The 72,089-nt window shown below is 40.2% G+C and overlaps 1 protein-coding gene across 1 annotated transcript; it reads right to left on the reverse strand.

Annotated features, from left to right (window-relative positions):
* Positions 1–2,909: 2,909 nt before the first annotated feature.
* Positions 2,910–38,052, reverse strand: LOC121461631 (transmembrane protein 45A-like). Its single transcript, XM_041672721.1, has 8 exons — positions 37,971–38,052; positions 35,220–35,295; positions 34,779–34,917; positions 11,974–12,166; positions 10,358–10,564; positions 7,298–7,482; positions 4,556–4,701; positions 2,910–3,003 (listed from the first exon to the last, which is right to left on the reverse strand). The coding sequence occupies exons 1-8, from the start codon at positions 38,050–38,052 to the stop codon at positions 2,910–2,912; spliced, it is 1,122 nt and encodes a 373-aa protein (XP_041528655.1).
* Positions 38,053–72,089: the final 34,037 nt, after the last annotated feature.

Genomic DNA, 72,089 nt, shown 5'->3' on the forward strand with positions numbered 1-72,089 from the left:
AGCAAGAATTACAGTTACAATATTTATGTCTACTTTATCTTTTATCATAACTAAGGAAAACTATTATAAGTATCTATTTTTTCAACTCAATCAAAGATCTCAGAAGGATATAATGTTACCTAAGTTAACAGGAAGTGCATTGTAAGCAACTTCCAAAACTCTAGAATTGACAGAGACATCTTACTGCCTGGACAGAGTGGACAGCCTTGTTTTGTCTCTGATTTTAGTGGATTGTTTTAAGTTTCTCACCATTTAATTTGATGTTGGCTATCCGCTTGATATAGCCTTTATTGTGTTTAGGTATGTTCCTGTATCCATAATCTTTCTAAGACTATTATCATAAAGGGGTGCTGGATTTTGTCAAAGGCTTTTTTAGCACCTAATGAAATGATCATGGTTTTTTTTCTTTCAATTTGTTTATATAGTGGATTACATTGACATATTTTCATATGTTCAGTCATCCCTGCATTTCTGGTATGAAGCACACTAGATCATGAGATTCCATTTTTATCTCTCTATCTCTCTGTGTTTCTGTCTCTATCTCTCTTTCTCTGTGTGTCTCTCTATCTCTGTGTGTCTCTTTCTCTAGATATATATCCATCTCACTTCTAGTCATACAAGTTATATTGAAACAAGAACTTTGCTTTGAGTGGTACTCTGCTTTTGTTATGGGTCTGTGATCATCCACCAATTCGCCAGTGTGACTCAGGTTTTAATTTTTGTAAAAATAGAAGGTGTTTATTTTAAAAATTGGCCAGGACCAGACCAGAGAGCACTCTGGGTAAGGCCTCAGCTACTGTTAGTCCAATTTTTTTAAGGGCAAAATCTACAACGTTATAATTTTGGAGAGCCGAATTAACATATATCCTGTTGAAGGGCAGACCATGCTTGATTTTGTAACAGATGTTACAAATACCTCAGTCATCCAAGCAAGAAGAGAGTGTTTCATACAAAAGCTGAACTTAGCAGTTATCCTATTGACACTGTAACCCATTATCTCGTAAGAATATCTGAGGCAGTGAAAGATTTACATTAATCAACAGTTTTTAAGAATAGCCTAACTGTACCGAGAAGTCCTCCATCTTGGGCAAGTTAGCTGGCAGGCTACATTCAAGATAAGAGTTAATAGTGACCTTCTCATGTATTACAAGCTAAAAACAATTTTGTTTTTACAAGTCTTTTCAACACAGTAAATTATCATAATGTTCACATTCCACTTCAGCATTTCTCACACTGACACACCCAATAAATGTTGAATGATTCCATTGGTGTGGGCATGTTGAGAAGTGTAGCCTAAAGCCAAATTTCCTCAGCCAATGTATTAGAATTTTAAGCGTTCAATATTTGTACTGTAAAGTGTTTGGCATTAGTTCAGAAAACTTATTACAATGCAGTTTTTTAATAAAGCAAAATTACCATTCATAAAAGAATTCTGCCAATCAACGGCTCCCCTCCACAGTCTTCCTCCTCTAAGGAACTTCAACAGTCAACAGGTTCAACTGATCTGATGAGCATGCAGCTGTATTTCTCAGAGGATTGCCCTTCTACAACACTAGACACATAGACAGGTCTGCTCTTTCATGAGGACTACAGTGTATTTGCACTGAACAATTTTCAAATCTATTCTAAATCTGATTTATGCTACTTATTCCTACATGTCTGCCCAGGATTAGATATAGAATTCTTGCTTCAAGATACTGTAGATGACAGCTTACTAATAACATTGCAACTTAGATGTGCAAAGTCATAGAATCTTGTACAGAGAGTCTGGTATTAGATGATAGGTTTTTCATGTGTTAATCCTTCACCTGCTTTAACAGGATGACTTTGGTGGCTTTCAATGCAGTGTTAGGTTTCTCTTCTCAAAGATATCTACCACAATTCTCCATTCCTAGTCTCGTGGCTTTGTAACTGTACACACTGGGAACATCCCTTTTATTCTTTGAAAAGTTCAGGATGACCTTTGGTTATTCTTTTCCTTTCAGAGAACTGAAGCAACTGGGCACAAAAAGTTTCTGCAGTTTCCTTTTCAGCTTCTGCACCATGGAGCATGCTTTAACTTATTCCTTATTATCATTAACTTATTGCAGCAGCAGGATAAATATAATCTAGTCCTTAGTAGATTTCAGTAGCAGCAATATTACAAAACTTATACATATGTATCAGATAAATTAAACAAATACTTGTCATTATGGGGGCATAGAACATCAGAAAAATCACTCTACATGTGATTTTCTACAGAAAATGAACTTATCACAAATTATGCTACAAGCTAAGACTAAAACATGTAAACACAAATGCTTTAACAAACTTGGAACATCCACTAAAAAGTCATCCTCAGCTAGGTATCCTTCAGAAAAAAAAGTTAAGAATCTGTCAACACTAGTAACTGTTGTCATCTCCAAGGGGATTAGTTTCTCCCAGAGTCAGATATGAGTGACTATAGCCCAGTGAGTTATCTCAAATTCCATGTTCCAACATGGTAACAATTTCATAACCTTTTAGTGTAACAGAACAAAGTAAACCATATTCAAAACACTTTTCAAATCATTGGTAGAAACATCATGTAGGCAGGTTACAGAAAAGGGGGACCTCAACTATAAGCCTCCAATGCTCTTCTGACTATATTGATAGGTTTCTGCTGGGTAGAAACTAAGGATCCATTTGTACATTCTGAAGGATTTACTTACAACCACAAAGATGTTAGGTCACATACAGAGTTGGGAAAAAAAAAGCTGCTATTAAATTGGCTGAAGATGGCCCATGATAATTTGTCTGTGAATTGGCAAAATTACAGGCTTTGTGATCACAGCTTCTTTCCATACCGTCTAATAAATAAAGCCAAGAGCAAAGACAATGGAAAATATAAAAGGGTTTGTTTAGAGACACTAGATGGCACTCTAAAAATATCACATTTCATCTTCTGATTCTTCTTGCTGTTCAAGATTTTTCAGAAGTTGAGTTTCTGAGGTGCAGAGCTTGCTAAGTCTCCACTTCACCAACCTGAGGGGGGGAAACAACAATCTCTGGTTAGGTGAAATCTAAAAGTAAACCTAAAGGCAATGTAAATCTCCAGTAAAACAAACTCCAGATTAATTGTATAGCTGGGATACAACCCTAAAAAGAAAATAATTTCTATTTAGTTTTGAGTTGTTGAAAAGCTATGTGGATTAAAGTAAGATACAAGTAAGCAGATAAAATATGAGCTTTTAAATTGATCACATCAGAGCATAACTTTGATTATTTCTAAAACAAACCAGAGAATCTATAATCTGTGGCAAGCCCAGATGAATCTGACATCAGTGGAGTTTCTTCATTAAGACCAGAACAACATGTATATTACAAGAAGATGGCTTTTTCTCCAAATAATGTACATGGGGCCATTGCCTTCCATATAGCTGTTAGGCCAAGTTAACTAAACCCCACGTCAAGTTTGAGCAGGATTTCAGCTCTTCCTTGGAACTTCAAAAAAGTGCTTCTGTAAGCAGGGAGCTGGCCATTCAACTACAGGTTCAGAGAGGAGACAAGCTCCTCTACAGTAGATGGCCAACCCTGGAATCCATGGCCACATGAACCAACAATTAGAGTCAGTGGGTGTTTTTTTCTAAACAAGAGGACGTGGAGTTGGGAGAGGGTAGTATCTGAAGAGGTTTCGAAAGACTTGGGTGGGGAAAATGGGGGTAGCTATGATCAAAATGCATTATATACACATGTAAAATTCTCAAAGAATAAACCTGTTTTTTAAAGTACACAGATGTACCCTCAAACCTATGCCTGTTTTAGTACAAACTCAGATGGAGGCCTGGAGGAAGTGATGTTTACAGTTACCAACTCTAGAAGGTCTAAAGCTTCTTAGCGGCCAAAGCTGAGCAAGCGCGCTACTTCTGTAATGTGAGAAGTATTTATGTGAAACATGCAGTTTTTTTCCTATATATGATTGCCATAAGGTCATTGTATGCTGTGGTCACACAAGTAGAACAAAATTCCCATAAATTATGAGATGTATGCAAATGAACCTGGTAAGTGGAATTACCAAAATAGTTCTCACTTTATGAGAAACTTCTCTAACCACCTACATGTTGAGTTTAACTTTTTGTCTTCCATCTTCTGATGAAGTTTGGACCTGTCCCAAACAGATTCCTACCAGAAGGACGGACAGGAAAATGAGGCTTTAGGAGATGAACATACTTTTCACTTAAACATTTAAGATGGAAGACCTCCTATTTCTTCTCCCTCTCTGAGACAAATACTTGGTGGGCTTTTTTCCATCAGAGAGAACTATTCTAGGGCATTTTCAAATCTCCTACCAGGCAGGCTCAGGTGAATGTCCTGCAGGATGATGCGTGTGTCAGAGACATATCACAAACAGCTGGTCCAAGTCTGAATCATTTACTGTTTTGCTGGCAATTTCTGCATTTCCAGATAGTTTTCTCCTCTACTACTTTGTCTTGTAAGACAGTAATAAAAGAAATTAATTCATGAAAATGATTTGAGTTTTAAGATTAACTCAGTGAGTCTGATAATCATATTTGATGAATGAAAGTGATTAACTTACCAGGTAACAAGAGCATAATTAATTCCAATGATGACATAGGTCAACGCATAATACAAACAAAAGCATACAGTGAAAAACAGAACGTTGCTATGATCAGACAGGTCCCATGCATGGTCTTTATTCCTGGGAAACAGGACAAAAGCAACCTGTGTTTCAAAGAAATGACACATAAAATAATCAGGCACATTATCAAAAACATTTATTCAGAGTACTGATAACTATATGATTGCCAGCGTCAAAGATAGCACATATAAATCATCATATTTTCCTACCTATTTTGATAACATAAACATTATTTACCTAGTTGTCTTTTTAAACTATCTCAAAAGAGTGTTAACCCCTAAATTTGCCATCCTTATTAATTCCCTCACTAGTTCCAGTTCCAAGGCTCAGGGAACATCTCAAAAGAGGAGGCAGAAGGAATCTAAGAGCCAGAGGATAGGGAGGAATGCTGTGAGATGCTGTCTTCTGAATATGACATGGCTGTCCCACTCATGAACTCCCAAAAGATGGGGTGATTTGTCCAAAACCAGCCACAGAATCAAGACCAGCAAAGTTTTGGTATATGGGAGAAGTGTTCTCCAGGCCCTAACTTTTACCAAGGAGCTACTGAGAGTTGGTAGCTATTGGAGAAGAATCATGCTCCTAGAAGGTGTGGCCACTGCTAGATTCCCATGATGCAGTGGATGATTCCATGCCTATGCATGTATGGGGAGCACTAATTGAACTCAGTAAGTTTTCAAAAAAGAGATGATATGAAGTTGGAGAGAGAAGGGCTGGAGAGGGATTCAGGAAATAAGAGGGATGAAATGAGATAATGATATAACTATATGATGAATTATATGATCACAGTTCATTGTGTACTATGATGAATTCTATGATCATAATTTATTGTGTACATAAATGAAATTCTCATGAATGAAGAAAGTTTTTTAAATATGCAAATGGTCCATAAACAAATGGAAGAGGAACAATATCATTAGAGAAAGGTAAATCAAAATGGCAGTAACATATTACTTGCTGCTCACTAGAAGGGCAATCGTAATAGTAAATATAAAATACAAATGTTGGTGAGAATGCAGAGGAATTGGAATCCTTAACCCTGTTATGATAAAAAAGAAACTGTTATGATGAAAAAGACTGACAGTTTCTTAGAACTCATTTGAAATGCAAATGTTTGAAGTAGCCTCATCAACCCAAATATCTGCTTTCTGGTGACTAGAAATCTCTAGACCGCCCTATTTGAGCAACATACCGCTTCCATTCCAGAGAGTCTTTACATTTCTAAGTATAATTTATCAGACATCATAAAATATGCAATCATTGATTGGAATTCTGATTTCAACATAATAGCGAGGTTAGAGGGTTGACATCGTCAAATGGAAAGAGACTGTGGGTTGAGATCAAACAAATCCAGACTTAAGTCCTCGTTCGGGTTTTTTGTTTGTTGGTCGGTAGCCTGTGTAACACAATGTAAACCCTAGAGCAGTGGTTCTCAACCTGTAGGTCATGACCCCTTTGGAATCAAGCAACCATTTCACAGGGGTCAGGTAAGACCATCCTGTATATCAGATATTTACTTTATGATTCATAACACTAGCAAAATTACAGTTGTAAGGTAGCAATGAAATAATTTTGTGGTTGGGGGTCACCACATGAGGAACTGTATTAGAGGGTTGCAGGCAGAATTGGGAAGGTTGAGAGCCACTGCCCTAGAGACAGTAAGAAATTTGAAGTAGAGATAAGAGATTCCTTGACTTTCCCCTTAGTCTAATGGCCAAAGTCTCAGTCTGGTATAGATTTTATTCAAAACAGAAAGATGCATCCATCCTTGCTTTCATCTTTAGTATGTAACCATTTTCCAGGCCCCACATCTATCAATGGAATTGGCAAAGGAGAAAGGTGAAGATGTTTGTTTTGATGAGTGTGCATATATGTCAAACATAGTCACCTCTTGGTCTATACCCATCCAGGATTCCTGCTTGAATTCCCATAATATCCTGTATGTGATGGCACTTTCTCCACTAACATGGATGCCTGCCTGTTGAGCTAAATTTATATGGAAATAATTAGCAGAGAATTGACTAGTTTCATGATTGTATGAGCCTTGCAAAATAATTTAATCTTCTTTAGTCTTCCTATTGATAAGTTAGAGATGGTAAGACTTAACTGTTACATTATCATAAACAGAATGAAGTTCAATGTCCATAAAAATCCAATAAAAGATAGACATGGCATACACCTATAACCACAACACTAGGGATGCTGAAGCCTTGAATTCTAGGATTCTGAGTTCAAGGCTAACCTAGGATACCTAGTGAGACGCTCTCTCAAAAGAATATTTTTTCAATACAGTGGCAAATATACACTTGTTTCTCAATAAATAACAGGTTCCTCCTTTGTCTACTTGACATACATTTCTGGAGCTTACTACTGAGAAAGCTATAAGCTGTCTTATTATCAAGAACTGACAATAACTAATATCATTTACTCAGTGTTTCTACATAATGGATAACCAGATGTCTGATAACAGGCACATTCTACTTCCTGCTCAACTGCTCTACCAGTGTTCCTACTGGAACCTCAGGTCACCTAAAGACATTACCTCTTAAAGACCAACAGTTTCACTACAGACATCAAGTCATAGGAAAGTGTCTGAACTCCATAAGAAACTATGCCATCAAATAAGGAGAGAAACCATGGGTCAAAACAAAATAGAGCAAGCTGGAGGTTTTAACTCACCTGAAAGAACCACATCCCATGCAGCATGACAAAGCTCGACCTCAGGAGTGCCAGAACTACATTGTTCTTTGTGAATAATTCTATAAAGGCAACCAGACCTGCCAAAAATATAGCGAAGCTCAACAGTTGGTGCCCAAAGGTGTCCACCAAGGTCCGGCCATGTGTGTGATTGTGGAAAATAAAAGCTAATGGGGTAGAAAAAAATTTTAATAAAAACCAAAGACAACCAAGTCATCACTTTTCAGCCTTCTTCCCTCTCTAGCCAACCTATACAACTGATAGTAAGATGAGATCCCCACAGAGCCTCAGGGCAAGGCAGCTTGTACTTTCTTCCTGGTAAAGTGGAGTCATGGAAATTTAACCCTCCTTTTGCTTCTCCAATCTGTCTTTTCTCCTCTACCATGAAATTGTCAGCTAACTGCATATAAAAGCATTAATATGCAGGCTGAGGAATAATAAACATGACAGGGCAGGGAGCACATGAATACACAGATGAACAGCTGGAGCCAAAAAGCCTTGCCTTGAGGATTTCAGTGCCCTGAAAAAAGGAGACACACCCAGAATTCACACCTTGAGAGGTAGGGCAGCATTACCTTCAAGTAGCATCTGACTACAGTGCTTCATTACATAAGCACATTCCAATTTCACCTTGATAGTTTTCATTAAGATAAAAGAAAAGAATGTTCATTAAAAAGATGAGAACCAGGCTATTAGTTATGGCGATTCTTTTTTGTCTTTTTTGGCCCTTGTCCCTGAAACACAACAGATAAGAAGTTCTTTCTTCACATGGAAGGAAAGGAACAGTTGCCTCCCAACCACTGGGAGCTTTCAGGGCTACATAACTAGTCTACCTTTTCATGTGCATAATAAATGAAGAAAAAAAACATTAAAGACCTTTAAAGACCTTTTCCTCACCCACCTCAGCAATCTTAGGGAAAACAAATGAAGAAAACATATGATTTATTTTTAATTAACTTCTCAAACTTAGATCTTCCATTACTAATGTGGTGGAAATCTGCAGACTCAACTTCACACACACTGACAAAGTTTTACTGTGTCAGTAATTTAAAAGCTAGGTGGCATTGTCCGCTATGTTCAGCGAGTCCGGTTTTATCCCAGGCTTTTTCAGACCCAGGCCAGCTGGCCTTGGTGAGTTCCAGATAGAACATCCCCATTGTCTCAGTGTGTGGGTGCACCTCTCGCGGTCCTGAATTCCTTGCTTGTTCTCTCTCTCCTCCTGTTCCTGATTTGGACCTTGAGATTTCTGTCCGGTGCTCCAATGTGGGTCTCTGTCTCTGTCTCCTTTCATCGCCTGATGAAGGTTAATATTCAAGAACAATGGCAATGGGTTTTTCTGGATTTTTTTTAAAAGGAACTTTTTTTTAATAGTTATTTATTATGTATACAATATTCTGTCTGTGTGTATGCCTGAAGGCCAGAAGAGGGCGCCAGACCTCTTTACAGATGGTTGTGAGCCACCATGCGGTTGCTGGGAATTGAACTCAGGACCTTTGGAAGAGCAGGCAATGCTCTTAACCACTGAGCCATCTCTCCAGCCCCCGGCAATGGGTTTTTGATCCTACTGCACGTACTGGCTTTGTGAGAGCCTAGGCAGTTTGGATGCTCACCTTACTAGACCTGAATGGAGGTGGATGGTCCTTGGACTTCCCACAGGTCAGGGAACCCTGATTGCTCTTTGGACTGATGAGGGAGGGGGACTTGATTGGGGGAGGGAGAGGGAAATGGGAGGCGGTGGCGGGGAAGAGACAGAAATCTAATAAATAAATAAATTTAAAAAAAAATTCAAGGAAAAAAAATTAAAAAAAAAAAAGCTAGGTGGCAGGTGGCAGAATCTATTTTGCTGCTAACATCTAGCTATCCCAGTTGAAGATTCATGCTTCCATTACTCTCTGGGTTTAATTTTCTTTGATAAAAGTGTAAAGAAGATAGCTTCTAAGAAAACACAGAAAGAAGGTGATTCTTCAAGGTAGGTGTGAAACATGAACAAATCACAAATGGTTGTGACTGCTCAATCTTGCAGAATGAGTTTGTAGAGATGAAAAATCCTTTGATGCGAGATTCCCCTCTATATGCTGTGAATACCATTGGTTAATTGAAAAAAAAACTGTCTTGGGCCCGTGATAAGGTAGAGTTGATCTGGGTGGGGAAAACTAAACTGAATGCTGAAAGAAAGGAGGTGGAGTCAGAGAGAAGCCATGTGGCCCCGATGGAGCTGGACAGAACTTTACCCAGTAAGCCTCAGACTCATGGCGATACACAGGTTACTAGAAGTGGGTTAAATTAAGATGTAAGAGTTAGCCAATAAGAAATTAGAGCTAATGGGCCAAACAGTGATTTAATTAATACAGTTTCTGTGTGGGTATTTCAGGTCTGAGCTGCCAGGTGGCTAGGAAACAAACAAGTGGCTGCTCATACAACAATCCTTGACATCCTATAGAGCATAGCCAAGTATCTGAGTATGGCCCAGATACTTTGCCCTGCCAATCAGGACTGTACTAAGAAAGCAAAGATATTTTATTATACAGGGCTATCCAGATGTTTACAATGTGGGATCCCCTCTGCATATTGTGAATATGTTTTATTGCCATTGGTTAATAAAGAAGCCAAATCTTAGGTGGGAAAAGTAAACTGAATGCTGGGAGAAAGAAGGCAAAGTAAGGAGAAGCCAAGTAGCCTCCCACAGAAGACAAAAGCCTCCACTGGAGCCCACCAGAACCCCCTGCCGGTAAGCTACAATCACATGGCAATACACAGATTAATAGAAATGGGTTTATTTAAGATATAAGAGTTAGCCAGAAATACGCTTAAGCTATTGGCCAAACAATATTGCAGTTAATACAGGTTTCTGTGTGATTATTTGGGGCCTGGGAAGCCAGGAATGAACAAACAAGCAGCCTATGTCAACATTTACTATAAGAGACAAATACAGCAGAGAGAGAGAGAGACAGAGAGAGAGAGAGACAGAGAGACAGAGAGGGAGAGAGGGAGGGAGGGAAGGAGGGAGGAAGGGAGATGGAAACACTACTCCTCCATACTTACCATCCACAAAGCAGGCATTTGCTAACATTAACTTGACCAAAGAGACTGGAAGTGAACGAATGATGAAACATAAGATCTTGGTCCCACCTAGCAATGCAAAGAAGACATACATGGCAAGATGATGCCAGTGCAGGATTAGGACCAACTGGGATTCTTTATCTGAGAGCTGATTTCGCTTTCCAAGTGCAAGGTATAGACCAATTATTCCTGTAGAAAATCACACCACAGTTTTAGTAACACTCTACTTGATTTTACCTAGCACACACATGCAAGAGGATATGAGCATTGCTTATTTCAATCTACTATGTCCTCTTATAACATTGCTTGAGAGAGAGAAAGAGAGAGAGAGAGAGAGAGAGAGAGAGAGAGAGAGAGAGAGTAGTGGGGTATAGTGGTACATGCCTTTAATCCCAGCACTAGAAAGGAATATAAAACGGAGGAGACAGGTCTCAGCTCAGCCTCATTATGGGGATTCATGGAGGCAGTATTACCATTTTGGTCTGAGGTAAGAGCCAGTGGCTGGTTGCTTTGCTTTTCTGATCTTCAGGTTGAACCCCAGTCTCTGTCTCTGGGTTTTTACTATTTGTGCTACACTGGGCAGTTCCCTCACAGCTTTGTGGTGACACTTTAGACTTCATTAGAGCTTCAAGTACTGATTTTAGTCCCAACCAATGCTGATGATTTTGGTTCAAGTGTCTATTTCCAAGCTAACGTCCAAGGTTTATGAGACTGTGTTATAGAGGCTAACTGTTCATTTCCTAACTACTTAATCTTTGGATTGCCACTAGGTAAAGGACTAGCCTTGGTTTCAAAACAAAATTTCTTAAGTTCGAAACAAAAATTCTTAAGATCCACAAAGGATAAGCAAGAAGCCCCAATCGATGTAGAATGTGGCATTGTCACTTAAACAAGTACTTGAATTTTCAGAGATGTCAGCTCGCTTACTAACATATATAAGTTTGCAGAAAAATTCCCTTTGGAAACAATTAGTGTGAGTCATATCCAAAACCTCTTTCCATGAAGAAAGCACAAAAAACCCCAAGGAGTCTTATCTTTTATAATAGGCTACAATGAAACTAAAAGTAGACCATTTTTATAGGATTTTCTAAAGCAATGGAAAGGTTTCATAAATTATTGGACTAACTACTCTCTTTAATTCAGGACATTAGAGGAAAAGGAAGAGATCATGAAGCAAGCTTTCCTTGGCCATGGCCCCTCTCCATAACCTTTCAGCAATGTTGATTATTTTGCATCATTTGAAATGATTTCTAATAGTGTTTATTCTTGCAGAGATCAGAAAAAATGATAAGTAATAATTGCAGAGGATCTAATCAGTTCCACAAAAGAAATTCACCATGATTGAGTAGGTAAATTAAATACTACAATTAATTTATTAAGAAGTGGACCTTTGTATAAGCCTGAAATACCACATTGCTAACAAATAATATCATAGAGAAATTGTAATAGAACATTTAATAAGTATTTTTGAATAAGATATTCTGCTCTGGAATTTCTTGATTTTGTTTTTTTAAAAAAAGGGAAGGAAGAAAGAAAGAAAATTTCTATGCATATAAAAACACCAAACTAAGAAAATAAAACACAGTAAGTCAATTCACCTACTAATACCACGCCAGTAATCACAATTCCTTCCACAATTTCTGCTCGAAAGAAGAATTCCTTGGTAATAAGGGAGAAAGACCTCTTTTGCTGTCGACAAACATGCTCCAGAATGTGCTTTATACTCCACCAAAGACTTATGACAAAGAAAAGTGTTCCAGGAAGAACATGACCTGGAAAATCCCCCATGACCTACAAAGAAAAGAATATAAAAATGATAGATATTTCATTTCTGGAACATCATCAAATTATTTCTCACTGTCAAACAGCAGACTAGCTTCTGATAGTTATTAGCACATAGTAGATCATATTGTAGTATCAACTATGCCGGTAACATTAAAATCCACTTTGACACTTGACAGTGAACATTATAGGAGATGCTTTCAGTGGCATCGCTAGTCCAGCTTTCACAGCATACCCATGAATAAGGGATTGATATTCCATTTTCAATTGAGGTATGAGTTTACAGGAGCTAAATGACTTCCCCAGATCTCACAACTACTAAGCAAACTTTTGTTGTTGTTGTTGTTTTTTTTTTTGGTTTTTTCGAGACAGCTTTTGTTGTTTTTTAACAGAATGCTAAAGATAGTTTCTTAGAAAGACAGTATGTACTTTATCAACCTCTTCTTCTTTAAGTATAAATGATATGAACCCTTGACCTGATCATTTAGAATTTGAAATGATGTGAAGTTGCCTATGAATTTTTCAGAGAACCAAGGATCAAGTGTGAGAGAGACTTTTAACACTCATCCAACATTTGTGTGTTCTTCCATATGCCTTCTCAGCCTCTCATGTGGATGGGTGGAAACCGTGGTTTTAGTTCTTGCTAGCTGACTGAGCAAGAAATTGGCACATGTCACATCTAGGTTGAGTCACTGATGTCTACACGATTCCTCAGTTCTTCGGCGCTCTCTCCTACAGTTCTCTCTTCTGCATTGGCATACCCTCTCTCCTAGAATTCTCTCTTCGGTATTGGCATACCCTCTCTCCTAGAGTTCTCTCTTCTGCATTGGCATACCCTGACTGCAACACAGAAGACTGTCACTGGTCAGTGCTATAGAAAAGACGGTCTTGCCCAGTGTGATTTTATTTTTATTTGTGGCCACCCTTTGTTCAAATATATTGTGCTTTCAACAGAATGAGGATGACACAGTCTAGAATCATTTTATGGGTCTAATGCTAGATAAGCACTAAACACAATTATGAAAGGGGATTTCAGGATATTCTCTAATTGGAAAACTAGGATCCCCCAGTTCAGGACAGTGCCCTCTGGGTTACTCCTCTATGATCTGAAGGGAAGCTCTGGGAGATTCCAGATTTCAAGTTATATTACAGTTATTGTAGGAAAAACAATATATATGTTGTTTTTATATTGTTGTTATATATATTGTTTTTCCTACAATAACTGTAATATAACTTGAAATCTGGTACAGTAGTCCCTAGAGTGCTGTTATTTCTGTTTAAGATTGGTTTAACTCTCTAGAGTATTTTGTGATTCTGTGTGAATTTTAAGTTTTTTTCTAATTCTATGAAGAATGTCATGCTGATTTTGTTTTGTAGTTGAATCTATAAATTGTTTTTTGCACATTGGCCTTTTCCACAATATTACTTCTACCAATACTTGAGCATGGTAATTCTTTCTGTCTTCTAGTGTGTTCCTCAGCCTCTTTATTCAGAGGTTTAAAGTTTTATTGTAGCTGTCCTTCACCTCCTTGGTTAAGCTTATTCCAAGATGTTAGGGGCCATTCCCACTGGAGGAGTATTTAAGACAAAAACTTGCTTCAATAAATAAGACCTTGACAATAATTTTGCTTGGTCTCCGTTTCTCTCTCACACCCATGTTCTTTCAGATAGTGCCTCTTCAGGACTCTAAAATAACTAAACCTGCTGGGCGGGTCACCAAGATATGCTATTGTCTTTGATGCTCCTGAGAATGGGAGTGTTTCCAGAATCTCATTTTCAGTGTGTTTGTTATTAGATATTTGTTATTTAAGGTTGCTTTCAATCTACTGACTGTTTTCAGCACATGGTTACCAAAACACACACTCTTTCTCCTAGGTCAGGGACATGGGAGAGTATATAATCATAGGTGAGAGTTATGCTTTTTGTTTTGCTTTTTCAAGATAGTGTTTCTCTGTGTTATAGTCCTGGCTGCCAATCTGTAGACAGTGTGGCCTTGAACATACAGAGATCTTTCTGCCTCTGCCCCACAAGTATTGGAATTAAAGGCTGCACCACCACTTCCCTAGAGATATGTTTTTTAAAACAGGTTGAAAAAGATGATTACATGGGAAGTGCAAATCAAGGAAATTTTATTACATTGTTTTCTTTGAAGTATGTTAAATCTAAACAGGCTTAATATACAGCAGGATTAAAGACTGAGTACATAACTTTAAATGATCTCAAAGCACTTTGTTAAGTTGGCAGAAATTCAATCTCCTTGGAGATAAAAGGTATTTTCAAAAAATATATTACTGTTCATCAAGGGCATTCTCATTGAAAAACATTTCTCTAGGATGGTGGATTTGAGAGGAGACATGGTATCTTGGTCTTTCATGTTACTTGTTGTTTTGTGATGAGACCTAGTCTCATAGACTTCTTTCATTGGTTGTATGTCTCATTTGAGATTCTAGGATGCCTCTATTGAGAAGAAATTTGTTTTTGCTATATTGTTGCCCAAGCTTAAATAATTTCACATGAGGAGTTTGTAGGTCAATCCTTCAGATACTTTGTTTACTTTGGAATGGAGGAATGGGGTTGATTCCAATCCGGTAGTAAGCCAGAGACATGTGAATGAGACAAAGAATTGGACCTTATTGGGCTGAGGTACATATTTTGCCTTGTGGTGTGAGGATGACATGGGTGGGCCAGCTTACAAGGTGTCCAAACGCTAGGCCTTTGGGTTGTGGATAGTGTGGGCAGGTTTGGTTCCAGGGATTCACCAGGCTGGGTAGGTGCACAAATGTGCATCCTGGCTAGGTCTGGAAGTTGGCTATCTATCAGGTATGTTAGTGTTTGGGGCCTCACTGGACTGGGTTGGTGCATAGGATATATGACTGGGCTTATCCCTGGAGGCTGGGAAATCTGAGAGTGAGACTTATACTGAGGTGGTCCACAGGGCATGTGATCTGAGGTTGGTTTGGAAATGGGGAAAGTAAAGGCATATTAGGGTCCAGGAAGCTCACCAGACTGGACCAGAGGACAGGCTATGCAACTTGGTTGGGCCTGGAATTTAGATATGGCACAGTCACAGTAGCAGGCTATGATAGCGGTTGTTTTCAATGAGCTCCTCGAGGGATCCTAATGGGATAAATGTCTTTTAAGACCAGACAACACAGCTCTTCTGCTGCTATAGTAATCTGGAATCCAAGAGTCTAAACTAGAGTGTTTCTTCTATTCTTGTTATCTTTCACCCCATATTGACAATTTTAATATATATACATATATGGTTAGACAAGGTAAGAACACACTCAACACCACAAAGAGCAACATGACACCAACAAAAACAAGTGGCCTACAACAGCAAGACATGAATGCCCAAATATGGATAAAGTAGAAGAAAATGATCTAAAGAATGACCTTAGGAGAATGTCTGAGGCCATTGAAGAGGAAATGAAAAATTCCCTCAAAGAAATGGAGAAAGAGACAAACAAAAAATTGGAAGAAATCAACAAATCCCTTCAACAAAACCAAGAAAAAGTAACCAAACAGATGAAGAAAACTATTCAAGACTTGAAAACCATAATAGATATAATAAAGAAAACAAAAACTGAGGTAAATTATGAGAAAACAATCAGGAACCACAAATGCAAGCAAAAACAGCATAAAAAGAATACAAGAGATGGAAGAGAGACTCTCAAGTGCTGAAGATACAATAGAGGAAATAGACTCATTGGTCAAAAAAAAACATTAAATCTAATAAGCTTAACACAAAATGTCCAGGACATATGGGACACCTTAAAAAGACCAAACCTAAGAATAATAGGGATAGGCCTGGAGGGATGGTTCATAAAGACTAGGCTCATAACCAAAAATGTAAGAATTTGTTTCCCAGCACCCATGGCTGTCCCTCCAGGTATGTAAAAAAATAGTAATAATAATTAAAAAATTAAACAAGAATAATAAGGATAGAAGAAGGAGAAGTACACTCAAAAGCACAGAAAATGTATTCAACAAAATCGTAGAAGAAAACTTTCCCAATCACAAGAAAGATACACACACACACACACACATATGTATGTATATACACACACAAGAAGCTTACAGAACACCAAATAGACTAAACCAAAAAAAGTCCCCTCATCACATAATAATCAAAATGCTAAACATACAGAATAAAGAGAGAATAAAAAGAACTGAAAAGAAATATAAAGAAAAGGGCCAAGTTACATATAAAGGCAGACCTATCAGAATTATACCTGACTTCTCAATGGAAACAATGAAAGACAGAAGGTCCTGGTTAAGCATTATGTAGACATTAAGAGACCAAGGATGCCAGCCCAGAATAATATACCCAGCAAAACTGTCAATCACCATAGATGGACAAAACAAGATATTCTATGACAGAGCCAGATTTAAACAATACTTAGCCAAAATCTCAGCCCTATACAAAGTACTAGAAGAAAAGTTCCAACCCAAAGAAGTTAGGTACATCCACAAAAGCACAGACAATAGCTGATCTCACAGCAGCAAATCCCAAAGAAGGGAAAAACACATACAATAACATCACCAACAATGAAAACTAAAATGACAGGCACTAGCAATCACTGGTCATTAATATCCCTTAATATAAATGGACTCAACTCACCTATGAAAAGACACAGGCTAACAGATTGCATAAAAAGACAGAATCCGTCTTTCTGCTGCATACAATAAACACACCTCAACCTCAAACCTCAAAGTAAAGAGTTGGGGAAATTTTTTTCAATCAAATGGACCTAAGAAACAAGCTGGTATAGCTATCCTAATATCTAACAAAATAGACTTCAAAGTAAAATGAATCAAAAGAGACAAAGAAGGACATTTCATATTAGTCACAAGAAAAAACCCATCAAGAGAAAATCTTAATACTGAACATCTAAGCCCCAAATACAAGGGCACCCTCATATGTAAAAGAAATACCACTAAAGCTTAAATCACGCATTAAACCCCACACATTAATAGTGGGAGACTTCAACACCCTACTTTCACCACTGTACAGGTCTATCAGACAGAAAATCAACAGAGAAATAAGGGAACTAACAGATGTTACAAATCAAATGGTCTTGACAGAAATCTATAGAGCATGCCATGGAACCTTCTCAAAAACTGATCACATAATAGGTAACAAAGCAAACCTCCACAGATACAAAAAATAGAATAACTCCATGTATCATATCAGATTACCATGGCTTAATATTAGAATTCAACAGAAACACTAATTTCAGAAAGCCCACAAACTTATAGAAATTAAACAATTCTCACTTGAATCATCAATGGGTAAGGGAAGAAATAAAGGAAGAAATCAAAGACTTCCTAAAATTCAATGAAAATGACCACACAACATACTGAAATTTATGGGACACAATGAAAGCAGGGTTAAGAGGAAAATTCATACCATTAAATGTCTACAGAAAGAAGTTGGAAAAATCCCACACTAGTGAGTTAACAGAATACCTGAAAACTCTAGAACAAAAAGAAGTAGGCTCACCCAGAAGAACTAGACAGCAGGAAATAATCAAATTGAGAGATGAAAACATCCTGGTATTGGCATAAAAACATACAGGAGAAAAAATGGTATTGAATCAAAGACACAGTTATCATTTCACACACCTACAAACACCTAATTTTTGACAAAGAAGCAAAAAATATAAAATGGAAAAAAGAAAGCATATTCAACAGATGGTGCTGCATCACTGGATATCAACATGTAGATGAATGAAAATAGATCCATATCTATTGACATGCACAAAACTCAAGTCCAGAGGGATCAAAGAACTCAACATAAAACCAACCACACTGAATCTCACAGATGCGAAAGTGTGAAGTCCATACACTTGAACACCTTGGCACACGAGACCACTTCCTAAAATAACCCCAGTATCACAGACACTGAGAGAAACAATTAATAAATGGGACCTCCTAAAACTGAGAAGCTTCTTTAAAGAAAGGACATGCTCAACAAGACAAAATGGCAGCCTACAGAATGGGAAAAGATCTTTAACAACCCCCACAATGGACAGAGGACTGATCTCTAAAATATAGAAAGAACTCAAGAAATTGGTCATCAAAAGAACAAATAATCTAATAAAAAAAATGTGGTACAGACCTAAACAGAAAGCTCTCAACAGAGGAATCTAAAATGGCTGAAAGACATGTAAAGAAATGCTCAACATCCTTAGTCATCGGAGAAATGCAAACCAAAACAACTCTGGGATTGCTTCTTTTAACACCAGTAAGAATGGCCAAGATCAAAATCACTAATGACAATTATACTGAAGAGGATGTGGGATAAAGGGAAAACTCCTCCTTTGCTGGTGGGAGTGAAAACTGGTATAGTCACTTTGGATTTCAGTATGGAAATTTCTAAGAAAATTAGAAAACAACCTTCCTCAAGACCCAGCAATACCACTTTTATGTATATACCCAAAGGATGCTCAATCATACCATAGGGACATGTGTTCATTATGTAAATAGCAGCATTGTTTGTAATAGCCAGAACCTGGAAACAACCTAAATGCCCCTCAACGGAAGAATGGGTAAGGAAAATGTGGTACATTTACAAAATGGAGTACTACATAGCAGAAAAAATAATGACATCTTGAAATTTGCAGGCAAAATGATGAATTTAGAAAACATATTGAGTGAGGTAACCCAGACCCAGAAAGATAAATATCATATTACTCACTCATAAGTGGCTTTTAGACATAAAGCAAAAAAAAAAAGCAGCCTACAATTCACAATCCAATCCCAGAGAACCTAGAAAACAATGAAGACCGTAAGAGAGACATACATAGACCTAATGTACATGGGAAGTAGAAAAAGACAAGGTCTCCTGAGTAAATTGGGAGCATGGGACCATGGGAAATAGCAGGAGTGGAGGGGAGAGAAAGGGAGGAGAGTGGAGAAAAATATATAGCTCAATAAAAACAATTTTAAAAGAAGAAAGTGCAAATGAAAACTATTTCATCTCAGTGCTGTCGGAATGAATAAGATCAAGCAAACAACAGAGCACAAATGCTGGAGGGGAGGTGGGAAAGGAGAGCCTATATTCACTGTTGGTGGAATTACAAACTGCCACAGCTGCTCTGGAAATCCATGTACAGAATTCTCAAAAGGCTGAAATTAAATCTTCCATATGATCCAGCTAGACCACTTCTTGGCATGTGTCCAAAAGACTGAACATCCTGCTCCACAGAGACTTGTTCAACTTTGTTTGTTGGGCCTCTATTCACAATAGTTGAGGAGTGGAAACAACCTAAGTATCATTCAGCTGAAGCCTGAACAATGAAAATGTGCTATGTACACACAATGGAATAGTGTTAAACTGTAAAAAATGATAGACTGTAAGCTGGGCAGTGGTGGTGCACACCTTTAATGCACTTGGGAGGCAGTGCCAGGCAAACTCTGAGTTCGAGACCAGTCTGGTCTACAGAGTGAGTTCCAGAACAGGTTCCAAAGCTACACAGAGAAACCTTGTCTAAAAACATAACAAAATATATAATTATATTTGCACATAAGTGGGACCTGGAAGATATTATAGTGATTGAGGTAACCCAAACCCAGAATTGCAAATGCCATGTATTCTTTTGTTTACTTGTGGATCCTAGCTGTGAATCTTGTTACACGAGTATACCAACAGGAGTAATCACAGAAGCATGGTAATTCAGAAGAAACCACGGTGGGGGGAATAAGGGACTCTGAACAGAGGGTATCAGAACAGAGATGCTAAGAAGAGGGAAGAGAATGGGAAAAGGGGGAGAATTTTTCTGGTGATGGAGGAGGAAGAACAATGCTGAGGAAGGAGAGAGGATAAGGAACACTAAGGACGACTGGAATATCCAGAGTGGACATATTACCTTCTGTTGACTTTAAGAAATGTATTTTCATATACGTCTGTGCACATGCCTAAATAAATTAAATGAAGTTATGCCACTTGGGATAATAATGCACCCCTAGAAGCCAGAAGCCATAGACTATCTAACAAGATCTCCAGTACCAGGCATGGGAACCCCCCATTGAGTTGTTGGTCAGGAGAGTCCGAGAGACTCCCCAGAACAACATAGGCTACTGCCAGTGCCCTTGAAGGGACCACACACTTCAGACACAGGACTTAGAGGAGTAGACTGTAACTGATCTGGAAGCCTCTTCACCAAAGACTAGTTCTCATAGGATTTAACGGTGCCATGCAAGCTGCCAGGGGGGAAATGCACTCATTAATCCTCCCCACCTATAAAATCTACGATCCAAAACAATGACAAGCATGGCAAGATATCCCCAAAGGTACAGTAGAGGCATGTATATCTTAGGGTAGCCAAAAGCCATGTAATTGGCCTTCATACCCACTAAATAGGAATAAATTCATGTATGGTACTGTGAACCCAGGCAGCCACCAGTGGCTGGTGAGGCCACAGACTCTAAAAGAGCACCTACTGCTTCTTTATTAAAACAGTGTAATTTACACCTGAATTCTAAACCACTCTCCTTCTAGCAACAGAGAAGTGCGGCTCTCACCTCATAGATGAAGCTTCTTTTTGCAGCAGATGGGATAATAACAGAAATCGACAACTGATTGAAGCATAGAGAACCGCCCATGGGATGCCACCCATAACTGATTCATCTACAACACAACCCCAACACCTCAGGCTCCTGGAGCATTTGGGGAAACTGTAAGAGCTGAAATGTCCTAGGAGCTAGAGGATCAGAAGGTCTGCCATTAGATAGTGTTTTCTGTGTATCACACGGAAGGTATAACCAGAAAATCTTAACGATGTGGTCACCTACAGCAGACCAGCACAGTGACAACACCTGCTGACTTACCAAGACAGATGAAGGAAATCTCATAAGGGAATCTCAAAAATCCCACCCCTAGATGAATAGGTACAGGAAATAAATGGCTGCCAAGAGAGGAAGAATGGGTCTTGTCCAGGGAGGAGGCCCCTGATAGGTTTTCCAATGCCAAGTGTACCAGTAGGGGATCACAGAGGTCTTTGTGCTCACAGACAAGAACTAGAGCAACCTGGAGTGTTAAGTACATGTTCCTTCAAGGGAATGAGTGCAAAATCTGTTTCCCACTTAGAAAGCTAGAGTTGATATGCCTCTAGCCTGGTGACCCTTTGGCATCCTGTGTGGCTGGAGACTTTCTGACATCTGACCCTTCTCTGGATCCTTCTGGTAAACTTAGTTTTTTTTTTTCCTGCCAATCTATAGAATCTACCATTATGGATAGTGTCACATGTACTTTACAAAGACCTTTAATGTAGTGTTTAGCTCACAAATACAAAGAGATTTAGTATGTCTTGTTGTACATGCAGGATTGAGTGAATCAAAGACTAGTTTTCACCAGATTGTTCTGTGTTTATATATGTCTAAATGGAGCTACCTGGGGTCAGCCTCCCAAAGTTTGCACCAACACTGGCTACTGAGTCATCTTCTGCTGAGGCACCTTCTTGCTTCCCTCAGCTCAGCACTCTGCTGCCTGTGAAAGTCACAAAACCCCTGGACCAGTGCTCAGACCTAAACACATACACAAATGAGTGACACTAAATGTCAATCAAAAGGTTGAATTTATATACATATATATTAATTATATGTAACAATAATAATAATTAAAAACATGGTATTGAATTTTAGAGGCAATGGGGCAGACATAGGTTGAGTTAGAGAAGAGGAAGGGAGAGAAATGATGTAAATATAGTACTCACACATAAAATTCTCAACCAAAAGAGTTAATGTTTAGCATTAATATATACATGTATACACATACACACACATTTCCATATACATCAAGACCACAATCCTCAGAGATTTTGCTTCAGTTAGTTTAGACAGACACAGATATGAACACTGCCAAATCCTTCCAAGGAATCTGTCAAGGAGCTGTCTAGAATAATACTCACATACTAGGGTCCTCTCTTCCTCAGTAACGAATCTAAGGATCAGCAGGCATGATACACATTTTTACACCATAGCAGGGACCTCCCAACATCAGAGATTGTATCTGCTTCAAACACTCCAAAGCTCTTCAGGGGTTTGCCTCGTTCATCCTCAGACAGAGAATGAGAGGATTGCTGTGTCTAGGGTACACTGGAGAGCCCGAGAGACACTGAGGGTGACCTACTCTGCTGTGCCTCATTGAGATAGGGGGCAGCATGCTTCCCCTGGTGTGAAAAAGGGGGAAAGGTAGCATTGTGAGCAGAGTTATAATTCTTGAGTCCATAAGTAAGAGGAATGGTAAGAAACTGGAAAGTCTGGAACTGCCACTGGAGAGTTCTGGAGTATTGTATAATTTACTACTGATCAAAGTTTAATTTTTGAACAGGGGTTCTCAGTCTGGGAAAAAAATATTTTGAGTCATGCACAAAACATCCAGAAGTCAATAAAAAGGATCTATGATATCTAATCTTTGTCCACAGACTAGTAAGTCAGGATTTCTAGGTGTGACACCTAGGACTGACTTTTTTCTCTTCCTTCCTTCCTTCCTTCCTTCCTTCCTTCCTTCCTTCTTTTCTCCCTTCCTTCCTTCCTTCCCTCCCTTCCTTCCTTCCTTCTGTTCTTCCTTTCTTCCTTCTCATTTATCTTTCTTTCTTTCTTTTCTTTCTTTCTTTCTTTCTTTTCCCAATCCAAGTCTTCACAGTTCTAATATTCTTGTGTCTTTTTCCTTGGATAGTTTCATGTAATCCAGGCTTTCCTCAAATCAGGCTTATGTAGTCAATATTGGCCTTGAACCCCTGATCCTCCTGCCTCCACCTCCCAAAGGCTTAGGTTATAGGCATGCATCTCCAGCACTTATACTACACCTCTTTTCTAAGTTTAGTTAGTTTTACCAACTGCATCATTGAATGAAGGGAAACAAGATTAGTAGATAACAACTATCTTGGTTTGCTTTCTATTGCTGTGATAAACACCACAACCCAAAGCAAGGTGAGGAGAAAAGCATTTATTTAGCTCATATGTCCTGATCATAGTCTGTTATTGAGGAAGTCTGGGCAGGAACTCAAGATAGGGACCAAAGCAGAGACCAGGGAGGAACATTGCTTCCTGGCTTGCTTCTCAAAGCTTGCTCAGCTCACTTTTTATATAACCCAGGACAACTTGCCCAGGAGTGGCACCATTGCAGGTGGGCTGGGCCCTCCCACATCACTCATTAATTAAAAAAATGTCACACAGAACAGTCTGAGGGAGGCCATTTTCCATTTGAGGTTCCCTCTTCCCACATAACTCTAGCTTGTGCCAACTTGACAGAAAACTAACCAGCACACAACGAGGCTCTTATTGCCATCAAGCCTTACATGTACTAATTAATTTAATCCTTATAATTATTGTCCTTACCTTAAAGATAATGATGCAGGCCTGTGTATTATAGTGATTACCACACATCTCACAACTGTGTTGTGACAAAACTAAGTGACAACCTAAGTGTGTGTCCAAAATGGACAAAGGACAGAAATCTGTATTTATTAAGCACCTACCACCTAGTTCCATGAGGTTACAATTTTCTCTCCATTTTTACATTTGCCATGAGAAATTCAGATAGGCTATGCAACCTGCTCAGGTCAAATAACTTACAGCCAACAAGGGAGAGACACGTCTTCATCATCTCTCCCTTCATTTTCACCCCTTTCCACACTTCAAAATAGAATTGTAATAATTATAGTGAATGTGTATTGATTGCCACCTATATAGCAGACACATCACTGAGATTATTCTATAAAATGTCTAAAAAATTAAATAAGAGGTTCATGTCATAAAAACAAAACATCTAGTTGTTGAGACATCAAAGACTCAATGAATGCACCCTGAGGCTGGAGATCCATAGGACATAAGACATTCTCAGATGACTGAGAAGTTGAGCACAGTTGGAGACACCTGATAGACCCAGCCTGAAGGTTGTCTTAAGAGGCACTATTTGTTTGTGGAGGCACAATTGTTTTCTCTTTTGCTAGAATGTGTGGGGGCAGGTCTCATTGTTGTTCTATGCATAGTTCTGCCAGGAGAGTCTTTATCAGGCCTCATACGACCCAAGTATAAAACCGCAAAAGGGCGGCTCAGGCAGAAGGCTCCAAAAGCCATTTCCTAAAGCACTCTTTCTCCCTGAGAGGCCCAGGCTTGGTCTATATACACACACCACTAAATAACTTGACTGGGGCCACTCCTTAGCAGACAGACTGTGAAGAACACGGACCAGAAAGTAGCTTTTTGGAACAGAAACAGGACAGAAGGACATTTCTCAAATTTAGGGCATGTGTAGATCTTTCATTTAAAAGAAACAAAATTTGGCCTCTTATGGTAGCTGAAATTGTTTAACATTTTTAAATAGTAAGGCTTCATTACCTGGACAAGTAAAAAAAATTAAAAAATTATAAATTAAATATGAAGAACACGTTAACATCGATACAAACACTAAGACAAGTCAGATGTATGAGAAGGTTTTTTGGAGGCTAAGGAGTGCTAGAATAAATGACCTGCCAAGACTAAAGGCTCTTGTGTAAGCCTGAGAAGAGAATCAAAACAAGAAAAAAATTAGAAAGTCTAGACTTTATCAACAGATCTAGGAATAAACATCACCCTGACTCCCTCTTCCAAGCTGCTCCCAGCAGGCTACGCAGCGCCCTGGAAAACACCCATATCAGAAGCAAAGGACGTCAGCTAAGTACTAGATGAGAGAGCCATGAAAATTTAAAATTGAGAAATTGCAGATGCTCACCCCCACACCCCATAGTCCAGAGGAACAAGAGATCTGACCACAGAAAATTTGGAAGTGGCCTTTTATTTAAACTAAAATCCACTGAAATATTGCCTGGTATACTACGCTATTTTCTCTAATTAACTTTGTTAATTAAAGCAGCACAACTTGCTCCATCAGGGTGCTAGATGCCAATGCCAACTGCACTGCAGATTGCTGCTTGAACTCCAAGAACCGAAGAATCCCATCTAAGTGAACTAGATATCATCTAAATGAGCTGATATGCTTCCAACATTCCTTAACCATTGCTAAGATACTAATACAGAGGTTTTATCATAATACAAACCCCGTAGATATCTGCCACTCAGCAGACTCCCTGGAATCTGTAGACTTCAATTTGGGAAACACTGAGAGAAAGAGTTATGAAGGAATGTGCCCAGATAGCTAATGAGAGGAAATTCCTTTTATAAGAATATTTCAACTAATAAATATAAGACAAAATAGTAGAATGTAGCACTTCACAAAACCTTCATGTGTAACAATGTTAAAGACTCAACAGTTCCAAAGCAGTTTCTTTATTCATTAATGGTAGTCACAGGATACAGAGGAGAATCCCACATGACCTCCCCTTTTCTGTTTAAATAAAAAGGAAGGTTTTAACTTTAGCATAGTAATATTACATCCTTCAATGATGGACTGTGGTGTGGAAGTGTAAACTGAAATAAACTCTTTCCCTCCCCCCAAAAAAAAGACTCAACAGTTGTCAGAATAGAAGAGAAATATAAGCAAACAAAATGTGGACAAAGTATTCTTCTAGAAAGCAACTTAACCTCAGACTGACCCAACCTATCTAGATAATTAATTGTTTATAGGAATTAGAGAGACTGAGAATACTTTTGAATAACCCAGAAATCATTCAATTTTTTTTAATCTTATGAATATAACTGTATATATTATGTTTAAATTTTTCTAAATAATCTGTTTTCCATTGTTATGATTAAATAAAGAAAAGTAGTTACTCAGACCATCTATGGAAGGGGTAGGATATCACAGGTCCCTTTTCTCCCCAAGGATATACAGACAGTTCCTAGCTGATGGGAAAGATACTTTCTCTGTTGGGAGAGCCGCTCACAGAGTTGCCAATCCTCCTGCAAGTAACTCCAGTTAAACTCTTTGGTTACCAGGCTACATGAGTAAACTTGTTTCTATTCTCCTTTCGGTTCATTATATAAGGTAAGTAGATATTTGTTTATGTCTTCTCAGAAACAGTTCACACAAGCTCACTTGCTTATGAGGGAAAGATAGTATCAGTCCCATTCAGACGCTAGTGAGGTTCACAAGGGCCTTATTACATAAGGCAGTACAGGTAAAGTAAAATGTATGTAAGATGGAAAGATCCAATTGTAAGTAAGAAAGAAAGAAAGAAAGAAAGAAAGAAAGAAAGAAAGAAAGAAAGAAAGAGCTGGAATTCCATGATGTCACATTAATCTCTGCCAAGAGCAGTACCACCAGGGATCAAACATCTTTGCACTAGGTCCCTGACTTCTCTACACTGGGGACTAGGTTTCTAATACTTCAACACCTGGAGCTGAAAACTCATTCAAACCATATGAACACCTAACCTGTTAACAAACAACTTAGTAGCACAGTACCCTACAGGAAAAACTAAGAGATCACGTGGATTGTACTTTCTATCACATGAGATGGTATCACAACGTATATTGATAACTTGGGAAATTCAAGGAAGTGTGCCTATAGAATGCAAATATGTCGCTTCATACACTCCAAAATTCAAAAAAAAAAATGCAAGTGAACCCTCAGAAGTGGAGAATTACTTGTAGAATATTTGTGGCTGTTGTGGAGGGTTTACTTGTGTTTCACTAAGCACAGACTTCAACATAAATCATTGTGGGGAGAAAGAAGGATGAAAAGATAGATACCATTAGTGTTGAATTAGCTACTGACAAACTATATTTTTTTTGATTTTTGTTTTGTTTTGTTTTTCTAGAAAGGGTTTCTCTGTAGCTTCGGAGCCTGTCCTGAAACTAGTTCTTGTAGACCAGACTGGCCTCAAACTCATAGAGATCCACCTGCCTCTGCCTCCTGAGTACTTAGATTAAAGGCACACATAACTATATTATTTGCTGTATTTTTTAATTTGCTTAAATTTTTCCTTTGACAAACAAATAAAAAAGATGGAAAAATACAGAGATCATGTTCTTCTGCAAAAGGCCTGGTTACAAAATAAAGTATCATATATCATTATCATGAGAAATAAACAGCTTTAACCCCAAGGCTTACAAGGGAGCAGTTAAGGCCACTAAAGCTGATCTTGGAAGTGATTCTTCTCTTGACCTTGAACTTCCAGTCTTAGTCTGTACTACCTCCACTTCCACTACCCTTAGCATTTACACACACAACATTGAAACAACCTGTCTCATGATCCAGCTCTTCCCTTGAATTAGGAGTTCCTCTCTCATCAATGGCCCCAAACTGCATGATTTTGAATAAACTCTTTAATTTTTCAGTTAGACTAAAGAATCCTAGGATATCCTATTTTTAAATTAAATACATGGAAAAATAAATTCAATGCCATATCTTTCCTTTGAAATCAGTATTACACAGAAAACTGTGTAGAAAACAGAAATTAAAAGGGACAGATGTGTAGGTACAAGCCTCAGTTTCAGAGATGAAAAGATAAACCGCTCCGTGGAAAACAACTGACCCAAGTACAGGAAAACAAACACCATATGGATCGACCAATCATCTTTTCCATCACCCAAGACAACAACTAAAGTTGGTATTTCAGCCCCAAAATGCTCACATGTGATTATTTTCCTAGTGTGTAAAAGATCAAGTACATTAGCTCATGACAAAAACTTCAAGATCAGTGAAATTGAGCAAAGGGAACCGAAAGGAATCAGTAACTGTCTTTAGTCCGCCATTATACAAGTTGTCCTCTGGGCATTCCCTGTCCAACCTGGCTCCATGGCTATGAAGAAGAGCAAGAGTTTCTGAGAACACCCTAATACAGAGATCTGAAGAGGTCCCATAAATGTGTCAGAATAAATGTGACATCTGCACAGGAATTGATACCAATACCTGAAGATGGAGTGATCTTAGCAACAACAGAGCTATAAAAGTATAGGAAACCTGTTGACATGTTGTGGTTCATGTAAGCAATAATTAAGGTAAGTATGACCCATATATCTCATACATTATTTGATATTTAAATTTCATTATTCATTCTATATTCTATTTGGCAACCCACAAAAGAATTTCCTTGGGGTGATATCCATTTCAACACTTTTGGGTGTAGACCGGAAATCTGTATATAACTTTAACACTTCCACCTCTGTGAAAACTTAACTCTATGGAGACCTTATGAGAGATGGCTAGGAATATGAGAACTGAGATGTGACTAGATAAACCTATGTCCTTAGCTTCAATCCCTTCTTACTGTACTTCACTGACAAAACAAACCAATCAATTAATAAACAATAGACATTTAATTAAGAATGGTAAGTGATATGCAAGCAATTCCATGACATAATGATGGATCAGATTTTCAAATCACTCCCAAGGTCTACGGTACAAACCTAAGGGGCCTCAGAGACCCTACACAGAATGGTATCTGGAAGTCCACCCAGTTCCACTATTCAGTGTCCGTATCCAATATTTCCAGACAATAGTACCACTGTTCAATAACTGGACCACAGTCTAATAATTAAGATAATGGCTGAAACTAGGTGGTGTAGAAGAAAGCCAGAAGTCCCCAGATGTTCATCTATTAATCAATACATGTGGTGATGACCCTTGTTTAAACAGAGGAAGAGGATCAACTAAGAACTCACTGTGGACTAAGCACTTGCAAAATGATTTATGTGCATGTCTTATCTGTCCAACCTGAAGGGATACGAAGTTCCATTTGCCTCCTGGTATTCAAGACAATGAAACAATAAACTGAAGAGAAAATTCCCATAGCTAGTTTAATGTCAGAGCTGAGACTTGAATCTGGTCTGATGACCCCAGAGCCTAAGCTCTTGTCAACACATTCTCACCCATTCCACAGACACAGAGTGGTCAGCTTTGAGGGACAAGAATGACTACCATACCTGGGCAGTGCAAGATAAAAGCATAAATATGCCAATGTAGCTAGAGGTCGGCTCACTAAGTTGGGATTTGAAGTCTTCTGAATTTCTGCTAAGGATCTCGGCTACAGCGTGTGTTTCTCTACAAACTAAGGGCAGAAAAGGCAAAAAGAAGAACTACTCCTCAGCCAGGAAAGTGTTAAGAAAAGCTTCAGAGCAGAGAAGGTACGTGATCCAAATGGCATTTCCTCAAGATTAAGTTGTCAGCCGTGCCCAGAATATAGGAAAGGGAGAGAGAGCCTGCAGGCAAAGATGCAATCAGGAGGCTACATCAGATGCTCATTTCTCAGATGCCAAGTCAGAGTCAAAACGTGATGATGAGAACAGAAAATAAAGGGACAGACATAAATAGTACTTAATATCAAGCTTGAAGGAAGAACAGACCCGCCCTAGGGACTATGTGATCAAGGCTGCCACGGTCTTTGATGGCCCTGAGAGGGAAAAGAAAGAGGAAAACGTACTGCCAGGACAGGTCAGTGACCCTCCCTGCTCTGCAAGGTCCTTGCCTCACTTGCCTGTTTCTTCACCAGAGAGAAACTCCAAGGAGTCAGAAACCTTCATGGGTCTGACAGTTCCACTGTTTTTCTCATTGTTGACCAAGAGTTTGGTGGTGGGTGAAGTGGTGGGTGAGGCAGTATCTGGCAGGCTGACTCCACTTTCCTGGGTACTCCATATGGGAAGAGGCTCTCTCGAGGCCAGCACTGATGTGCCTGCCTCAAGGAGCTTTCTTTTTAGAGATGTTTATATATTACATTATTCCATTTAATATCCATAGAAACTTATCTTCGTTGTATAGAATATGGAATTCTATGTTTTTCTTTAACTTCTGTTTTTTTTTTACCTTCCTTGCAAAATTGCTAACATCAGCTATGACAGTTTATGTCAGAATTCCCAGCAGCCAGTACCACAATACCCAGGAAATGCAAAATGCAAGCTTAAATTCTCAATAACTATCGCTGGGTGGTGGTAGCACATGCCTTTAATCCCAGCACTCGGGAGGCAGAGTGCTTGTGTATGCACATACACACACACACACACACACACACACACACACACACACACACAAAGAAATAAATGAAATAAAAATTAAACTCCACAATTACCACATTCTGAAAAGTAAGAGACTTACTTTTATCAATTTAGGAGTTAAGTTTAATATTTTTATGACCAAATATCTCCGTATAATATCATGGAATAGTTTTTAATCCCTTTCCTTTGTTTTCATTTATTCAACATTTCCAAACTACTGTGGAAAATATGGTCATAGAGTAGTAAATTAAAAATAAAATTCTCATTTATAAAAATGTTACTGCAAATTAAAAAAAAAATGCTCAACAGCCAGAGACTGAAAACCACCTCAGAACTCACTGAACTCTGGCTTTCTATGGAAAAATCCTCCACAGACTAAACAGTGATTTTCTGACATTAGGAAAGAATTCCATAGAGATAGTGGCTTGGAGATGTGTTATTTCACACTGGGAACACGTGTCAGATGAGACGTCTCATTTCAAGTGTCCACTCAGTAGCCACATGGGGTGGTGTCTACTTAGAGCTCTTATGGATTCCTGGTATGCTTTACATGTTTAACAAAAACTTGAATGAAAGGGGGCAGAGAAACCAACCCATTCCTCTGCAAGAGTTAGTCCATCCCATTCATGTCAAGCCCAGGGAAGGAGGAACGACAACCTTTATCAGTAGACAGGTATGCAAAGTTGCCATGACACTCACACGTGATCACATTGCCCTTGGCATACAGAAAGAGTCCAGATGCAGCCGCCCTCCTGCGTCTCCAACAGTCACAACAGCCATTCACAGGCCACTCAGCACAACTACAAATCACATTCTCTATGCTACTTTCTAACATCGCTTTAGTCAGGTACAACCCATAATAAGCAGTCTAGGAAGACACCTGTGGTTCCAAGAGTCAGCAGTGCCGCCATGGCTCTAGTGTTGAGGACGGGAACTAGAAATCGGGGCTGATAAACTCAAGGTGACCAGCTTTTATTGTGTTCTGCCTATGGCAGGCACTCCATCTTTAGCCATTGTGTGCAGCAGCAGGTATCATTAGGATGCTCTTAACAAAGAGTGTCTCCATGGAACCTGTCCTTCCCTTCTTTCCCCAGCCCTGCCCCTCATTTGCATCTTGGCCTTCTCTCCTCTCTTTCATGTGACACATGGCCTCATCCCTCAGCCAGCTCCTCTCTTGACACTCTCCTTGACCCTTTTATAGCTTTTTAGGCTTTAACCACACAGCTAACAATTTATAGATGAGCATGTACACGTTACACTATTACAAGATCTGCAGATGAGAATGAATGTAACAGTTTTTTACTCTGAGCCAAATTTTTCCTGTTCCCCCTCCCCACACACACACTCACACACACACACACTACTGAGGAATACCTCAAAGGGCTCTGTGCATATTAGGTGAGCATCCACAGCTGAGCTTTATCCCCAACATGCCAAGCATTCTCCCCTAACATTATCTCCCAAAACCCCCATCACCCTGAAAAACTAATATCATTATACCCATTTTATGAACCAGAACTGATTTTCAGAGCAATCAGATGATTTGTATTGTGTCACAAATACACAGTGGAGTCTAGAATCCAATCAGAATCTGTAATTCTGGCGTCTGCAAGGTTGTGGCCGTAGGATCAAGAGTATGAGACAACCCTCACAATATAGTGACCTTAAGGCTAGCCTGAGCTACATGACACCCATATGCTAGGCTACAGGAAACACATCATCAAACCAAAAGTTACTCCAGAAATAGAAAACTAACCTTTGGGTGTCCGGGGTCAGTACTAGCTTCTGAGCCGTTCATCTTGCTTGGTGTCGAGAGATCGAGCCCTTTAGAACTGACACAAGGAAAGCAGAAAGCAGCTGCAACTGCAGCTTTGTTCCTTGCTTAAAGCTGAAATTTCCTAGAACAGAGATGAAAACAGTCAGCTGAAGCTGGATATCCCATTGAGAGGCTTGCACAGCCATGCGTCTGTATACATGCCGAAAGCAACTAGCAGACAGTGTTCAAAGTTCTCACACTTGTACCTGTGCCCAAAACAAAAACTCACCACACGTCTCTACTTGCCAAGTCCTCAATACTTATTCCTGTGTGCTGAAGATGATGTACCTCGCGGTGGCTGGCAGTCCTGCCAGATGCTGCTCACAGCTGGAGAGGTCTGTCTGGTCAGCAGCAGCCCAGGCAAACCACATGCTCTCCTCCTACTCACCTTTCTCCCTGGAGGTTTACTCACTTCCTGGGGCCTCCACCCAACCTATAAAAAGTCCAGGCCCAGAAATTAATATCATCAAACATAAAAATCTTGTCTCCTGCTCATTAAGCAGGAGCTCCGATTACCTCACTATCCTGCACGATCGGGAAAGCAGTGTGGACCTTTCCATAATTGTGTGTTAGATGTGTTTATTTATTTTCGTTCTCACTAGCCCTAACACCTGATCTGTCATCACTGTGATTTCGCTCAAGCCGTCAGTTCTGCTGTGCAGAGTGTGAGACTCCCGTGGGGAGTTGTTCCACCCACAATCTTGCTTCTCCCAGCTGAGCCAACCTGCTACCCCAGCACCCACATCCACTCCAGCACCATCCGCAGAGCAGGAGAACACTGAAGAATACCTCCCTCGTCTGGATGTCCCTGTGAGGATTCAACTTAGGAAGGAATGGTCACAGGTACTGGTATTTGGGCTGCACAGCCAATGAGACTACCTGTTTGTCCTTCCTTCAGAAGTAAGCCCTATTGGAGAGAGGCCCTGTGGCACAGGCCTTTAACCCTAGCACTCTGCGGGTGGAGGGTGGAGGCAGGAGAATCTTCGTGAATTCAATTGAGGCCAGTCTTGTCTGTATAATGAGTGCTACCCCAGCCCGGGCTACGTGTGAGACTCTGTCTCAACAAAACAAAAGCAAACAGAGGAAACCTAATGGACTGAATAAGTAGTACATGCATGAAGTGTAACGGTGCAGTATCATATTACCAAAAGCCGAAACAGACCAAGGATATTGGAAAATGATTTCTTTTCAGGACTTTGATGTAGCTCAGTAGAAGAGCATACATACAGTATGTCCAACACCCTTAGTTCAAACTCCAGCACTGGGAAAAGAAAGTTCATTAGAAAATAGTTTCTCAGACTATCGTGGTTTTCAATGTCTATAATCTCAGTACTCGGGGGGGGGGGTATGTGCGCGCACACATGTGTGGCAGGATGACTATTACAAGTTCAAAGTCAGACCGGACTACATAGTGAGTTCAAAGCCAGTCTAGGCTACTTAGAAAGACTCAGTTTCAAACAACCAAAATAAATGAAAGAAAGAAGAGAAAGGAAGAAAGAATAGATGGGGAAAGGGGGAGAGGTAGGTAGGGGAAGAGATGGGGCTGGAAAGGGAGGTGGAAGAAGGGAGAGGGAAACAAGGAATGTCTTCTTTTCTAAGGACATCTGTAACACACATTATCAAGACTGTAATCATCCCTTAAACTTGAAGATCTCGATCAGTATGAAGGCATTCTAGAAGAGGAAAAATGACCTCCCAAAGCCCTCTGCCAAGTAAAAAATACATTAGAACCAGAGGATAACTTGCAGCGGTCAGTTCTCTCCTTCTACCTGTGGGATCCCAGGGATCAAACTTGGGTGGTCATGTTTGCCAGCAAGAATCTTTATCCAGAAATCCATCTCTGTGACCCCTTTCTTCTTTGGTAACCTCTCCCTTTTTATTATTCAGGAACTCGGTGGAACTAGCCAATGGACCTTGGTACAATACTGCCCCCAGCACCTCAACCAATATCCCCTTAACTTTTCAATCAAGTATCTCATCTACCACATCCAGTTGTTGTTGTTGTTGTTTGAGACAGGGTTTCTCTGTAGCTTTGAAGCCTGTCCTAGAACTAGCTCTTGTAGACCAGGCTGGCCTTGAACTCACAAAGATCCGACTGCCTCTGCCTCCCGAGTGCTGGAATTAAAGGCGTGTGCCACCACTGCCCGGCCTACCACATCTATTTTTATGGTGTAATTAATGGTGATGTGTGGGTTAAAAGGGGAGGTTAAACCCAAAGGGGTGGACAAAAAGGACACAGAAACGATGACATGAAAGATATGTTTCCTCTGGTCACCAGCATTAGGATACCTGGGTGAGATGCTCAGGGAGGAAGGGAGGCGCAAAATATCTCTGTTCAAAGAGCCATGCTGATGCATGTTGTGAAGTCCTGGACTACTCTGTTCATGTAGAGCTCGAGCTCAGTAATAAAGTCCACAGGTTCATCATCATAGAACACCGGACAAGAGCACACTTACTCATCTCATCTCCATTTCTGTCTGACGGCTGCAGAATTGGCATCCATAAGTTACTTCTAAAATAGTATGCACTGCAATAATAAAGCATGCCAATGTATTATCCTCAAATATTCCTTGAACTGTGGGGGAGGGGGAGTACAAAAAGTCTTCAGTTTGAGAATAGTGTAGAAGAGAATATTGATAAATGCCATTTGCTAACTAAGGAGAGGATGTAATAGCATCTTAGAGAAGGAAAGATAGCATGCTTCAAGCATGCGGATTTGCTAAAAACTCATTAGGGATATTCCATCCAAAAAAAGAACAAAACAAAAAATTAACTAAATTAAATTCCTACCTGGATTATGATAACTCAAAATATTCCCTCTGTTGACCTCATTCCATGACTCACTTTTCAAAAACTACTTTTTAAAAGTCATTACTGAAACAAAGGGGGGCTCTCTTAACTTTTGGAGACCTGGAGAATGCTTACAGTATTACATAGGTTCTGTTTTAGTGTCAAATGTAAGATCCAGTAATACAAGGAGCTAAAATACTCCGAGAAAGGCTCTTCAGAGTCGTGTGAGATTTCTGTGCCAATAAGGATCCCAGGGGTTTGCTGATAGAGGTCCCTGAAAGACATTAGTGCACAGCCTGAGAATGTGGGACACGGGAGACCACAGAGGGGTGAAAGCTCCACCCGCGGCTGAGACAGCGGCGGATGCTCTTGACCGGGCTGCCACGGTTTCATGTGGCCTAGCTAATGCTCTTCTGAAAGGAAAAGCTTATCTTGTATGAAAATCAATAAAAGACATTTGTCATACCTCAGAAGCAGTTTCACAATCTCCTCGCACCTCCCTTTTGCACATTGCCACCATGTGTAAGACAGACAGCTACAAATATAAGGTCAATATAAATATAAAGTAAAACCAACATTAGCATCGCCTCCACTTCATCAGATTCCTCTCCCAACATCATCATCTTGCCCTCGCCTAAGTCTTCCTGGTAGGCTAACGGACCAAGAAATAGCCGGGACTACAGACGCAACCCTGAGATCTTGAGAAGAAAGTGTCCGTTTCTCACCTGCATTTCATCTGTTTACTTGTGAAATAATGTTTTTATTTCAGAATTCTTTACAACGTATTTTGACCATATCCATACCCTCCCAACCACCTCAAGACCTCACTACCCACTCATCTTTATGTTCTTTTTTTTTTTTTTTTTTTTTTTTGTAGCCTCTTAAGTCTAGATTCTCCCAGATGTAGATCCTGTCCCAGAGTCTGTTTGATCTACTAGGGATCACACCCTTAAAGAAAACTGACACTTCCTGTCCTGGCAGCCATCAAATGACGACTCACCTGTATTTCTCAACCTCCTCTGTGTCTTTCTCATTGGAAAATACAGAACTGAACTCTCTCCAGTTTGTGATGACACCAGAAAAGTAAATGAATTCATTTATTTTGTCTGCTATGTGGGTTTTGGTGCTTGTTGTCATGAAATACTGTAAACTACTCTGATCCTGGAAGCCAAAATCTCCCAAAGAAAGTACACATTAGATTAAATAATGATACTGATATCCTGCAATGATTTTACATAAGATCCTTAACACAAATTGGTATGGGCAAAATTTTTAAAGAAACTAACCTTTTCCCCATAGCCAAGCTCTTGATAAATTGCATGAAGAAAACCTATGCACTTGCATAGGCAGAATGGAAAAGAACCTCTGGACACAGTAGCAGCCAATCTGACAGAAACTCACTCTGGAAACAAGTGCCTAGATAGGCATAACCTGCATAGCATCTGACCTCACCTCCAGCCTCTGGGGATAAATAATACCTGGAACTTCAGCCTCTGCTGGTGGTGAACGTGGCTCTCTTCACTCTTAGCACGTATCTCACGGTTACTCAAACACTTTTGACTCTGCACCTTGGTTAATCCAGTTCTCAAACCTGTCTGAGATCTTGCCTCTGTGGTGTGGCCCTTACCACCCTCTAAGGCCTTTTTTATTCTGAGTCATTCATCAGCCTCAGAAAGTCCACCTCATCTATCCACCTTCACCGTCCCTTATTCTAAATTCCATTGGATCACATCATGTCATTGGATACTATTGTAGCTTGGTTCAGCTTCTTATAATTGAACATTAAAAAAAATTGCTTACTTAGTAATGGATATCAAAGTATGACCATCTAAGAAGCCAAAGTATCAACACAGATGATGGTTTGGTGATCTCTGGCTTATTATGTACAAAATACTGGAACATTATTTAAAAATGCATGTGGAAAAAGTTCTCCAGAACAACTTGGACTAATACACTTCCATTTGCTGTTTTTATTAAGTCTTTGTAATGTGTTTTGATCATTTTCATTCCTCCCCTTCAACTCTTCCCAAACCTTTACTCTTTACTTACACCTTCTTTCTTCTCTTTTTATACCATTCAAGACCAACTGTGGTCCCAGATATTCTTGGATGTGTAGTCTTGGAGTGTAGCTGGAGCATGTTTGCACACTAGGGACTAAACTCTTAGAGAAAACTATCTTTTCTTCTCCCAGCATCTAACAACTGCCAAATGGCTCTGCGGTTAGGGTTGTAATTGGGGTGCCCAACTTCTTCCTCCATGCTGTCTGGCTTAGACTTATGCAGCCTTGTGCAGAGAGTCACAACCACTGTGAGCTCAGATGTGCGACTTCCCTGGTCTGTCCAGAAGACATTGTTGACTTGTAGTCATCCTCTGCCTTCCAGCCTTACACTCTTTCTGAAATGGTCCCTGAAACATGGGAGTGGTGGGGAAGAGGTGTATATGTTCACCTTAGGGTTGAGCATTCTGAGGTCTCTTATTATCTGCACTTGTTCGGTTATGAGTGTCTGCATTAGTCACCATTCTGTACACAGAAGCAACTAAGATAAGAGTTGGGAGGTACATTGGTCTATGATACAATAAGTCACTAGGAGTTGGTTTAACCCTGTGTGCATTTAGCAGTATACTAAATATGACTACTTTAGTATTTTCATGAGCCGGACATAGTGGATTTTTTTCTGATTGGATGCTGGGTTTTCTTTATTACTACAAGTGTATGGGTATATGTAAATGCATGTGTATATATATAAAATACTTTTGTCTTTGAAAAAAAGTTTTACTATGTAGCTCCAACTGTCATCCATCTTCTGATTCTACTGCATCAGCCTCCCAAGAGCTTAGATTACAAGTGTTTGCCACCACACCCAGTCTCTGACAAATAGTTTTGAGTACTATTTTAAAATGATGTTAAGTGACTTTAGTAACCCTTTACAAAATTGTACAAAAGCAAAAATGAACAAATAAAATGAAAAGAGAAAAAAAAATGACCAATAATGAGGAAAACATGCAAACAAAATTAGGTAAATGCATGGAGGAAAATAAAACAGCAAAAATGTGATTTTTGTGAATTATTGGGAACATTTTAAACAGTGCACAATCTGATGTTAATTATTCTGAATTACAGAGGCTAGATATTTGTGTCTAATATTTGTGTTGCTAATATTTGTGTGTCACATGCAGTATGACTTTTCCAGTTTGCAAGGAATAAAGAACTTTGCATTCCTGTTTGAGAGCTGTGCTCTGTTCTTCTCTCCCCTTTCCTAGTCTACTTTATGTAGCTATAACTGAATACTTAGCTCTGGGTACTGTATGAAGATGGAAACTTTTTACGGTTTGGAGGCTGGGAAGCCTGAGAACTCTGGGAAGTCACCAGCATCTGCCCAGTGTGAAGGATGCTCTGCTGCATCGTCATGTAGCAGAAGGCATGGTGGGCAGCTCAAATCCCTTACTCTTCTGATAAAGCAACGAATGCCATCTTTGAGGCCCTTTTCATGACCTCCTTAGTTCTAATTACTCCCTGGAGGTCCTATCTCCATATACATTAGCATATGAAGCTGGTGGTTAAGTTTGAACACAGGAACTTTGGGGGACATATTCAAATCATTTCACATACATGGGCAGCCCCGTATATGGTGGAGGGTCTGTTGAACTTGTCTATATTGATTTCATGGTCTAAGTTGATGAGAATTGGCCAGGTCTCTTCCTCAAGAGGGTATCAATCTCATCACACATGGTGGTTGTGGGCCACCGTATGGTGGCTGGGAACTGAACTCAGGACCTTTGGAAGAGCGGGTAGTGCTCTTAACCGCTGAGCCATCTCTCCAGCCCCATATTCAAGTCATAGCAGGTCCCAAATCTGTTTCTAGTAGTTTCCTCAAATACTCATGATGATCAGTATGGTGAAGAATCAACTAGGGGCCCCTCTACAGGTACCTGAGCTCTTTTTTGTGTGAGGTTTCCTTGTTTCTGATACTTTGTTCCTATTGCTGAAGACATCACAAATGTTGCTTAGGGGATACAAAGAAATCTTCCGGAACTGGCTGTGTGTTCTCCCATCTGAGAGGCACCCATGTTGCCTTAGATGTTGAGTGGGCCATTGAGGAAGATATTGTCTTAGGTAGGGTTTCTATTGCTGCGACAAAACAGCATGACCAAAAAGCAAGTTGAGGAGGAAGGGGTTTGTTTGGCTTATGCTTCAGCAGTGCTGTAAATCACTTAAGGAAGTCAGGACAGGAACTCAAGCAGAGCAGTATCCTGCAGGCAGGAGCTGATGCAGAGGCCATAGAGGGAAGCAGGTTACTGGCTTGCTCTTCCTGACCTATTCAGCCCACTTTCTTATAGAACCCAGGACACCCTGCCCAGGGATGGCACCACCCACCATGGCTTGGCCCTTCCCCATTGATCACTAAATGAGAAAATGCACTACAACTTGATCTCACGGCGGCATTTCCTTAACTGAAGCTCCTTCCTCTCTGATGACACTATAGCTTGTGACACACAAAACCAGTCAGGATGGATATCAACCAGCTGTGGGACCTGCATAACACAATACTGACATACCAGTCAAGTATGCCCGGTGGTGCAATCGTGGCATGACTGTTCGGGTGGTAACCAATCGCTTTCTGATTGGATTTGATGTATGCTCCACTGGAGGGAATACATGCCTGCTACTGCATGACTGAGGAGCTCACAGACTCTAAGCGGGAATCTACTACTGATGTTTTGCTAAATGGGCCTGTTGCCAAGCTGCCTTCCCACTGTCCGCGTTCGTGCCCTTAAACTACCTGTGCTCCCGGCTTGGAACAGAGAAGCTTCTTTCGGTAAAGGCAGAAGTTAATGAAGAGATTCTTAGCTGATTAAAGTCCTAAGAATAAGTGACTGGTGGTCTCCCTAGGTAACACATCTGTATTATCCCTGCAAATGCCTCAGAAAAATCACATAAGAGAGGGCTGGAAAACTGTGAGAGCTGGAGAATGAGGCTGACTGTTTGGGAACTCATCTGATATCTCATGGTCATTGCAATCATGAACACACAGCTGCTACAGAAACCTACACAGATCTGCACAGGATTGGGACCTTCGGCTTTCCATCATAGATGAGGAAACGTGTTTATGAGGTCTCACCCCTAGCTAAGGTATTACTGGCACTTAATGGTTTCCAGAAAAGGGAGTGTCATTTTTCTTAAGTGTTGTAACCACTGGTAATCTGCCTGTGATCCAGTAAGAACTCCCTACCCATGTTCATACCAACTATTTTAGTTGAACACAGTGGATAAGAACAAAAGCCAATTAAGTAGAAGGAGAACTAGTTGGGAAGGAAAAAAAAGGGTTCAAAAGGAATGGGAGGGAAATAAGAGAAGATATTAGAGGGCAAATATAAACAGTTTACTATGTACACACACACACACACACACACACACATATATGATTTTGTCCAAAATATGTGCTTGGGTATGTGTAATATGTGTGTATGTGTGTGTTGTTGTTGTATGAACATGAAATGGTCCAATGCGATGTGTGTACACTTGTGTACAAGGACATACACTTTGATGCAGAAGCCAGAGGGTGACACTGAGTTTCTTTCTGTACCAGACGTCACCTTACATGCGGTGTATATTTTATATGTATTTATATTTGCAAAGCTTCTTCTGCAGTGCACGATAATTAACACCCATAACTGGTCTAGTGCACAGAATAAGTGACTTCAGTGTGTTCTGCCCTAAACGGACCATCCATACCACACACACACACACACCTCCCAAGCCTCAGGGATCATTGCGGAAGAGGAAGAGGAAAGAATGTAGTGGCGCGGCTGGCTGCCGGATGACTTACAAGGAAACTCTTTTCCTGGAACAATAGGGCGGTTGCACAAGTGAACTCATAGAAGTTGTGACAGCCTGCACCAGGCTTCCGCAAGCTCAAGCCAGAGAAAACCCCAGCACAGAGGAGGCAAAGGTGAGCATAAAGCCCCTCCCTAGCTGAGGAGACATTGGGAACTGATAGCGGCCAGAAAGAGAGGATTAGCTTTCTTTACCGGCGTGGCCCCTAGTAGGTCTAGCATGTTCCAGTGGATAGCTACACACCCAACAGCACATAAGCAGCGCTGACTGGACTGGATGGGTTTGAAAACTCTCTAACGAGGACACCAAGTTGGATGGTAGGAAATGGGGCTAGAATGAATCTGAGAGGAGTGCGGGAAGAGGTTGAATATGATTAACGAATGGGTTATGAAATCCTCAAATAACTAATAGAAGATACTCAAGGTAGAAAGCAAGAATTTCAGTCATTTGCTTTGCCAGTTTAAAATTTCCATCATACCAAATAGCCATCACCCGCACTGTATTTTAAGCTTTCTCTGTCTTTTGGTGTCTGAAAGTCAGCTTGTCATCTTCCTTCACAAGTCCCTTTAAATACACTAGGAGGCCATAAAAACTGCTGAATATTTACTTTGCTTAAAAAACATATCAGCGTTTTCACAGGAAATGTTAACAGCACTGTTCTTTCCATTTGAAAGAATGGTGGCAATTTTTCCTGTAGTGAAACTCGGAGATTTAGGCCCAGCATCCGGCCAACATTTAACTCAAGTCTGCCCTCTAGAGTTCAGTCACTAGAGTGCTTTGACTCCCGTGCTGAGCTGTATTCCTGGAGGGGAGAAGGGGGAGACTAGGATTGGTACGTAAAGACATAAAAGAAAAAAAAAAATGTAAAAGATTGTCATTTTTAATTTTGCACGCTTCTGCATTTCTTAGAAGCATATCAATTACTTCTTTTGCAAGTAACAAACGTTTTCATCTTATAGAGGAAATGTTAACTATAAGTAGAATTTCTCAGACTAGAGAGATGGCTCAGCCGTTAAAGGCTAGGCTCACAACCAAAAATAATTAAAATTCCTTTGTAGCATAGATATTGAAAACCAGGAAATAGATATTGGAGTTCAACTCAAAAACTAGAAAAGCAAAGCAGGCAAGCTGATAGAGAACTCTTACCTCTACTAAGGTTGGGCAACTGCAAGCTAAGCAGACTAAGCCTCTCTTTCCTCCCATTTTATATTCCCTCTAGTGTTAGGATTAAAGGCATGACTCCCTAGGACTGGGATTAAAGGTTTGAACCACTACCACTTGGATTTGTTTCTGCATTGATCTTGTGTAGTCCAGGGTGGCTTTGAACTCACAGAGATCCATCTGATTCTGTCTCCCAAATCCTATCTTTGCCTCTGGTCTTCAGGCAAGATTTATTTACCATTACAATTTTGTTAGCAGAGGCTATTTATTCATTCCCCAGCCACCCAGACCTGAAATAATCACTCAGAAACTATATTAATTAATCACTGCTTGCCAATCACTTAAGCATATTCCTAGCTAGCTCTTATATCTTAAATTAACCCATTTCTATTAATCTGTGTATTGCCACGTGGTTGTGGCTTACTGGCAAGGGCCCAGCACATCTGTCTCCAATGGCGGCTACATGGCATCTCACTGACTTCACCTACTTTCTCCCAGCATTCAGTTTAGTTTTTCCACCTAGCTCTATTCTACCCTATGGGCCAAAGAAGTTTCTTTATTCATTAATCAATAAAAGCAACACATATATAGAAGGACTTCCTACATCACAATATCTCATTCTAAGAGTAATATATGATAACAGCTTGCCTAAAATAGACAGAAATAGAATAAGTTCCTGGACTCTGACTCTTTGTACTAATGCCCATATATATAAATGTGTGTGTGTGTGTGTGTGTGTGTGTGTGTGTGTGTGTGTGTATACCATTATGGAAATGTGAGGAAAAAGTTTATTTATAGAGAACACTGAAGACAAGATAAAGAAATGAGGCCTGGAGCTAGATAGAGGATTCCTTGAGTTAGACTGCTTGCTGCAATGGCATGAAGACCTGAGATTCTTATCTCTAGGGGAAAACAAAACAAAACAAAAAACAATGTATTGCTGCCCAATCCTGTAACCCCAGAGTTGGGATTCAGACAGGAAGATTCCAGGCCCTTGCTAGCCAGCCAGCCTAACCCCAAACAGTGAGCCATGGGTTCAGTGAGGACCCTGTACCAAGGGAGGGAGGGTGAAGAGTGATATAAGACATGATGTCCTCTCTGACTTCCACACATTCTTAAATGGATATGTGCACTGGGAACCACACGTGCATACAAAAATATATACAGTACACACAAAAATATTCCAAGAAAACTTTCTACCTATGTCTAACTTACTGAACCAGTGTAGACAGAAGTTTCTGTCCTGCCCAGTCCCACAGTCATCCAGTCCCAAAGAAACACTCAGAGGCTTATATTAATTACAAACTGTTTGGCCTATTAGTTCAGGCTTATTTCCAACTAGTTCTTACAACTTAAAATTGTGGGACCCTCACCCCTTATTCTCAAAGGGGCAATAAGAAATTTCCTAGCAGAATGTTTTCCCAGGAAGATAGTGGCCTTCCCCTCTCCCACCCAGAAGATTCCAAGCACAAGGTCTTTTAGCTCAGCCCAGCCAGCCACCTGGTACAGGCTGATAAAGATGGCCTAACTCAAGAACAGTGACCTTGCTCTAAAAACAAGGAAAAAGCTGACTTAACAGAATGGGATGGAGCAAAAGTCCTTATACCCATGCCAAAGCATCTTCAAAGATTCTCTTTATAGTTATGCCTTTAAAAGCTTACCCCACCGAGGAGATACAACTCCTCTCTACCTCGTTGTAACGGGGATGGAGATGAGTTCCAAACATGTTTGTATTATGCTGATTAAACCTTGCTTATTACAGTCTGGGCCTCTCTGGGGGTCGTAATCTGGGCACAACAAAAATAACTCATAATTTTTATCTATGTTTAGCATAGTACTAAAGCATGGCTTGGTACTTTTTCTCAGTAAGGCATTCTCATCTTCTTTCCTCTGCATCTGCTAGGGACTGCCTCTCTCCTTTCCTCTTTACAGAATTCTCCTAGTCTAGTTGCCCTGCCAATACTTCCTGCCTAGACACTAACCAACTAGCATTTTATTAAGCCAATATAAATGACAAATCTTTACAGTGTACAAGAGTATTATCCTACTGCAAACCAGTGAGTTTATCGGTCCACAACTGTGTGTTTTTCAAAATGGAAGTACTTACAAATATGTGTTCAGTGGATAAGCAAGGCCCAGGACCCAAGAATAGGAAAATAAGGACCTTGTTTTGTTTTAGGAGTGATATTTTAGATTAACTGAAGCATGTGTGAGGAGTTACTTATAGGTGGATGTCAAAGGCAGCTGACAAAGCCCACCCTGACACAGGTGTTGACAAACAGATGCTATGTCCCTGGAGCTCTCTGCATGACTTGCAGCAGCTGGCCAGCTTCTCTCTCTCTCTCTCTCTCTCTCTCTCTATTTCTCTCTCTCTCTCTCTTCCTTTCTCCCTCTCTCATTCTCCCAATTGTTACTACATACATATGTGTATGCATAATCTTAAAGAGACCTTATTAATGTTGTAACTTTCAGGAACTTCCTAAACCTTGTAAGTTTCACTCATTTCCTGGGACTTGATAATTTTTTGTACACCTAAGTCTGAGACACCTTTTTTTCTCTCCTGGAAGGAATGTTTTAATTTAAAGGAAATGGTTGCATAACACCATTTATATCAAAGTAACACCTAGGATAATTAAATTGCAATATATTTATGTTAAATAAAACATACAAAATAATATTTAAGTGATATAAAAAGAGTTTTTAGAGTCAATTAGGAGATAGCTCAGTGTTGCCTAGTAGAAATACTGTGTAAGATACATGTTAAGACTCATCTTATAGTAGCCGCATGTTAAAAGAGGAAAATGTAGACTACTTTAATAATATAATTAATTTCAGAAAAATATGTCTAAAACATTATTGTTTCTTTTTGTTATGTAATCTAGACTAACCTGGAACTCACTATGTGCCCCAGATTGACCTCAAACATTTGACAATCCTCCTGCCTCAGTATCCCATGTGCTAAGATTTCAAGTATGAGCCACCATACCTGACTTTTTATTGTTCCTTTTGTCAGAAACAGAATGAGATTGGACTGAGTGAGTACAAGTGACTCTAATGATTAACTGGACAGAGGATGAGAGAAATTCAAGTGGTTTCAAACCAAACACGTATGTATGCTAGCAATGGGTAAGTGTTGCTACCATACGCTGAGACAGGCAACTCATACTGCAAGATCTTTAGGCAGGAGGATAAAGGGCAGACAGGGCAACAAACAGTAAGTTCCCTTTTCCAAGATGAGTTTCAGATAAACTGAACCCACAACAGAGTTGAGTGACTGAATCAAGATATGTAAGGACCTGGCATGAGCTTGTTGGAAGGCACGATGCAATTATCTGTGCTTCAGATAACATAAGCAGGCAGAGGGAAAGGGGAAGCCTCATGATACCCTTCTGGGGCTGGGATATTCTGCTCTTCCAGCCTTTGAGCTGTACTAGGCCCCCTGCCTTGAGATTCTATGTCTTCAGTCTTGGAATGAAATTAACACCAGCAATTCCCCCGGTGCCAAAAAGTCTTTGGGCTTGGCCTGAGCCACAATACTGACTTCCCTGGTTCTCCAACTGCAGATGACATGGGCTTCTAGGTTTGTGATCATGTATAGCAGCTTCCTTAGTAAGTCCTCTCTCATATGTTTACGTGTACTTTTGATTCTTTCAGGAGAACCCTGACTATGGCAAGGCTCACTTCTGTGTAAGAAGGATTATTTTAGTCTTGCCTAAGACATTCATGATAACACGTAGCATGCTAATTACCAGTTCTTACTAAATATAGCTATGAAACATATTTAAATAATTACTTCAAAAAGGAAGGTAGTCTAAAGAGGCACATCAAAATATCAATGATAGACAGATTTGCAGAGTTGCTGCAGGAAAACATTTGCTGGAGATGTGAAGGTAGCTTCCTAAAATCATTTTAACATTTCAGAAAGTCTATTTAAATCCATTGTGTCTTTTTATTCCCATAGAAGGGCAATAAAGTAGGTTACACTCTCAAGTATGATGCCAGAGCAATTAGAATGTGAAGCTAGCCATCCTGAAATCCAGCCATTCCAACCACCTACTCCAGTCACTTAGCATCTGCAGATGCCCTTTTACAGTTACCATCCTGCCTTCCTGCTGTAAGGAACTGGGGCACAAAGCAACTGGTGGCACCCACCATCTTGATGTAGAACATGGTACTGTTCCTGCTCTTGCTCAACCAGGGGAGCCATTCATGCTTCTCAGTGTGTTCTTCCTTCGTGGAGCTTCTTCCTCTCTGTGTGTTTTTGTTGAGCCTCATATCCATGCTCAGATACTCATCCTCCTTCCTTTCCTTTCTGTTCTCAGATCTCTGAAAGGAAATGGTGAGAAGAGGGTATACATGTACCAGAAGCTGAACAGGCTCCATGGTTCTCCCAGCAATAAGACAACAAAGCCCAGGCCCTATAATGACTTCCACATCATAGAAATAATTTTGATAATTATATTTACTGTATGGTACTGGTTTCATTCACAGGGAAAAGGAACACACGGTCTTGAACATCACAGCCACTCAGTCTGCACATGACTGTGACGCTGTGTCATATATAACAATGGGTATGACTTCCCAGTACAAGTCAATTACTCCTACCCTGTTGGGTTATGAGATAATATGTGAAATGATTCTTATCTCCTTGAGATTGTACCCACTAATAATAAGGCTTGCACAACATTTTTAAATGCTGTTGCCAGGTATATGTGAAGAATTAAATTTGAAGAATGAGATCCAATCTGGCTGGCATTTCCAAACCCTTTGCTTGGGGTGTAGGTGAGAAAGGCACAGGTATCACTGACCTTTGGAACGTAGACTGTTTCCCTAGAACCAGGATACAAAGCCTTAAACAGACTTTTTGTTCTAGATATTAAGCCTGGTGGATTCATATGGACTCAAACAGAGGATAGAAAACATCACGCCTGTGTTGAAAATGTACAAACTTTTGCTATTCCCTAAACAATCCAAAAGTGGTTTATATATCATTTGCATTGTACTAAAAAGAATAAGTAATATAAAGAAGGTCATGGACAAATATCGTACCATTTTATTTAAGGCAATTGATAATCTGTGGATCTTGATACACTAAGGTGGCTACTAGGATCAGTAACTTGGGGATATTGAATATGAATATTTTAATATAGTTATAATTCCCAATTTTATATAGCTAGTTTTACTAAAGTGTATAAATATGTAGAAAAGGTTTAGAAGAATCTATACATAGTCTACATTTAAAATTTTTATCTTATGTTAATTTTATAAAATAGCCTGTAAATGCTGATGTAAAAAAAATGTTTAATTGTAAATTATTATCTTAGTAAACTAGGTTTCACTTTCAAAGCATTTATCTCTCTAGTTATGAATGCAGATGCTAAAATTGTGTTCTTCAAGCTTGGGAAAGACAGGGGCTTTAGAGCTGCTTTCCTTAATATTTCTCTTACACAACACATGGATTCACGTGTGCTCTCAAAGCACATTTTCTATCCAAAAGACTAAGAATGCCGAAATTTTAGTTGGTCAGTGGTGGCGCACATCTTTAATCCCAGCACTTGGGAGTGAGTTTGAGGCCAGCCTGGTCTACATAGAGAGTTCCAGGACAGGCTCTAAAGCTCATAGAAAAACCTTATCTCAAAAAAAATAATAAAAAATTTCTAGATTTTTAATGTGATCCTTTTAACACCTGCGATCCCATCAGTTGCTGATCCACTAAATGTTTTCTATGACACTCCATGTGAGCATGCGAGTATGGTCATGGAATTGCTATTACTCACAAGAATGCCTGCTAGGGCAGCAGACAGACTGTGCAAACGGGAAATGGGGTTGTAAATTTACAATATCCAGGCTGAAGAGATGCCTTATGTCTGTTCTTCTGAAGAACTCAAGTTTGGGTTCCAGCTTATGTCAGGTAGCTCACAACTACCTATGACTCCAGTTCTAAGAAATGCAGGACACTCTTCTGGCCGTGTACACACACACACACACACACACACACACACACACACACACAAATAAAAATAGGAGAATAAATCTTTCAAACTCATAAACAGACTGAATAAAATTAAGTGAAGAAACAGTTGTATCTATAAAAACTTGAACTAATCAGACTTATATTTAAGTGAAATTGTATCTTCATCAATAAGAGCTTCTCTCTGCAATGAGACCACAGAGTTATTGGTTAAAATACTAAATGGAAGCTGTTCCATCTGGACAGAACCTTCATCTGGCGATGGATGGAGATAGAGACAGAGACCCACACTGGAGCACCGGACTGAGCTCCCAATGTCCCAATGAGGAGCAGAAGGAGGGAGAACATGAGCAAAGAAGTCAGGACCACAAGGGGTGCACCCACCCACGGAGACAATGGGGCTGATCTATTGGGAGCTCACCAAGGCCAGCTGGACTGTGACTGAAAAAGCATAGGATAAAACTGGACTCTCTGAATATGGCGGACAATGAGGGCTGCTGAGAAGCCAAGGACAATGGCACTGGGTTGTTTTTTTTTTAATTTATTTATTTATTAAGGATTTCTGCCTCCTCCCCGCCACCGCCTCCCATTTCCCTCCCCCTCCCCCAATCAAGTCCCTCTCCCTCATTAGCTTGAAGAGCAATCAGGGTTCCCTGACCTGTGGGAAGTCCAAGGACCGCCCACCTCCATCCAGGTCTAGTAAGGTGAGCATCCAAACTGCCTAGGCTCCCACAAAGCCAGTACATGCAGTAGGATCAAAAACCCATTGCCATTGTTCTTGAGTTCTCAGTAGTCCTCATTGTCCGCTATGTTCAGTGAGTCCGGTTTTATCCCATGCTTTTTTAGACCCAGGCCAGCTGGCCTTGGTGAATTCCCGATAGAATATCCCCATTGTCTCAGTGTGTGGGTGTACCCCTCACGGTCCTGAGTTCCTTGCTCGTGCTCCCTCTCCTTCTGCTCCTGATTTGGACCTTGAGATTTCTGTCCGGTGCTCCAATGTGGGTCTCTGTCTCTGTCTCCTTTCATCGCCTGATGAAGGTTAATATTCAGGAGGATGCCTATATGTTTGTCTTTGGATTCACCTTCTTATTTAGCTTCTCTAGGATCGCGAATTATAAGCTCAATGTCCTTTATTTATGGCTAGAAACCAAATATGAGTGAGTACAACCCATGTTCCTCTTTTTGGGTCTGGCTTACCTCACTCAGGATAGTGTTTTCTATTTCCATCCATTTGTATGCAAAATTCAAGAAGTCCTTGTTTTTTACTGCTGAGTAATACTCTAATATGTATATATTCCATACTTTCTTCATCCATTCTTCCATTGAAAGGCTTCTAGGTTGTTTCCAGGTTCTGGCTATTACAAACAATGCTGCTATGAACATAGTTGAGCATATACTTTTGTTGTATGATAGGGCCTCTCTTGGGTATATTCCCAAGAGTGGTATTGCTGGGTCCAGGGGTAGGTTGATCCCGAATTTCCTGAGAAACCGCCACACTGCTTTCCAGAGTGGTTGCACAAGTTTGCATTCCCACCAGCAATGGATGAGTGTACCCCTTTCTCCACAACCTCTCCAGCAAAGGCTATCATTGGTGTTTTTTTATTTTAGCCATTCTGACAGGTGTAAGATGGTATCTTAAAGTTGTTTTGATTTGCATTTCCCTGATCGCTAAGGAAGTTGAGCATGACCTTAAGTGTCTTTTGGCCATTTGAACTTCTTCTGTTGAGAATTCTCTGTTCAGCTCAGTGCCCCATTTTATAATTGGGTTGATTAGCCTTTTGCGGTCTAGTTTCTTGAGTTCTTTATATATTTTGGAGATCAGACCTTTGTCAGTTGCGGGGTTGGTGAAGATCTTCTCCCAGTCAGTGGGTTGCCTTGGCACTGGGTTTTGATCCTACTTCATGTTCTGGTTTTGTGGGAGCTTAGCCAGTTTGGATGTTCACCTTCCTAGACCAGGATGGAGGGGGGAGGACTTTGGACTTTCCACAGGGCAGGGAACCCTGACTGCTCTTCAGACTGGAGAGGGAGGGAGAGAGGAGTGGGGGGAAGGGGAGAGGAGTGGGGGGAGGAGAAGAGGAGTGGGAGGAGGGGGAGGGAAAAGGGAGGTTGGGGGAGGCGGAAATTTCTTTTTTTTTTCAATAAAAAAATAAAATAAAATAAATAAAAAAATACTAAATGGAACACTTCAAGACTAGTTTTTTATTGTTTCTCTGAATTAGCATAGTAAAATGAAGGGATCCACCCCTGATGGAGGAAGGTCATTGGCTAATAAAGGAACTGCCTTGGCCCATTTTATTGGTTAGAAGATAGGTGGGAGGAGTAAACAGAGCAGAACGCTCAGACTCGACAGCTCTCCTCTCGGGAGCAGATGCCTCAGAGAGACGCCATGCCTCATGCTCTGCTTCCCAGGCAGACACACGCCATAAAGCTCAGACACAGGATGGACTAGGCTAGAATCTTCCCGGTAAGACCGGTTCTCACAGATTATTAGAGATGGGTTGATCGGGATGTGAGAATTAGCTTGTAAGTGCTAGAGCTAATGGGCCAAGCAGAATGGGCCAAGCAGTGTTTAAAAGAATACAGTGTCCGTGTAATTATTTTGGGGCATAAGCTAGCCGAGCAGGCAGCTGGGGTGCTGGGGACGCAGCCCCACCGCTCCTATTACTACACACCCCTTAAATTGATATGTCAAATTTAACTCCAATATAACTGTTTTAATACAGTGAAACAATAAATCTTTAAGAAGTAACCTAAAGATGAAATTTTGTTACTTGTAAAGATGTAATTTTTCTGTGTGTGTGTGTGTGTGTGTGTGTGTGTGTGTGTGTGTGTGTGTATGAATGTGCACTGTGTGCAGGCAGCTTCCCACAGTGCCCAGAAGAGGACATTAGATTCCCAGGAACTGGAGTCACAGGAGATCATGAGCATAATATCCATGCTGTGTCTTCTACAACAACAGCAAATATTCTTAACTGTTGACTGAGCTCTCCAGCATCACCCAGTTTCCCTAAAAGGAGCAATGGAAAAAGTTGTCTGGAAAATTCGTTTTATGTAAAAACTCATATCAAACAAAACATAAGGGCTGGGAAGACAACTCTCTTAGAAAAGTGCTTCCCTCACAAACACAAGGACAAAAACAAAAAACAAACAAACAAAAACCCTCTACATAATGCACTGTAATCCCAGAACTGACAAGGAGATGTCTGAGGCTCACCAGGCAGGAACCTAGTGTATTTCAAAAATTCCACATCTGGGAGAGACCTTGTCCCTCAAGGAAGTGGGGAAGGGTGGCAAGATAGCTCAGGGGGTAAAGACAGTTCTGTGTGGTTATTTGGGGACTGAGCAGCTGGGAATGAACAAACAGTCTCTTACAACATGTTAGGACTTCGACAACAGCTCTACGAAGCAAGGCCAGTGTCAACAGCCCAGCTGGCTAGCTTTCATGGAACTTTTGCTGCAGATTGCTGATCTTTTATGTATTCTTGTTTCTAATGTAGATGGCTTTTAAGAAAGCCCTATTTTAAGGAAAGAGACTTAAGACCACCCTGTGGACAAAGAGTTAGCTAATAATAAACGCAGCCATTTCTTAAGAACAAGATGGCCCCTAAGGCAGGAACAAAGAGACCTTACTGAGTTCACTGCACTGGAGACACAGGCAAGCTAGGAAGATGGCAACCCAGGCCAGTGACTAACATCTGGCAGACAATCGACATCAATAACTAACGAAATGGGGGATGGAGATGGACAGAGTGGAGTTTGGTGCAGACAACTTTGAGTAGAATTTGATTGGTGACCCTTGACCTTCATATACCTGAGGAAGGAGGACTCCAAGTTTGACACCAGGCTGGGCTACACAGAGAATCAAGGCCAGCCTGAACTATATAAAGATTCTTTGACTCAAACAACAAAAAGGGAAATAGGGAGGGAGGGAGAGAGAAAAAAAAGGGGGGGTTGTTAGTTTTTCTTTTTCTGTTTTTTAATCTATTTCTTGCTCATGTTCTGTTATTATCATTTTAAAATAGATTATCATAACCAAAAGATTTTCTTTTTATTTTATGGATAGAAATATTTCCTGTCCCTATCACCTGACACATACATGCATGTGTGCACACATGCGCGCTCACGCGCGCACACACACACACACATGCACAGACACACGCAACAGGCCAGGCCTGAGGAAGTTTTTGAGCATCATCTTGACCCTGGATCCCCTCATGATTTTTGGAGGACACTCCTCCAAGGTCATCTGTACTCCACCATTCTGGGACAGTAGATTGGATGTTCAGGCAGCAAGTTTCGACAAAAGTTAGCATCACCTTACCCTGCTTGCAACTTGGAGCTCCCATGACTGTGCCCTACACAACCACTTCCAGTGAGCAGTGTTCACAGCCTCCATTTCCCTGACAGCCACAGCTGTGTTTCCACAGACTGATGTGTTCCGTGATACCTTACAGTCACCTACTGCATACCAGACACAGGTAGCAATGCCATGCTCTGGGGTCCTTCAAGTCTGACAACCTGAGTGCATTCACTGGAATTCATGTTGAAAGGAGAGAATAACCCCAGAAAGTTGACCTCTGACCTCCAAACGCATATCACAGCAGGGTCACCTGCACTTCACACATCTGCGTGCATGCACATATACACTCACAGAGATACATACAACACACACACACATGTGCATACACATACACATGAGCACACAAACATACAAACGCATACACACTCCAAACATATCATGGCAGGAGGACATGTACTTCATAGACACACAAAGATACATATACACACAAATTTATATGCACACACATATACAAACACACATATATGCACACACATGTATAAATATTCAGAGACACACACATGCCCGTGCACACACATATTCATATGCACACACATACACAAACCCACACAAACATGCACACACACGTACAAATACACACATATGCACATACACACAACAGAAATAAGTAAAATAGTTTTCTAAAATGGGCTTGAGTCTACAATTCTTTCCTGTGTTATCATGCAAATGAGGAGAAAATTCCAGCAATTTTCAATCTCTGTCTCAATCCCTAATTATTGTTCCAGATGAAGGCCATTCCTTAATAAATTTGCATATTATGTCCACTAATTAGTTCCTTCTCATTATGGAGATAAAATTTTTCTATACTGTTATCAAAGACAGACCCAGAAAGTTGCATCAACGCAATCCTGAATTTTGTCCCGTGAAGCCTGATCCCACAGTTCCCCATCTCCCAAGACTGTGAGAACCGTGGTCATTGCCTGCAGAGTGAACAGGGGCCTTGCCGTTATGGAAATACTTCATCTTGAAATGCTGCGTTATTCTAGCCGAGGCTTTTCAAATGCCTGTGACCGCTCTGTATATATTAATAAAAGTTTACCTGGAAACTGGTCCAGTGGTGCGCACGCCCTGAACCAATCACCTCACAGGGCTTCATTTAGGTGGGGTTGAGGAACTCAGGTTCTTCTGAGTGCTGGAGGAACTGCAAGACGGCTGTCCTCTCAGGGACATGGTTTTGTTTTTGTTTTCAGAGTGCAATATGAATTCTTAGAAGATGGCTAGCTTGATTTTTAGTTTTCTCTTTAGAGGCTTTCAGACTCTCGTGATAAGATTGAGAAAAGAGCCATTTAGCTTGGCCTTCAGAAACGAGTAACTGGGACCGCCCAGATCTCATTTAAGGTGCTACAGTGTTAATAAAGCCCCACCCAGCAAAGGGACTGGAGAGATCGCTTGGCGGTTAAGAGCCTATACTGCTCTTACAGAGGACAACAGATCACCTACAGCGTTAGAGGAGTTAGTGACTCTACATCCGGCAGCTCACTAACCCCTCTAACGCTATAGGGGATCTGTTGTCCTCTTCTGCCCTCTTCAGGCTCCGCTCTAAAATGCACCTCTTCCCGCCCCCACCCCACCTCTCTGCACCATATATTTAAAATAAATAAATAAAATAAAGTAAATTTTATTAAAAGTCTAATGAAGTGGAGTTATAAGACTAGACCCGTAGCAGGTGGAATGAGACAAGGGGGGAAAGACGAGCAAGAGTCGCCTTGCCTGGATGCTTGAGTCCTAAGTGCATGGCTGTTAGTCAGCCTTGTTTGAAGCTCGGAAAATGGCCGGAATCCAAACAATGTTGGCCTAAGGAGAGGATAAGCCAAAAGTGCTCAAACGGTGTAATTTATGAGCTCACGGACGTATTAAACAGCATTTACCATCAGGTCTAAGATAGAGCTCAAGAGCCCTGGGCAATGGAGTCAAAGAGCTAAGGTAACTCAACACCTGCTACTTTTTGGCTGGTGAAAAGTGTGACTTTGACATTGCTGATCTGCTGTTTGGTATTATAACACATTCTTAATAAATGGTACTTGCTACACAGCAATTTAATGTGCATTTCTTGCTTTATGTTTGGGCTATATTTGTTGGCTATATATTTATCATATTTATTTTATAGTGTGCTAGTAATTTTAGGCAAAAAGAAAATCTGAGCTATTTTCTTTTTTGTGTTTAAAATGGGCTGTAAAAACATTAGTGGTATGAGAATCTCAGCATCAACAACACATGACCCCGTTACTGCTAACATATATACTGTGGTGCTGGGTCACATTCTGCAAAGGAGATAGGAGCCTTGAAGATAATGGGGGCACCTTGAAGATGAAGGTCATAGCTGCTGGCTGTGGGAAGTTCACAGTGACCAGTTGAGAGCAATTGTGGTATAATAGATAAAGATAGTCCTTATAGATAAAAGATAATCTTTTACAACTGCATAAAAAGTCACCACAGATCTCAACATGGACCATCCAAAGATTGTTAGCATATAAAATACAATGAAAAGTTTTTTTAAAAAAAAAAGCTCAGTAAGAGTGTGTCTCATGAGCTGACTAAATGTTTTCAAATAGTCATTCAGAGCTGTCTTTTTCCACTGTTCTATGAAACAGTAACGAGCCATTTGTCAATTGGATTGTGATATGTGACAGAAGTGGGTTGTAAGGGATACCAGCAACACCCAGCTCAGTGGTTGGACTGGGGAAGGATACCAGCAACACCCAGCTCAGTGGTTGGACTGGGGAAAGGATACCAGCAACACCCAGCTCAGTGGTTGGATTGGGGAAAGGATACCAGCAACACCCAGCTCAGTGGTTGGACTGGAGAAAAGATACCAGCAACACCCAGCTCAGTGATTGAACTGGGTAAAGCTCCAAAGCACGTCCTAAGACCAAATGTGCACCCAGAAAAGTCACGGTCACTGTTGGCAGTATTCTTGCCAGCCTGACCCATCACGAATCCCAGTAGAACTGTTATGTAGGAGAAGGATGCTCAGCAACAGAAATGAAAATTGCAATGTCTGTAGCCAGCATCACTGCACAGGAAGGACTGAGTTCTCCCCCTGACCAAACACTGCACAGCCAGTACTTAAGGTGAACCAGCCAGACTACAGAGTTTTGACTTGTTACCATGTCTACCCGACCACTAGCAAACTGACTATGACGTCTTCGGGCATCTGGACAACTGTTTCCAGGGAAATCCCTTCCAAAGCCAACAGGATACAGAATGGTTTCAAGAGATCATTGAGTTTCAAAACATGGATTTTTACATTACACAAATAAACATTTTTATATATTTAGAGACAGGATTTCTCTGTGTAGCTTTGGAGTCGGTCCTGGAACTTGCTCTGTAGACCAGGCTGGCCTTAAACTAACTCACAGGGGTCCACCTGCCTCTGTCTCCCATGTGCTAGGATTAAAGGCATGTGCCACAAACTTATTTCTTATTGGCCAAAAAAAAATGTGTTCACTGGGGGATGAAGAGAAGGCTCAGCTATTAAGAGCAATTGTTACTCTTACAGAGGACCTGGGTTTGATTCCCAGCACCACCATGGTGGTTCACAACCACCTTTAACTCAGGTTTCAGGAGCTAACATTAAAGTTCTGGTGCTCTCTTCTAACCTCCATGGGTACCAATATGCATATGATGCATACACATACATGCAGGCAAAATACTCATACACACAAAGTGGATAAATCTAAATTTTAAAAACTGATTAAAACGTGTTGATTATAATGACACCGATTTTGGTTGATAAAGATGTTTGAGCTCAGTTGTGGTTTAAAATTCACACTCCAAAAAAGCAGTTTCTTTTCACAAACCTACCTAGGATTTGGGAGTGTACACTCTTCAGATAGTCTTTATTGGTGCCACAGACCAGCCTGTTGGCCACTCAGACATGACTCCTGTCACAAAACATCACCATCACCACTTCAGGTAGCAGTACCAGCTCATCCTCATACTTCTTAGACTGGAGGTCTGGTCGGAGGTCAGCAACCTACTAGGAATGTAGGTGTTCCAAAGCCAGGTGGCCTCTTTCCCTTCTCTTTCCACTGTTAGCTTCGACTAGATTTGAATTGGTTTGGAAACTATTTCTAAGTTTTTTTCTCATCACAGAAATTGCCATTTCTGTTGCATTTCATTACAGCGAGTAGTACTCTGGTCCCTGCTATTTCATCATCCTGGAGGCACTGTGCAGTGCCTGGGAAGCCCACCCATCTCCTGTCTCCTTGCTGCAGGACCACCACTCACCGCTCTGTGATGGCATTTCCACTCTCGCCCGGTTCCCATGGAGTATTTGCATATGCGTTCTACAGAGTGAAATACCTGGTTTTCAAAAGAAGGTCTGCGCATGTCAGTATTCAAAACTCTTACCTTTCAGGTTAATCTATAAAAAGCTTTTCATCTTGTGACAGGATCTCTGTCACAGGCTGACCTCAAACTCCTGCATTCAAGCAGTCCTCCTGCATCAGCTTTCCAAGGACCACCACACTGATGATGTTCTTTAATGACACCAGCAGGGTCAGAGTATAAGGAGACAGGAACTACCATCGATACTGGCAAGACTATAAATATGCTCAGCTTTCCTAAAACGTCTGGTGGTGATGTCAACAAGCGTAAAATCCCCACCTGCTTAAATCTGTCCAGTGGACATTGTCATGAGCACAGCTGTAGTCCCCAAAGCTTCCTATAATGAAGGCCCAATAGCACCAAATGTGTGTGTGTGTGTGTGTGTGTGTGTGTGTGTGTGTGTTTAGCAGTAAGATCTTTACAGACGTTAAGTGAAAATGAGGCATTGGGGGAGGGGAGGTTTAACCTGAAATTAACCAATGTTTAAGAAGAGAAGGAAATTTGCATGACAGAGAGACACCAGATACCTGCTCCCAATGGAAAGACCATCTGAAGACAGCAAGGCAGCATCCTCTGCCATCCGAATAAGGAGAGTTCAAAATTGGGGGACTCCAGGCGGCAGAACTTTAGGATGCTAATTTATGTTGCTTCAGCAACCAATTCTGTGGTAGTTATGGCAACCCTGGCTAGCTGATGCACGAATATAGGTATCTGTTATCAATAAGAATACAATGGCTGAAGATTTGCAAAACTACTCCAATCCCTAGGTAAATCGTGTTAGTCCAGTTGCCGTCGGTCAGCCATGGTTCTGGGTCCGGTGGACAATGGGAGAGCAAAGCAGGCTCAGGTCAGCCTCTTACCACTAGCATTTTCACAGGAGACAGGCGTGTACTAGGGGACTTCTGTGAAGAGTGGATGACTGAGTTCCAATCTGAGGGGCTCAGTAGAGGAGGCTGGCTCTCTGTGGAGCAGAGGCCCTTCCATAAAGGAGCTTGGTGACAGGAAAGGAAGCCCTGATGGGCTAGAGTGTGGAGCATCTGAGAGAGGAGAGGGAGGCTGGAATAGTGAGACACAGGGATCTCCAGAGAGCCATACTACACAGACTGACGATGTTAAGGCACACCAAATCATACAAAAATTTCTCGGTCCTATAGGAATATTTTCTTCCTTCTCCTTTTTATAATAGTTTTCCCAGTTCTCTACAGTGACCTGGCATTAGGGGTAGGAATGGGAGATACTTTAAATATTGAGATTGGGAGTAAAATAGAAATATTTATATAAATGTGCTCTTCCATCAAGAACCCTGAAAATGCATGCCAAGAGTTTCGGTCACAGTATAAAGTGCATACTTAACATCACTGAATTTTTCATCTTTGTGTTTTGATGTGTAATTTTAGGAGAACAAACATAAAAAATAGCTCTAAGGGTGACAAGGAGATGCTTCCTCCTTCAAAAATATTTGCTTGCTAGTAAGACATGCTGGAATTTTTATTCTCTCCAAACATATGCCTCCCATAGGTCCTCAGACCATACCCTAAATAGTTTTAAACATCTTTACTCATCTTTCCATCACATGATGAAAGGGTCCCAGGATTCAGGTAAGGATCTTCCTACTCTGAGTTTCCCCTGGCCACTGGAGCCCTGTATGCAGTAGATAGTGGCCACTGCTATTGGCTCAGTAACTACATAGTTGCTCTGACTCCCAAACAGAAGAGTGCCCACACAATAGCAGAGAACCCACACCAAAGAAGAGTACTTACACTACAGAATAGTGTTCACACTACAGCAAAGTACACAGACACCAGAAGAGTACTTGTGCCACTGAAAAGTGCTGTTTGCACTGTGTATTCCCAACAACCCCGAGTCAAGTCCTATGTACTCCCTGGTGCCATGCCACAGGCTCTCACTGAAACAATACTCCATTTCGACACTGCTTTGGGGACATGGCATGCCTATTGCATTCATGAACTCACAGCAGCTGTGACCATCTAACCAAGACCTTCCCAAGACTGTGCCTATCAGCATTCCATTATGTATAAGGAATTAGTGGGCTCCCACCCCCTCCCTGAGTACCTACTGGCAGGTAAAAGTTACTAGGGAGGAAGGAATTATTTTCATCAGTGGGTGCACCATTGAGTTGTTCCTGCTCCAGTAAATAATAATAAATAACCTCCTTCCCATGGTCGTATAACCCTAAATAAACAAAATGGATTGCATAAAAAACATGAAAGTAAGAATGGGTTTGTTGGGGGGAAAGGGAGTTCAGTAAGAATGAAAGGAGGATAAGGAAAAATAATAGAAATTATCAAAATACATTATGCTACATGAATGAAATTGGCAAAGAATTTTCTCAAGTAGAAATCCATTTCTTGGGATGGAAACCATCCTTTATGCTGTCACAACAGCATATTGCGTGGTTGTGCATTTGTGTAAACTACAAGCTGTAAAAAGCAAAAGTAAAGCCTTAGGTAAAATACTGGCTAAAGGTGGAAAGGATGTGATCGGTAGGTTCACTGCTGGTATCATCAGGACCACCACTCTGATGGGAGATGTTGGTAATGAGGGACTATGTGGAGCCTATGCGTGGAGACATTACCAGTGGCTGGGGTCAAGGTCCAGTGTTTCCCAGCTACTGGCTTCTTATCCAAGAATTTGAAAATAAACACACCCACAAATTTGCTAAAGAAGCAAAATTAGTTACTTTATTCAGAGCAAAGCAATGCTTCATACAGATCAGGGAAGGATATGCCATCAAGTTTGACAGTGTGTCAGCTACATGAACAAGAGTACTTAAGAACTCTAGTTATTACTTGAGGTTTGCTTTTATGGAGTTCAAGATGTAAGATTGGTCAGTAAGGGGCATACAATGAGCAGTTCTCTGTTCTCAACGATAAATTAGGCCAAATCATTTTTCTACTGCACATGTCCCTTCCCATAATGCATCTGATTTTAATCATATGTAGACATGGTTTAATGATGCATAGGCAAAAGATGTTAAATAAAATAGTCTCCCTAAAAGTTTACTAGATATCATAATATTGTTTTATTACACAGGCACCTCAAAGCAGTTCTGGCCATACTGACTCTTCTATTCTTTATACTTGAGTATGTTGGGAATACACTCAAACAGAAAGTGTCTAAATCTGACAGTTATTAAGAGCTAGGAAACTTGATCTACAGTTCAGAAACAGCAGTGAGAATGCAGATAGAGGTTCCAGGGAGTTCTGAGCTGGCTGGGAACACTGTCTAGAGAGGAGTGTATGTGTGTGCACAGCATACACAAGTGAAGAAATTGAGCTGCCAAGTGCATTATTACAAGAGGGGAGGGGATGACCAAAACCAAACAGGGTCTCAGGATATTAAACTGCCTCTTATGCTTCCCTGATTGGAACTGGAGCTAAATGGGAAATGTCTGTGCCTTCTAATTTTTATTGCTATGAATATAAAATTGATCTTTACAAAAGAATCTTACAACTCTAAGAGAAACAACGTCACAGCAAACTCCCTGTTCCTCCAGCTCTTACAGTCTGTCCTCCGTCTCTTACACCCTGATCCCTGAGCCTTAGGTGCAGGAGTTGTGTTATAGATGAATCCGTTTGGACAGAGATCCACAACTCTGCGTTTTGATTGGATGTGGTTTCCTGCAATAGTTCTGTCTATTGCAGAGAAAAGTTTCCTTAATGTGGATGGGGAAAGATCTCAACCCTGCAGCAAAGAACTTCAGACAACTGAAGAAAGCTGGGAGCAGGAGAGAAGAACATGCCAACCGGATATGCACTACTAAGTAGTTAGCCTTGAAAACATGCATACAGTAACATTACAAAGACTGAGCAGATTAAAAATTATACATTCGATGTGACCATATACAAAGGGATCACGAATTTGAAAGAGAGCAAGGGGATATACATGGATATACATGATTTGTGGGGAAAAAAGGGAAAGTGTAAATTATATAATTATATCATACTCTCAAAAGAAAAAAATATTTTTATAAAATCTTTTAAAATAAATGTGTTCTAAAAGCAAAAGGATCGGGGAAACTTTGGTTATATAATATCTTCCCCTTTGGATGTGGTATCCCTGCTTTAACTATAACCCCCTTCAGTGGTTTCGCTTCTGTCCTTGAGTAAATGATTAACAGAAAGGTAGAACTCAACAAAGGTAAAACTCTGGGTCCAGGGATAATAATGCTGAAGCAAGCCACAGTGCAGCGTGTGTGCCACGCACTCAGGGAACCATTTCTTCGTTAGCTAACCTCAGAGAGAAAAACCCCACAGTGGAGTTGTTGCTCCCACTTAACACAAGGAAAATGAATCTCTCATGGAGACCGAGTACCTTCCCTGAGCTGTGTGACTAACGACTTTATTATGATGATAAAGTGACATGCCTGAGCATATGACATCTTATTCCTGAATTAGAAATCCTGAACCTTTTATATTTAACAGCAGCAACAACTTCAGTCTAGCTCTATGTGAAACTGCCTACAGCGTAGCTTTTAACAAGGTGCCAATTTTAAGTTTTATTACAAAAGCATGATAATAATAATAATAATAGAAAGGCATTTAGGAATTAGTGAGGAAAATTGTATAATCTAGTTTCATGCTATCATTAGAACCAAGGGGGACTGCAATTGAGTCATCTACTCATCCACGGAAACAGCATCAGGAAAAACACATTCAAGCATTTAATGTGTTAAACAGTAACTCTTCCATAATTAAGAAAAGTTCAACACCATGCACTGCACATCCTTTTGGGAAGCAACTTGTTTTTAAATAACCAGAATTCTTTTTCTAATTCAGAAAATGAGTAGACTCTGCTCTGCCATTTCACAATAAACCAATACAACACAGTCAATAAAGACTCGATTGTAAAGCATAAGCTAGCTAAGCAAAGATTGTAAGACAGAACTCCTTGCAGCTTGTTATTAAATGATATTCAATTCTTTGGTCTCAATGACTTCTCCTACAGCATAGCTTCTTAAACAATGTGTCATGACCCCATACGTAGTCACAAAACTTAATGTAAAGTTCCTACGAACACTGACAATAGTAAAAGTGTTTCTGAGTTCAGTGACCAAAAATTAATGAAAATAAAGCATAAATGAATCTGAAGTATTTCTGGCGGTGCTCAACTGTGTTGTAGCGCACAACTGCACTGTAGTCTTGGTTCTTAGCACACAAGTACACATTACACTACCCATGCCATCAAGCCTGCACCTTAATTTACATGCTGGCTGGGAAGAATACGTAAAGAAGCATAATTTACTTTTATATTCAGTCATAAGAACCCTGGAAAAGGTGTGGCTCTCCTAACAACTAGGGGATTCGTTAGAAATCTGTATGCAGAGAGATTGCTAATTATCTGGGTAAGCACTGGAAATCTAATTAAGAGTTAAGAGAAGGCAAAGCCAATAGTCTTCTGAGAACCAAGTGGTGATGTTTTAGGAGCTATTTGGCCTTTGTAAATAGGAGTGGCTCTGGCAGCTGAGAACAAGAAAGGCAGGATAACAAGAGACATAAGAATTAAGGGGTCACTACAGAGTGACCATTGGAAATAGGTAAAAAAGAGGACCGTGATATAGAGAATCAGAATGAATATAAACCCCATTCCCAACACATAGGAGCCCAACAATGTTGAGGAAGATGAGTAAAAGCATCGACCGTAACCTGAAGTTAGTAATGGCCTCAACACAGGAACACTCTAAGAAGTCTTCCTAGAGAAACAGGCCCGGGATTACTTCCCTGAAATAGGCTTGGTCCTGTAGGATTTTCAGTCAGTAGGGAAAACTTATAAAATCATATCCAAGACCTGAGAAAGGGAAGAAAGAGTCTCATCTACTCACTGGGGTCTGGAAATGTTTGAAGATGGCTTTCAACCAGATCTCACTAGAAAATGAAATGGCAAATCCAAGCAGTTCACAAGAATGGACTGTTTAAGTTTTTGGTGTAGAAAATTTTAACTTTTTCTTTATTTAAAAAAATTGTTTTCATACAATATATTTTGATCATATCTGTTCACATCCTCCAAACTCTCCAAGATACCCTCCGCCTTTCTACCCACCCAGCTTCATGTGTTTCTCTCTCTCCCTCCCTTCCTCTAAAAAAAGAAAATAAAAACAAAAACAAACAAGCAAAGCTAATAGGACAAAAATACCAAAACTACTTCTGAGTATGATGACTGCCCTGGAGTATGATGGATATGCCCAGTGACACTCCATCAAGGAAAAATGATTTCCCCTTTTCCAGAAAATATTAATTGCAAATAGTGTCTTGATTAGTGTGTGGGACTTTTTGTCTACTTCCCTTTCTCTGTGCTGTGATCTTGTCCAGTTTGAAACGTGTAAGTGTTGTGCATGTTGTCATAGTGTCTGTGAATTCATATGTGTGTCAGCCCTGTTGTGTCTACAAGACATTGTCTCCTGGAAATCATGCACAACCTCTAGCTTTTACAATCTTTATGCCTCCTCTTCTGCATAGCTCCATGAGCCTTGAGGGGAGGGGTTTGATGAATACATCCCACTTATATCTGAGTGCTCCAACACATAGTCTGGTTGTGGATTTCTGCATTATCTGTCATCGACTACAAGAAGAAGCTTCCATGAAGAAGGTTGACTGGTGCACTGATCTATGGGTATAGCAATATGCCATTAGGAATCACCTTGTTGCTATGTTTCTGTAGCAGAATAATAGTATCAGTTTTCTGCTAGGGTTCATGAGCTATCTAGTTCCAAGTTTTTGTCAACTTTAGCAGTATCGGGTGTTTCACCTCATGGGTGAACTTTAAAATCCAATTTTTAAAAAAGTGATTGGTTACCCCACAACGTTTGTACCACAATTGCTCTAGTATGCCTTGCTTGCAGGTCACTGTTGTAGGTTGCAAGCTTTGTGGCGGGAAGATATTAGTAATTGCTTTCTTCCTCCTGTGGCATACAGAGTAGCATCCAGCACCATGAATGCTAGTCAATAATAGTGAAGCTTCTAGTTGGGAACCATCTTTATATCTGTGAGTTCAGTGACGTGAAGTATTCAGCAGTAGGACCTTACCATGAGGCTGTGAAGGGTAACCAAGAGCTTGTGATGTTTGGAGAAGCAGTGGCATGGGGCCATTTTGGCCAATTACTCAACAAATTATAACCCACTGCTGGCACTGGAGGTTTTACTTTTTATAAGATGTCTAGTTGAGGCATTGTCTCCCCTATTAGATGATGACTTTATTTAAATTCCCTTCATATATGTATATATTTTAGGAAGTTTCTACAGTAGTTCATATGGCTTTTCAGAAGGCCTTCAGGGTTGGTTGTCCGTGCCCACCTTCCCTCTTCTACCCTTCTCTCTCATGCCATACACCTTTAATACTCCTAATTTCCAATTTATCTCTTTATAAAATCTTATTATATTAGTCTTTCCTTGAGAGATGCTTTCCTAACCCCTGTCCCGGTCCCTTATTACCTACCTAACCTCTGTGGTTATTCTGACTGAAACACACATATCAAAAGCTTAAAAGTAAACATCTGCATGTAAGGAAAAATGTGCAATATTTGTCTTTGGAAGTCTGAATTACCTCACTCTGGATGACTGTTTCAAGTTCCACTTATTTTCATGAAATTTTCAAAACTCTATTTTTCTTAGCAGCTGAATAATATTTGAGTGAATGAACCATATTTTCATTATCCATTCATCAGTTTATTGATATCTATGCTGTTTCCAATTTCTGAGTATTATTAATAGAACAGTAATAAACACAGATGAGCAAGGACTTTCTGATCAGGACACTGAGAGCACAGGCATTAGAGCCAACAATTAATAAATGGGACTTCATAAAGTTTAAAACATTCAGTACAGAAAAAGAAATTTTTCATTTTTCTGCTTGCTAAAAATATTTTTAAATTTTTAAGTGTTTTTCAACCATTTATGCTTTATCTTTTGAGAACTTTGTTTAGTTCTATTCCCCATCTTTAATGGAGTTATTTTTTGCCCCCTGATGTTCAGTATTTTTTTCTAATTCTTTGTATATTCTATATGTTAACCCTCTATCCATATGTATTGGTAATTTTTTCCGGTTCTTTAGGCTACCACTTTGCTTGAATGATAGTGTCCTTTGCTGTAAGATTTTTACCTTCATGAAGTCCCATTTATTAATTGTTGTCTTTAATGCCTGTGCTATCAGTTTCCTGATCAGAAAGTCCTTTGCTGTGCCAATGAGTTTACATCTATTCTCTACTTTCTGTTCTAACAGATATTCACTATGTGATTTTATGGTGTTGAGAGCCTTGATCCATGTGCAGTTGAGTTTTGTGCAAGTGATAGCAATGAACCTGTTTTCATTTGTCTACATGCAACTATCCAGTTTGACTCACACCATCTGTTGGAGACATTATCTTTCTCTGTTATTTATTTTTGGTTCCTTTTTAAAAAATCAGATATCCATAGGTGTGTAGGGTTATGTCTGGATCTTCACTTTGATTTTGTTGGTCACCTCCTCTATTTTCATGCCAATGCTATTCTGTTCTTTTTATCATAGCTCTTTAATGCAAATTAAACTCTGAAATGGTGATAACTCCAGCAGCTCTGGTATTATTCAGGAGTGGTTTAGCTATCCTGGATTTTTGGCATTTCCATAAGAAGTTGAAGAATGCATTTTCCAATTTCTGTGAAAATTTATGTTGGACTTTTGATGGAGATTACATTGAATAGCTTTCAGTAGAATGGTCATTCTCATAATATTAACCCTTCCTGATCCATAAGCATGGGAAATATTTCCATTTTTTGGTGTCTTCTTCAATTTCTTTTTTCACTGTCTTAAAGTTTTTATTACACAAGTCTTTCACTTGTTCAGTTAGAGTTACTCCAAGATATTTTTGAAGCTAACGTGAAAGGCACTTTTCTTGATTTCTTTCTCAGTTTGTCGCATGATTTTTGTGTCAATGTTTTATTTTACTGCTTTGCTGAGGGTGTTTAATCAACTGTAGAACTTTCCTGGTAGAACTTTTAGGGTATTTTATGTATAAAGCATATCATTTGCAAATAAGGACATTTGATTTCTTCCTTTCCTTTTTGTATCCCCTTGATATCCTTCAGATGTCTTATTGTTCTAACTAAGACATCAAGTATTATATTGAATAAGTATAGAGAAAGTGAACATTCTTTCCTTGCTCCTGATTTTAGTGTAAATGCTTTGAGATTTTCTTCATTTGGGTTAATGTTGGCTGTGGGCCTGCTCTAAATTGCCTTTATTATGTTGAGGTATGTTCCCTGTATCCCTAGTCACTCTAGAACTTTTATCATGAGTGGATGTTAGTTTTGTCAAAAGCCTTTTCTGAATCCAATGAGATGATCATGTGCTGTTTCGGGCTTTCAGTCTGTTTATGTGGTGAGTTACATTTATTGATTTGTATTTATCACATCATTCCTGCATCTCTGAGATGAATCCAACGTCATCTTGCTCATGGTGGATAATTTTTTATGTGTTCTTATATTAAAATTACATTTTATTGGGGAGTTTGTGCCTGTTTTCATAAAAGATATTGGTCAATAATTTTCATTTTGTTGGGTCTTTGTGTATTTTGCTATCAAAACAGTAGATAGTACCATAAAATGAATTAGGAAATGTTCCTTCAGTTTTTATTTTGTTGAAATAAAAGTCTGGTAGAATTCTGCACTGAATCCATCTATCCCTGGGCTTTTCTTGGTTGGGAGATTTTTAATTACTCTTTCTATTTCACTAGGAGTTAGGAGTTTGTTCAAATGGTTTAATTCATCTTTACTTAACTTTAGTAGATCATATATACATCAAGAAACTTATTCATTTCTTTTAGGTTTTCCAATTTTGTGGAGCACAGACTGGTTTTTTTTCTTTTTTTCTTTCGTTTTGGTTTTTTGAGACAGTGTTTCTCTGTGGCTTTGGAGCCTGTCCTGGAAATGGCTCTTGTAGACCAGGCTGGTCTCGAACTCACAGAGATCTGCCTGCCTCTGCCTCCTGAGTGCTGGGATTAAAGGCATTTGTCACCACCACCTGGTGTACAGATTTTTAAAGTATGTCCTTTTGATTCTCTGAATTTCCCTGCTGTCTATTGTAATGACCATCTTCGCATCCCTAATTTTCTTGATTTAGTTATTCTCTCTCCAACTTTTTGTTAATTTGGATAAGGAAAATCTTGTTAATTTTCTCAAAGAGCCAACTCTTTATTCATTAGTTCTTTGTAATTTTTGTTGTTTATTTGGTTCAATTTTACTGATTTAAATTCTCATTTTGGTTGTTTCCTCCTGTCTACTCCTTTGGATTATTTCTTGTTTTTCTAGTTTTCAATTGTATTGTTAAATTACCAATATGAGCTCTAACTATGTTTTTGGGTTTTGATATTTTTCCTTTTATTTTATTTATTTAATTTGGTTTTTTGAGACAGGGTTTCTTTCTGTAGCTTTGGAGTCTGTCCTGAAACTTGCTCTGTAGATTACGCTGGCCTCAAACTCACAGAGATCTGCCTGCCTCTGCTTCCCAAGTACTGGGATGATGGAGGAAGGTCATTGGTAATAAACAAACTGCCTTGGCCCATTTTGATAGGCCATCCCTTAGGTGGGTGGAGTAGGCAGAACAGAATGCTGGGAGGAAGAGGAAGTGAGCTCAGACTCGATAGCTCTCCTCTCTGGGGCAGACACCTCAGACAGAGGCCATGCTCCCCTCTCCTGGGCAGACGCACGCGATGAAGCAAGCCTCCAGGTCAGACATGCTGAATCTTTCCCGGTAAGACCAGTGCTACACAGTTTATTAGAGATGGGTTGATCGGGATATCAGAATTAGCCAGTAGGGGCTAGAGCTAATGGGCCAAGCAGTGTTTAAAAGAATACAGTGTCCGTGTAATTATTTCGGGGCATAAGCTAGCAGGTGGCTGGGGTGCTGGGGACGCAGCCCGGACACTCCAGTTACAACACTGGGATTAAAGGTGTACACCACCCCTGACTGGCTTATTTATTTATTTATTTATTTATTTTAGGTAGGCAGTTCGTGCTATGAACTTGCCTTCTAAAACTGCCTTCATGTGTCCCACATGTTTGGATATGTTGTGTTTTCATTTTCATCCAAATCTGAAATTTATAATTTCCTTCTCAATTTCTGCTTTGACCAAATTTTCATTCAGTAGTGAGCTGTTCAGCTTCCATGTATTTGTAAGCTTTCTGCCATTTCTACTGCTGCTTTAGTTCATGGTAATCACAAGATGCAGGGTGCTGCTTCAGTGTTCTTATATCTGTTGAGAATTGCTTTATGTCCTAATGTGTGTTCAAGTTTGGAGAAATTGTGAGAAGAAAGTGTATTGTTGAGTGTTTTTTGGAATATTCTATATTTTTCTTTTAGATCCACTTGACTATGGTTTTCTTTGTTTAGTGTTTGATTAAAAGTGAGACCCCCGCCCTCAAATACCCCTATATCCAAGGCCTCTGAGATGAATGATTGGAAGCATCACCCCAACCCCTGGCCTGAGAGTTGCGTTGATCTGGACCAACTCCCAGCCTGGCAAGCTCAGGACCACTCCCTGAGGAAGGCTATTTAGGCTTGTGCAGGAAAAGGAACACGTGGTCTCTGGGGTTCCTGTGGGCTCCTCTCCCCGCCATGCTGACTGCATTTATTAGGCATTTTAATCTGGTCTATTCTAGTCTAATTGGAGTTATTTCTGTCGGTGACATGGCTTTTCTTAAGATTAAACCAAGCGTTCTGTAAAAACTACAAAAACTTCATGAAACTGCTTCTATGTTGGAACCTGGAATCTGAGATAACCTAAATCTGTGTTCCTGGGATATGCTAACTCCAAATGGCTCTATAATAATCAAATTATCTCTTATCCCCTTTAAGATGAAAGCTATGACTTTCTTATTAGCAACAGACACCAGAGTAAGAAGTGGCCAAGAGAGAGGCTCCCTTTTCCAGACCATCATCAAGATACAGAAAGGTAGTTTATTAGATAGATGTGGTATGTATGCAGCAGGCAAGACAGCGGAGATTAAACACACAGCACATTCTACGGGAGTGTTTTTATTTTAAGAGTTACTAGCAGGTGGTGTTTCAATGTCACGGTGCCCTAGAACAGTTGCAATAACTCTTCTGATGACATAACAAGATAAGGGCTCTGATTGGAGGCAGCAGTGTCCTTGCCCTGAGCCCAGCCTGCTCCAAAGCAAAACAACTTTGATCTGTAGTTAGAATAGCTTAACTTTCCACAGCTGCCTCTAAAAGCCTTTCACATACAATACCAAGTTTCTTTCTGCTGCTCTGAATTTTGTCACTCAGTATGATGATTTGTCTTATCCAGAGCTGTGTGCATAGTAGATAAAATAGACTTTGTTTACTAAAAATGAAGCAGTTAATACCTAGGAGACAAAAGTTGGGTCCTTAAAGGACAACATAGAAAGACTTAAGGGGCTTTCACAGGAGAGAGAGACAGAGACAGAGACAGAGACAGAGACAGAGAGAGAGAGAGAGAATTGGAAGTACTGATTTTATTTTTTTTAATTTATTTATTTATTAAGGATTTCTGCCTCCTCCCCGCCACCGCCTCCCATTTCCCTCCCCCTCCCCCGATCAAGTCCCCGTCCCTCATCTGCTCGAAGAGCAATCAGGGTTCCCTGACCTGTGGTAAGCCCAAGGACCGCCCACCTCTATCCAGGTCTAGTAAGGTGAGCATCCAAACTGCCTAGGCTCCCCCAAAGCCAGTACGTGCAGTAGGATCAAAAACCCACTGCGATTGTTCTTGAGTTCTCAGTATTCCTCATTGTCCGCTATGTTCAGCTAGTCCGGATTTATCCCATGCTTTTTCAGACCCAGGCCAGCTGGCCTTGGTGAGTTCCCGATAGAACAGAGCTGCAAAGGAAGTACTGATTTTAAATCTTTTCCTTATACAGTCTCTAAGTCTCCTGACCCAATTTTTTCTCCAGGTCCATGATAACTCAGTGGCTGGGCAGCATTTCCTGAAACTGGCGTCTTATGGTTTGGCAGACCACGTTGTGATCCCAAAATTTTCTGTCAACCCTGTCCTTCCAGCTATGACCACAGAAGTTTCTTGTCCAATCGGCAAAAGGCCCATCACCATCACCATCACTTTTATACTCTCTGCCACAATGGTTGAAATATTAAAAAAAAAAAAAGCAAAAAAAAAAAAAAACAAAACAAAAAAACCTCGGGGTCTCCTTGAGAGTTCAGAATAAACTAGTATTTTTAAATTATTTCTGATAATTCCATTCTTGTTTCCTTGTTTGAGACAGGATCTCTCTAGCTAGTTCAGGCTGGTCTTGATCTTGTGATTTCCCCGTGCCTCAGCTTCCCAAACGCTAGGACTACAGGCATGTGGCACCTTGCCTACCTGATGATTCTGTTATCATCACAGAGGAGAAAGACCTAGCGAGCAGCCATTCCCTCAGCAGTCAGCCTTCAGCAATGTCTATTTATAAACTGCTCAGCCCACACTCCTCTCGCCTTTGTCTATTTAAAATGAAAAACTTTTAAAGTTTCTTCCAGGACTTGTGACTTGCAACCTAAAGGTACAGCCTACTGCCTGGGTTGCCCTGTATCTTGCTGCCAACAGCATGTGGTGGCATCTCTAGCTGTCAATACCGATGGAGTGAGTATGATCCTCACATTATCCCTACCACCTGCAGACCAGTTGTGAAATGACCACAAATGAAGGACAGTTGACTGTAATTTGAAAACTGTTCTAAAGTACACAGAAGAGAATACTCTTCCAATAAATTGATAGTGGCAGAAAATCCAGATCCTGGATCAAAGACAACTTTAAATTGACATGTTTCCTATACATACACCATGGTAGAATTGAATTCCCTAAGCACAGATTGGTGAATTCTGTGTATACATGTCCCTGCATTACCAACCACTGCAGGGGAAGACATATTTGCAGCTTCCAACATGACTTCCTCTATCTCTTGTCTAGATCATAGGCCCTTACATTAACACTTCTGACCTCTGCCCCCACATATCAAATTTGCTGACATTTGAAGTTTCCTGAAATGGTATTGTGGATGCTGCTGCTGCTGCTGCTGACGATGATGATGATGATGATGATTGCTGGGCTACCTACAGTGGTCTGTGAGAACTAGTCATAGTTCTGCACTGGCAGTAATTCATGCTGTGTACTATTACACTGCATGAGTACCCCCACTTTTATAAAAACTCAGTCTGTAGTTATTTGGGGCATTCATTTGGGTTGTTTCAAGTTGGGCTATTCTTTCTTAAAAAACAAACAAACAAAAACATCTATGAATAAAATAGTCCCTGTCTTTTAGTTACTTTTCAGGGTGTGTAAATGCTATTTTCATCATAACAAGTTTTGGTATTTGTAATTGGGTACTTGGTGTTGTGTCTTGACTGTGGAAGGCTGAGATTCAAATAGATCATTACTTGTCCGAGGGAAATTATATTTAAGCATCACACCCAAATTTGAAGTGAGTTTCTTTCAACCATTCTGCCAGCATCCAAGAGATCTTTGGGATCTCTTTTTCAAGCAGGAGAATTATTGGTCATTTACCATAGGGAAATCCCTTTTGGAGACAAGCTTTGAAAACTATGTCAATGTTCCTACAGCATGAGGTTATGGTTTATATTTGAAAAAAATTAAAGCATTAAATTGCTTACATTGTTTTTATGTTTTGTTTTAGAGGGAAATGCATGCTTCCTATTTCATATTATTAGTGGAGGAGTGCTTCTCGGTGACCCAGGAGAAGCCACAACCAAAGAAAGCAGGGTGAGATCTCCTGAGGAGGCAAAACCAGTCCAGTCTCTGAGACTACTGTCCAGTATGGATAACCCTTTACAACTCTTCCTAGTACAGGAGTGTCTGTTTCTAATGAATGCATGAGGAGATGGCATCTAATTGTAACTTTACACATTTTCCAGAAAATTGGCAGGTACTTGTACACAGCTGAGCCTGTCCACTTTTCTGAGCCCTAAGTCAGAAAACTGTTCTTTTTTCTTATCTCTTTTGCTTATGGATACCAGTCAAAAGCCTAGGAATTGTTTCCCTGTGTGCTGGGCTTTCTTATCTTTCTCTGAAGTGTGACATTCTGCACACTTCTGCCATGTGACTGCTTGCTGACGCCCATTTAAAAGGCCTGGCTTCTCTTTCTCTGCCCGGCAGTGCCAACATTTTCAGCTTCCAGTCCTGTTGTTTTTCTTTCAAGTTCTAATTAAGGTGTTCTCAAGTTTCAAAAGTATTTTTTTTTTCAAGAAAATAAATAGGGTTTTATCTTAGGATTTCTTTCAAAGGTACCCAGTTCTTGGCACTCTACACCCTTCCTAGTAACTTAGGTCTAAGAAGATGTGCAGGAAAACAAATAACATGAGGCTGCATTCTTCATTAAGGCCCGACTGTAATGTTGGCTCCTGGATGGAACTTGGAACTTTGTGTGGTAAACATGTGGTGATTTAAAACTTTCTCTGGGTGAGGAGTAGCTCCTTAAACTGTGCACACACTGTGGTTCATGCTGAGCATCTGCTTTTTTTTTTTTTTTCTGGGAATCTAGAATTCTGTATGTACTAGGCAAGTGTGTCTTAGCTGAGGCTGTGAAGCAAAATCTTTGGGTGCTAACCAAGAGCTAAACAACAAGCTAGTATTTTTCACAGTTATGGTTTCTGTGAGGCCCAAGACAAAGGCATCAAAAGAATACATTTCTAAAGAGCGTTTGCTCCCTGGGTTGTAGAGAGCCACCCTCTTGGCTTGCAGAGAGCTAATTGCCCTCTCCCTGTGTCATCCAAGCCAGAGATCATCGTTCCCTTTTTTCTAGGGGCACG

The sequence above is a fragment of the Microtus oregoni genome, unplaced genomic scaffold (genome assembly GCF_018167655.1).
Source record: "Microtus oregoni isolate MIOR12 unplaced genomic scaffold, Mior012 000023F_ref0000262, whole genome shotgun sequence".
Taxonomy (NCBI): Eukaryota; Metazoa; Chordata; class Mammalia; order Rodentia; family Cricetidae; genus Microtus; species Microtus oregoni.

Coding starts and splice junctions, on each gene's coding strand:
- LOC121461631 (XM_041672721.1), bottom strand. CDS start 38,052: ATGACGATGCAGCAGAGCATCCTTCACACTGGGCAGATGCTGGTGACT. Junction 12,167..34,778: donor AACAGAACCTATGTAATACT/GTAAGCATTCTC, acceptor TTTTCTTTGTAG/GTCATGGGGGATTTTCCAGG. Junction 10,565..11,973: donor TACTGGCGTGGTATTAGTAG/GTGAATTGACTT, acceptor GATTTTCTACAG/GAATAATTGGTCTATACCTT.